Source organism: Pinus tabuliformis, chromosome 5_1 (assembly GCF_031772625.1).
Source record: "Pinus tabuliformis cultivar Carrire ecotype Pingquan chromosome 5_1, CPIR1, whole genome shotgun sequence".
In the NCBI taxonomy this organism is placed as follows: Eukaryota; Viridiplantae; Streptophyta; class Pinopsida; order Pinales; family Pinaceae; genus Pinus; species Pinus tabuliformis.
Window position 1 is genome coordinate 616227485 of NC_142305.1, and position 72089 is coordinate 616299573.

The window sequence follows — 72089 nt, forward strand, 5'->3', positions numbered from 1 at the left end:
AGAACATGTGCTACTTCAAATTAGAATTAACCAATCTTGAGTCTCACTAGGTCCGAAAAAACACAAGCATTCTAGCTAAGGTGGGCCATTAAAACTGGGAGTTTAGGGATAAAAAGTGCAAACTGATTTGCTAGGGTTGCAGAGAGGGTAGGACTTTTTTGTTGAAACTGGATTAGAAATCATGAATGTTAATAGTTTTTACTAGATAATTTTCTTGACAACAAAGTTCTTTTGAACAACGCTCCACTTGAACTGAACTAGCCATCGAACCAATTTATCAGACATGTCATTAATTTTAAAACCCAAAAATATAAAGATTGATACATAATCATACATACCTACATTCGGGGAAGATGTGGTGTCCTAACATTGAAATTGGGGGCTTTCCACTCCAGAACTAGTGCATTAATTATTTAGTGGTATATCCTCCAAATAATCCACCTCAGCCTTAGACTAGGCATCCATCATATTTGCATCTGAGGAAAGCCTATCAGGGCTGACACAACTTCTTTGTACATCACCTCTAATACACTCTTGATTTCCATATCTTCCTCTTTAGGATCAACGAAGATAATGAAGCTTAGAAGCTTATGAAAATACTTAAAATATAGGGGTTTAAGTAGTAGGGTTTTTTTTATTTAACAATTTCCATGGAGCATTTCTATCTAAAGCATATTCCAATTGAAAACCCTAGTAGATAGACTTGAAATAAACCCTAGTAGATAGACCCATGATATATATAAACCCTTTTTAGACGTCCTTGGCCAGAATAGACATTTCAATTCAACGCTTGGAGGCCAGATGAATGTTTCTGCACAAAATCACAGCATTGACCTCATCAACTTTCTCCATCTACTCTCGCAAAATCGAATTTTTGGCATCCTTATTAGCCTCACATTTTCATCTGCCCCAAGGCGATAGAAATCCTTGCCATACATGTACTCAACGTGAAAACCCTTTTCCTCACTGTAAAGCATCATATGGTTGTGATATTTCCATACATGGTAGCTAGATTGTGTCTTCTCTATAGTGGAAAAATAGGTGTGATGTCTCGCATCATTAACCACATTACAAGAATTGGGCTTCAATTCATCCCATTTGGTGCTTAAAATTGTGGAAACGATCTTTTGTTTGAGCTTTGTGGTCTCCATGGTGATCTTCAACAACTTGCACTCATTTTCGATGAATTTATCATAGTTATCAACCATGAGAGCATCAATGTTGAAATATGGAGGTTGAATCCCCAATCTCTCCATCATGTTGCTCAGCCTGGATACATTGAGGGAGGATCCCCAATCTTTCCATCACACTACTTAGCCTAGATACATTGAGAGGATATTTAGGGCTCAATTTCCACATATCTCCTCCTCTAGATGCAAAAGTCACATAAAAAGCCAAGTCACACAGTGCATAGAGGTTTAGTTACACGCGCAAGACCATTTTACTTTAAAATAATTAAAAATATCAAAATAAAATAATTAAATAGGAATAAATAGTTAAGATGAAATGATAATTTTAAGACAAAATGATTATTTTGTATTAAATAAATTTCTTAAATACTCTCTTCGTGTAGTAGTGAAATTTGTGTTCTTGTGGGGAAAGATGACACCTGCACTAAAGGATGTATACTAGATCATGGGTATCCCTATAGATGGTGCCACCATAGAGGATGATGTGTTTGACCGAGAAGAAGAGCTTTCATGCGAGTTGGAGGTAATCTATTTTCTCTCTCCACCCACAACAATTGATAGCTCTTCTCATTTTATAGCTTGCCTTGAAACCCTATGGTAATTAGGTCAAGACTTGAACAAGCCTCCAGCGGAACACCATCTCTATGGAATTTTTGAAGTCCGAGCTTATCTATGATAAATTCAAGCATGTTCTATGATGAATTCCAAGTGCATTCTAAGGGTGAAGTTCAAGCCTTGTTTGTGATAATATCTGGGCCCATTTAGAATAGAAATTAGATTCTATTATGTGGTGAAGACCAAGCTTTTTGGGACAGTAAATAAGGACTAAATTTGGCCCTAGTACACATCTAAGTCAATACTTTGATCAATTTCATTGTGAATGGTTGAAAGACAATTTTTGCACATCTTTTAAAGGGTTGAATTGGTAATTTTTGGACAATTGTCTATCTCACATTAGGAGAGAGAAGAAAGTTATGTGTGTCTTACATGTTATAGATTTGCATGCAACATCCTATTAAATGTTTCAACATGTTGTTTTGACACCCATAAAATGTAGATTTCTTATCATTCTCTTAAGGTCAATCTATAGAATCTCCTTTTAAAGCACTCTCTTCCCCACATGAAGCTCCATTCATTGATCAAGATGACACTTTGAGTGATGTGATTGATAGAATTGGGAGGCTAAATATTGATTCAACCCCATCTCAATCAACTGAGCAACTTGGGTCATCTCAGAAAGGTCCTCCAAAATGGCCAACAAAGACACTTGTAAGTGCTCATCCTCATGAGGTTGGAAAGACAAGAACAAGAAGCTCATCTAGACAGAATGGAGGTGATGTAGATGATCCCGATTCACCTATTGATTGGATGTTTCTTATGATTGTGAACTAAATTTGTCTATAGATTTTTTACCAACTTCCTTCAAAGAAGTCGCTTCTCGTGATGAATGGAAAGAAGCGATGCAGAAATAATATGATGCTTTGATAAAGAATGGCACCTAGAAGTTGCTTGATCATCCATTGGGAACTAAACCAATAGGCTACAAGTGGGTCTTCAAGGACAAGTATAAAGCATATGGCTCACTTGACAAGCATAAAGCCAAGCTTGTGGAAAAGGGTTTTTCATAAAAAGAAGGGGTCTATTATGAGGAGAATTTTCCCCCGCATCAAAATGGGCTACCATCCAGACACTCTTTTCCTTGGCAGCTCAAAACGGTTTGAAATTCCATCAAATGGATGTAAAAATTGCTTTCTTAAATGGAAACACTTCAACTCCTCTTTTGTTTAACAACACTTCTATAATAAATCTGGCCAAGAACCCAAAGTTTTATGATCGAACGAAGCATATCAACAAAAAATACCATCTGATTTGACATCATGTTCATGCCAAAAGAATCCACATATGGCATTGTTCCACAAATGAGCATATTGCATACATCTTCACCAAAGCGCTTGGAAGGGAAAAGTTTAAAAGATTCAAAGTACCACATGTTTTTGGCATCTGATTGGTGCAAGGCTTGGGTAAAAAAAAATTGGCATGAAACAAACAAATTTCTTAACATGCTTTTTTAACTCTCATGCCACCTTTTCACACCAAAATTTTACCTAGTCCTACACTTAAGCCCACTTTGCTTGTAATAAAACTCTTAACTGATTTTCAAAACATTTTGACCCCTTTTTTGAAAGTATAAAATTTGTGCTAACAACTACCTCCAATGGGGATATTGTCTCTCAAGGAGGCAGTAAAGAACACGTTGACCAGGTGCCTGATCCATTGGACGGCTCCCAACCAGTAACCCTGTAACCTATAAACTGTACCACACTGAATTCCATATTGAAACTACAAATTGAAAATGCACTGCTGAAAACCAAAAAGTAAAACTAGAAAGCTAAGATCCACAAAGTCTCGTAGCATAACTCTAGAATATTTACAATATTTGAGAGTTTAATTTACAAAACATAATTAAAAACTTATCCTTCTATCTATTCAGATCTTTATTTGTCATTTAAACATAATCAAATCATTTTAAAATTATTGTATGCGTCCTTTATTATTCTTCTCGGAAAAGGATGAGACATAGATGAAGCGTAGGACTGAAACTTTTCACACCCTTGTAGGCTTCATCTCTAGAATTGTAAATGAGATTCCTCCTTTGTAGAGAAACTAATACATGAACCTATGAAATCTGTTGAAATTGTGCAATTGTATTGTGTAACTGTTTGCACTCTTTAAGGCCCTTCTTTCTTGTGTTGACTTGTATTTTCTGCACTCCTTTAGCTATAAAATTTTTATTACATATTACCATAACATATAAAAAATAAAATAACTGTAAAAAAAGATGTTGCCATTGTTGTCATTGATGGAAAAAGTGCAACAAAGGCAAAGGAGTAGTAGCAAGGAACAATGAAGGAGAAGCAACGGGAAAAGGAGCATCAGCAGGTAAGGAGCAACAACAAGCATGCATGGTTGTGATCAAGGCAAATAAGTAGACGAAGACATATGTTCTTACAGCTGCAAATAAGAAAGAAAAGGAGAATCAAGAAAAGGAACAGCAAGCATAGGGAGTAGCAAGCAAAGGATCAATTTTCACGAGCAGCAAGCAAAGGAGAAACAAGCAAAGGAACAACAAGCACAAGGAGCAGCAAGCACAAGGATCAGCAAGCAAAGGATCAGTTTGCACAAGTAGTAGCAAGAAAAGGAGAAACAAGCAAAGGAGCAGCAAGCACAAGGAGCAACAAGAAAAGGATTAGCTTGCATAAGGAGCAGCAAGCAAAGGAACAACAAGAAAAGGAGCAACAAGCACAAGGAGTAGTAGGCAAAGGATCAACTTACACAAGGAGTAGCAAGCAAAGGGGTAACAAGAAAAGGAGCAGCAAAAGAGTAGCAAGCAAGGGAGAAACACAAAGGAGTTGTGATATGATTGGATAATGTTGCAGAGATTTCTATTTCAAATAATTTGTTGTGATATGAAATTGTTGATTGAGTTGAATTATTGTGATGCAAAGGCAAGACTCCAAGGAAAAGGCAAAGATGTTGCAAATATTGTTGTGATGCATTAATGATAAATATTGGTATTTGATTTTGGCAGTATTTTGATGCATTTAATGATTACACGTGGTTGAAATTAATATTGGATGGATTATTTATTTTTATGACCTAATATTCAACATATGAAGAGTTTGGAAATGAATGAGTGGAAGGCAAAGAGTCAAGCCTATTCACTTCATATTCCTATGTGGGATACAGACAGCTAGAAAACTATCTTTATAAAATATGTTATTTTGGAAGGAATTTAAGAGGTTAAAGAATGGGATAATGTGAGGGAGTTGATTGAGCTATTATGCATTCGTTACCTGGAACTTATGAAGTTGATGTGAAGCAAAATGTGAAGGAAGGAAGAGGTAGAAATGAAGATGGAGATATGCGGAAATTATGACCACATAAACCAGCACATTGTTATTTCTTGTTTGCATCAGGAGATGGTATTCTCCTTTCAAGTAGTGGTTTGATAAACATCAGGTTGGATTCTATTGAGGTAAGAGCCTCCTATGGGTTCTAGCCTACATAAAACATATGGGAGTTGGAGCTTCCTTGCTTCTGCAACTTGCAAAAAATTGAGGTGGCAGCCTCCTTTAGCTTGGAGCCTACAGAAAATCAAATGTAATAAGGAGCAGGAGCTTTCCTTTTCATCACAACAATAATAAAATCTTGGTTTTCTCCCTTTATCGGTTTCCACATATATCTACTGTCAATATGCGTTGTTATTATGAGTTCATGTGATGTTTTGGTTTTCTTATTACTTGTTTTTCACATATTCATCTTGTTGGTCACTATTTGTTAAGCTTCTCATGTAATGTTTCAAGTTAATGAGTTTAAAGAAAAGAATTTTAATGTCCATAAATATGCTAAACTGATTCACCCCCCGCCCCCTCTTAGTTTAGTCAATTTTTCATCAATTGGTATCGGGTCTGAAAACATGAAGATAGTTCTGGTTGAGTCATGGAATTTCAAATTGTACATGTGCTTAGTACATCAAACTCTCATTAATGGAGATATAAAGTAAAATCAGAGCGGGTAGCTTATGGACCTAGTGTGTGGAAACTAGTATGTGATGGCTACTATAAAGACTCTCCCTCTATGCAAGAACAACAACAGGATGCTAAGGCAAAATGTGTTATGTTTAATAATATTCATAATAAGGATATTGATACAGTAATAGACTTAAAATATGTTAAATAAATATGGGATAGATTGCATCTCATGCATAAAGGAGACACACTAGTGGCTGCACTATCAAGAAGGAGAAGATAAAGAGGAAAAAGAATAATTCTTGTCAAAAGGAAAGAATTCAGTCAAATGAGGTCTTTTCTATTGTGAATGGACCTTATTTCCATGAGGAAAAGACAACTAAAGAACAATCCAAGCTTGACATAACCTTGATTGAAATAGAAATATTGAAGAATGAAAATAAAGATATAAAGAAATTGGTGCAAATATGTGATGAGAGAGAGCATAAGTACAAGGAGGAATTTTTAGTTTGAAGAAGCAAGGAGAATAGAAGGGATGATGAATAACCATCTAAAGGAGAAATATGTACAATGTGAACGATTAGAGTCTGAGATTATTTCAGCTATAAGTGATCTAGATGAAAAGAAAACTTTGTGCAGAAATCTTGAAGAGGAGATTGTATCCATGAAGGACTTAGAATATAAGAGAAGTAGCTCAAAGAAAACCATAAACGATAATGAAGTTCTGAAAATACCTATAGGAGAAGAAGCCAACAACAACATGATTGGAAAATAAATAAACAAAGACAAGCAACAAAATCAAAATGAAAAGTATGAATTGAAGAAAATGAAATCTGCTCCTAAATATGAGGTTAAGAAGCTTGTAAGAATTCAAAGGAGAGAACATATCTCATACTTCCATTGCCATGAACTTGGACACATAGCATCAAATTGTAAGAACAAGAATATCAAGAAAGTTCATCAAAACATGCAAAAAACAAGAAGGTACTATCCAACAAGCAATCAAAGGAGAACATCAACAATGAGGTACATAAAATCTTTCTATGATTATTGTTATGTGTCATGAATTTGTACATAAAGCGTTTGAATGCAAATTGTACACAAAGAAAAGGATGAACTCAAGAAGGAGCACACCATTTCTTGCATTTCTTGGCAACACCAAATGTTATGTATGTAGAAATCTTGGCCACAAAGCAAAAGAATGCAAACTGCTATATACCATAAAGAACTCTAGACATAAGATAGAAACAACTCCAAGCAGATCAAACAATGAAAGAAATGAAAATAAGATAATACAACCTACTAAAGTGTGGAAAAGAAAGAATAAAGAAAAACTAGTGACCTAGCTTGGTCTCAGGGGGAGTTACTCAAGAGCAAAAGGAAGAAATTGTGAGTGTTAGATGAGTAGCACCTGAGGACGAGAGCAACCCCAATATTGAAAATGTGTGAAATACATTTATATTCTGGAAAATATATTGAATAAAATATTGGATAATAAAGGACAATTTAGTGGATGGCATTGCCACTATATTATATCCAACTTACAGACAAATAAAAGGAACATAAAAGAAGATGCTAGAAGTGTTGGATTGAAAGAAAGTCAAGGGACTTTGCAGAGCCTTGAAATAAATACAACATCTAACCACAACCTCAATCGTAATAATGGACCAAGCAACAAATAAATTGATTTTCAATACCTATAAAACTCCTTGTATGCTTGCACTAATTACCAATGGTTCAAAGGAGATGGAAATTGTAACAAACATTAATATTTTGAGGAGAGTTTCTCATGAGATCAATAAAGAACTAGGTTAATGACAGTGTTAGAGAAGAAACATCTCAAGGGGGGAGCAGTCCCAATAGTATCTTGGAAATATATTATATATGTTGAAGTCTCTGGAATAACACTTCAATATATCTTGTTGCGTATGAGTGATAAATCGTTTGATCTTGATAAGAAATTTAGCATGAAATGATAAAAGCTATTGGATACTTCTTTGACATGAGACATGGAAATGGCATTGGAATATTACTAGAGCAGTGATTTCAACTTGGAATGTTGGAACTTAATGCACTCAACATTTCAATTGGCACAAGAAGGTGAGTTGCACACAAAGGGGCTTACAAATGACAAGGAGGCTGCAAAAGAGGTGCACGAATTATAGTTAGGCACTTCTAAAGGCTTTACTATTGAATCATGTGCAATCAACATGTATTCTATACACATTCTATATGAGGCTTACTTAGGTCATCAAGAAGCTAGACATAACAAAGGAAATTCGTGTATAATATTAAAGAGATACATAGACTCAAGGGACATCGCCTAGTCTATTCTCATATCAATATATTCTCTATACACTCTAGAAAACTTTCTCCAGATCTTGCAATAGGGTAAATATTAATTTCATGGAGGCATTGTCATAGCAGTGAGAGACTATACAACAAAGGAAAATAACTTGTTCTGGAGTTGGAAATGCATGACATAGATTTAAACATGGCATGAAAATCACATATAATGATAACCCATAAAAATTCGTGGTTCACGCATAACGATTGAGCTGAATTTCTGAGAAAGAAAGAGTCGAGATTACAAAGCCTATGTCAACGTGTACTAAAAACAACAAAACTAATAGTTCTCTCTCTTGACAAGTACGTTGTGATAAATTGGAGTGATGGCTATGGACTCGCAAGAAGATCGAGCACTACTATCCCTCAGAGTGTTAGAATCAGACATATGTGAAGAACTTGAGAAAGGAGAGAATCAGGGATATATGAATGGAAGCATGGTAGAAGCGAGACCATTTTCATAGTATATTTTTTTTCAAATATCTCTACAGCTACAAGATGGTGGAGCCATTACATCGTCAAACACACTGTGTGGAAATATTGATTGGTCGTTATGTTTTTTTGTGAAATTCATATGTCAGGCAAATACATTACAATCTAAATATGAATGCTACCTAGTCGTTCTAGGCTAGGTGACAAGGAAACCAATAGTGACACAATTGCATTGGTAATTATTTAAATTTTATATGAGATGTTATGATATGTAGAGCGCGTTGACATTGATCAGCCTAGATGGCAGGATACAACAGCTACAATACACGTCCAATGCCCAATGTTCATAATATGCATGGAAACGCTTGTTGGGTGATTAATATGATGATGTGTTATGATAGTGCCAGATGGATAGAGGGGCAGGTCATGCCAGAGAGTGTGTCATAAAGATAATGTGTCAAGCGAACAAAATATTAACACGCAAAATTATCGCAGGGAACATTGGAGAGCGTTACGATTTAGAGAGCATACAAACCAAACGATGCTTTCACTACACATGTTATTACAATGATGGGGTATATTGATGCATGTAAATACCTTAATTTACAAATGATTATAGCTGAAACAACCAACAAAAAAAGAGACATCAAAACAAATTTACTTTTTGTTACATTCCATGCATGAAATATAATAATCGCACTGACCATGTAGTAGATGAAAAGGGTTGCATTTATGCCCCGAGATAATACATTGTGAAGAGTACTCTCTCCATCAAAACTATCGTAATAAAATGTATGGTTTTAGATTGCACGCATTTCCTGAGATGAAATTTGAGAGTGATAATACACAGACGTTGTAGCAAGGGCAACCGAGAGGACTATGTAAGGATGGATCACCAAAAGAGATTGGATTGGTGCACCAGCCGGGAAGGTCTTCAAAAATGTAAAATAGGGTTCCAACAGACACCCAACACTATGATTGTCTCACCCCTCGATACAATGAGCCTCTCGAAAAATAGAAGGCAAAGAGGGTGATGCAGTAGTGCGAATTTCAATATATGTAAAACCTGTGCTTGTGTGTGTCTGTGTATTTCTTCTGAACATGCTCTTGAAACTGTGCCAGTTTTTTCATCCCAGGACCCCTCCCTGTTGTGGCTAACTGTGATTCTCTTCACGATGGTTTTTCCGAAATTTCTAGTGATATATGCTTACTTCCTGTGAGGTGTTATCTTCCGAGGACACGGAGTCTCGTTCCTTCCAATATTTTGATATGTGGGATGGTGGCATTTCTACATTTATTTTCAGTGCATATATATTCATTTAATGATGTGAGTGCTTCTGTATGCATTCTCTTATTAAAGATAATGTCGACCACATTCATGCATTCCTTCAAGAGTAGTCTCTCCAACATAACCTTATTGGTTTATCACATGCCTACATCGTATTTCCACGTTTCGATAAAAATAGTTATGCAAATAACTCAGTGATTGGAAAAGAAAAGGACCAAGCCAATGCAGTGATAGGTGCATCAAAATTCCAAATGAATGTTGTTGCATTTTACCTAAGTTTGATGTTGATGTTGATTAGCGCCAAAGACAACGTGGCTTTGAAAAAAAAAAGGGTAATGTCAATATATATTCACTCACGCATGGTGCCTGAATGTATTAGTAACCCTTTTTTTGTAATCCAAGTAGAGGCAGATGAGTTCCTTATTGAGGCCGTTCTAAATGATTGCCCAGTCATACAAGGCGTTGTGGCGTTGGAGGTAATGCTTTGTTTGTGCAAAAAAAATTGTACTAAGAAAGAACCAATCGCTAATATCAATGCAAACTCTGCAAGCTTGTTGGGCGCTAACGAAATAAAAGAGAGAGATATTATATATTATGATACTGTGTGGTATTTTGGGTCATTCATGGCTATTGTAGTTGGAATGGGTGTGATTAGATTGAATTTACCATTTGCAGATAATCAGGGTGAAGTGAAGATTTTTGTTATGATGTATTATTAGAAGGTTGTCAAGTAGTATTATTTTAGGGTTTTCTTGTATTATGATAAGCTTTGACTTTGATTTCACCATGTGTATTACGACTCGCAATCACAGGTTTTGCAAATGTGATGAGCCTTGAATGGTCGAAGATGATCTACCATAGACTTGAGTACTATGAGGATTGGTCCATCATAACAAGTTCATGTTATTCGTGAAATCTAACTATTAGGAGTACAAAACCTGCAATGTTTGAATGAGTCTCCTTAGCTCATGCCCTTTAGATTTTTAAAATATTTGGAAATCTACAATATAGCTGTTGTCGTGTCAATATTTCTCTCCAGGTGAAATAATATTCAACTCAAATGGAAAAGTCGTCACCAAATATCTTCAAGATGAAATTGAAGGAGGCATGTCATCTTGTGGATATCGAAGTGGCCCCTCTTCTCAAGATGCCAAAGTTTGTCCAACAACTATGACCAGAGAATAACATCACTTAACATCCACTTTGGCTTCATATTTTTTATTACTCCATAGGCCTTTAAAATCATCATCTGAGGCCATCAATCATCCATTAGATATTATTTTCATTGATACATACATTGCATCTACACTGGATATTATATGTTCAACTGAGATATATATTACCTTTGCCTTTGATATGCATTGGAATTTGGAGATGACCATTTCTACTAAGAAAGCAGTAAAGGGGAGCATTTATAATACAACGATATGTCACAAAATACAACATACAATGAGCTCGTGGAGACTATCAGATATCATAATGAGGATTCCAAGCTAGTGATCTCTGGTCATTTCCTTATCCTGAAATTTGAATATGACAAACATTGAAGAATGTTGAGCTTAGATAGGGTTTAGTAGTGCTCATTATGGACCAACTTTCAGTGTTCATCCATGGAAAAATTTAAAACCTTGCTATATATGTGTATTGATACATTGAATTTAGGGTTTTATGCCCTAATTCATCAAATATGTAGCTACTATGGTGTAATGTTTGTGTGATGGTTGGGATGATAAATATGATGTAACAATGGTTGATTTGCGCACAATTCTGGTTTTAACCACCCTACTCTCCAAACCTTTTTTAAGGGTTTAAAACTACCTCAAATCATCACAGCAAGTCATATAATAGGTTAAATTTCATCAAAAAACTTTTAAAGTGTTTAAAAGCGTTTAAAATGACCCAAGTGATAGTTATAAAAAATAATTCAAAATTTTGCAGGCACTGCACTACGAAAATATTTCGTAACATACTACACAAATATTTTGTATCACCACATGTTTTTAGCATCCGATTAGTGCAAGACTGGGGTTAAAAAAATTGGTATGACATAAACAACTTTTTTGACATAATTTTTTAACTTTTATGTCACCTTTTCACACCAAAATTTTACTTAGTCTTACACTTAAGCCCACTTTGCTTGTAATAAAACTCTTAGTCGATTTTCAAAACATTTTGACCTTTTTTGAAAATATAAACTTAGTGCTGACAAAATCTCTATGAAAACTTCTTGAATGAAATGACAAACAAGTTGTCTCTAATCGTATTAACAAAGATTGAAGGGACAAAAGAGGAGTTGTTTGTAATCGTATCAACAAAGATTGAAGGGAAAAAAGAGGAATTGACGTCCTGGAAATATTTCCAGGAAAAGTTGTAGCATTCTTCAAGTTGGCTACTCCCACAAAACAAAGATCCCAACAAATCAGTTTATCTATATAAGATAACGTGAATGGTAAGTGAAATAACAATCTCGATATAGGCCCTAAACAGTAGTAGCCTACAAGCTGGTGGACTTAGAGCCCACTGTACGAATCAATTTTGCAGGTGTTAGATAATATTGTCTTAAATTGATATTGTTTTGTCTTAATTGTTAATTGTTTTAAATGAGTTTCATCTTAATTGTCATTGTCTTAAGTGGTCATTGTCTTAAATATAAAGTTTTGTCTTAAAATATTTTTGTCTCAAATTATTTTTGTCTTAAATCTTAAATATAAAATTGTCTTAAATATAAAATTTTGTCTTAAAATATTTTTTCTCAAAGTGTTTTTGTCTCAAATATAAACTTGTGTCTTAAAAAAAATTTGTCTCAAAATGTTTTTGTCTCAAAGATAAAGTTGTCTCAAACTGTTTTTGTTTCAAATATAAAATTTTGTCTTAAAATATTTTTGTCTCAAACTGTTTTTGTTTTAAATAATTTTTTTTATCTTAAAATAACTATTTCTTAAATTTAAATAAAATTTAAAACAATTTAATTAAATATTAAATATTAATGTAAAATAACTAAAATAAAAATTGATTTTTAAAACAAAATATTTTTGGTGTCTTAAAAAAAATGTCCATTAAAATTGCTCAATTCCATGTAAAATAAATATATAAATATATTTGCAACTCTTTTTTTAAAAATAGAATACTTATTTTTTAAATTTATGATAAAATAAAGCAAAAACTCCATCCCAAAAAAAAAAATTCTAAACCTATTAATTATCAAAAAGTCAAAACCATGTTGCTTTATTTTTTATATTTTTCATAATATGTCAGATATTTTCTCAATATATTACCACTAAACTCGTGAACATCAACGGACCCCAGTAAACACCCTCATCAACGGTTCAAATATTTTGGGTACATTTTGTGCCCATTTTGTATAAAATAGCGTCCGTGTGTATTGGCTACAATACTTGCCCAATTATTGCTGGTTAACACTGAAAACCTTAAGTTTTTTTTTCCCTATAATCAGTGTGAGAGGACAAGTGCCACAGTTTTCATGCTCAAAATTGATAACATCATAATGAAAATAGCGTTAATGGGCATGGCCTGTACTGACGACGCAAAATGTTCAGTACCATTTTCGTCAATTGCATCCCAGCGCTTTATTGGAACCTGGTTGGCTGTTACTTCAACATTTTCTACCATGATGACTCGACCTTTCACTCCCTTCAGAGATTCACATTAACATTCGTCAGCCCTAAACATAGTACCATCGCCATGAAAAATATGTGGTCTACAGACAGACAGAAAATAACTGCATAAATATTTCATGTGATTTTAACTTCATATTTGGATCCTACAAGAGATCCATGGTTCAAAATGAGACTGCAAGATGCATGATAAGTACTCGTAGTGTTGAGACACTAAAATAAGCATAGATATTAAGACTTCAAAATGACACGGCAAGATAAGTATTTATAGGGTTGAGATACCATATAGATTCATCTATAAAAGTTTTTGGACTGGTTAGGAAATGTTTTTTTTGCTCCACTCACATAATGTAATCTGCATAGTTAAATTTAAAAGCCTGAACACAAAATCTTGAAATTTAATTGTTTGAGATTCATGCAACATGTTTATACTAATGGGTTTGACCAAATTAGTTGAGAAATTTTCAATAATATTTCACAAGATTCTATAAAATCATCTTTGAAATTATATAAATAGTATTAAAATTTATAAATTAACAAAATTACATATATTTTAAAAATAACATAAAACAGGTTTATATTATTAAACTGTGCTGTGTAATTAAGTTAGAATTAAAGATATGAAATACAACACAATATTTATATTAAAATAAATATATATTTAAATAAAAAATAGAAAAAAATGCATATGATATATTATTATTATTATTATCATCATTATCCAATTTTAAGGTCATGATCAAGACACCACATTGATATATGAGACCTTTTTGTTTGTGGAACAAGGTACCCATCTTCTCACAATAATTTGACTACTAAGTCTACTCAGACATACATACTGTAAGCCCTCCAATTTTAAACATATGACCTCTTAGGAAAAACACATACTCTTAACCCTTAAACTCGCTCAAAATATAATACAATAAATAAAAGTAAATATCAAATATAATTTAAAAAAAAAAACTTATCATTAAAAATTTATTGAATTAAAATTGCTAGTGAAATTTATGCCTTAGAAAGTGATGACGAAAACAGTGAGGCAAAGGGAAGCAGACAAAAGTTGTGGAAGGTGGAGAAAAAGCAGTTGCAGAGGATATTTCATGAAATACGATGCACAAGGGTTTGCACTTCCTGAATGAAGTCCTCACTAAGCCTCTCGAACTTCACAACTTTACAGCTGAACCATCACAAATTTACAGTCACCCCATGGATCTTATTTTGGAGATCTCCGTGAATGGACAACGAGTTGAATTTTCCGTTGAGATTTATAACAGTTGATGTAGGATTGTTGGCTTCAAACTGCTCCCTTCATTTTACAGGACATGCTTGTTCAATTCTTGATTTTGCATATACAACCATACAACCTCCTCCAAACAAACAAACTTGATCCATCCCAAACCCACAAGTACCACAATCAGATTAGTAAAGCTTGCTACAGTGCTATTAAAGTTCTGTGTGCTCCGCACACTACCCAGTAGCCTCTTGCTACCCAGTCACCTGAGCACACAAATTATGTGACCACTTAACTGGAGGCTAACCAAAACAAGCACAAGACAACAATAGAAAGCCTTGATATTAGAACTTACTTCTTGATCAAATTCGAAGATTATTGAACAGCAGATCTGAAGCGGGTTTCTTCTCCTCAACCAAACATGCGCACGCAACTATGACCTCTCTCCACAGGTCTTCAAACACCTTCGCCTTACAATTCCAAGTTCTTTTGGATGACAGAAACTGTCCTCAGACAGGCGGCCCAGTAGGCTTCAATATTAATTCAAAGATCCAAATTACAAAGCTTGAAAGATTACAATACAAGATCAAGATCAAGAAGCACTTCATCCAACCTTGTGGGCTTCCTTCCATTGATCTCTCTTTTATAACTTCCTAAAGGAATCTAAACCTATCTAAGATATGACACAAAGGGGAAATAATTGAGGGTCCTGTGGGAATTTCCTTTAACCGATGGTGTCTACTCAATCTTTCCAGTACAATAATTCTACCAGTATCCTTTCGGACTTCGGTCAGAATCATAATCATCGTCATCAAAAGACAGTTGTCTTTCAAAGGCCTTTTGCTCAAGCATCTTGAGGTAGTCGTATTCCATCATCTTTGAGTACTCTTTGTCCCAATTGATATCATGTGGATCCTGTGCATTTGCATATATGTCCTGAAAAGTAGATTCCTCAATTTTACCTTTTCCTTTGGCATATGCTAACACTGTTTTGTTGTTGTTTAGAGATGCTTTTGATATTTGTCCTTGGTCCAAATTTACTTTTATTTTTTGGAGGTTCTGTTGTTGTGGTGTAAACATCACTTCTTTCTTTTCCCACTTGTTTAGAAAAGGTACCAGGCTGATATGAATATCTAGAAAGGAACCTTTAAAAACATTCCTGAACGCAAGAGAATGCTGAACTGCCAACTCAATACCATCTAGAAGCTCCCACTTAAAGATATGAAACATGTTAGTGGAAGTTTCAATTGCATGTTGGACCCATAATCTATAGTTTTCATTAATGTATGCTTTTGATTGCCATCCCATTTCAAAAGTCATTGAAGTACAATTTTTGTTTAACAACAGTAAACTAATAATATGAGCTACATTATTATTCCAGTTTCCTGAAATAATGCTTATTGTGATTAGCACTGTTTGATTAACCATGAATCTTAAAACTTTTGGTTCGCTTTGTAGTTCATCCAATTGTTGTAAAACCTGTCGCTTCTCTGTTAATTTCAACATCCCAAATTCTTTGAACCAAAGAGCCAGTTGTTTAATCCTTTCGATATTATTACTGGTCTTGATTTCTCCTGTTATCTCATGATAGAAAACCTATGAAAAAGGATTTGGAGAAATACTTTCTCTTAATTGTAAACTCTAGTAATCCCAAGGAGATGAGAAAGTCCTTATATATTGTAGGGCTCTCTAGACACACTAAGATGTCCTAGTAGATGGCTTTTCCTTGCAAAATCCTTCTTTAATCTCCCAATCAACAAAATTTAATTTCATATTGGGGAAAGGTGTCATTGGGAGCATAGTTTTCATCAAATATTTAGAGAAAAGATGCTTCAAGTTCCTCAAAAATATTAGGAATTCTTAATGATAATAGATATTTTTATAAGTGTGCTTTAATTGGAATAGCTGTTAAATCCAACATTTGAGCTCCTGTATATATGTTAGAGCAAAGTCTATTCCTCCAATTAGCTGATAATAATTGAATGCTTTGAGGATCCAAATCATAGTGTCAGTGAATTGAGAAGACCATAGATCTGACAAACTTTTGAAATAAATCTTTACCTTCATGTTGGGCAAAGGGTATACCTTTACCAAATCATCATCTAGGCCTAAAGACATACCAACATATTTAGACTGCCATGCTTGGCATCTTCTATTCCACTCATTCCTCCTCAAATGCATACTCACAATTTTCTTGATTTCTTCTAACAAATGATTCGCATGGATTTTAAGAACCTTGAATCTGTCTTCAAGTGTGCTAAAATTATCATCTTGGGGGCATTTTCCTAGTATTATGAAGAAATTTCCTAGTGTTGTGACAAAAGTTTTATTCATATCTCTAGTTAAAGAGTCTGCATAAAAATTAGAATTGCCTGGTATCCATTCAACATCAAAATCAAATTGTTGAAACCAAATCTGCCATGAGAGCAATCTTCCTCTAGAAAGTTGTCTTGAAATTTTGGAGGACAAGAAATACTTGAAGTTCATAGAATCAGTCCTTATAAGAAACTTTACTGGTGCCAAATATAGTTCAAATTTTTGTATCCCATTAAAAATTGCTAAAGTTTCTTTTTCAGCAATAAAATAATTCTTTTGACTAGGAGAGAATTCACCTGAGGCATATGCACAATGTATTTCTTCTTCCTTTCCTTCTTCATTCTCCCTTTTCTCAAAAAGAACTACTTCCCAAAAACAATCAAAAACATCAGTTTGTAAAATCAGAAGTCTGTCTCTTGGTGGTTGTAATTTTTGAAGTTGCTGACATTCTGATTTAAGCTTTATAACTATTGTAGTAGCTTCTGCTGACCATCCTTCTCTGAGATGTTTTTTGATTGAGGCTATTTTTTCGGACAACCTGGGAATATTTCTGTGAACATAATTTAAGACACCTAAAAATCTCTGAATTGTTTGAGTGTCTTTTAATTCATCTGGAAACTGAGACAAATTAGTAACAACATGGGGTTGCATTTGTATTTGTCCATTAACGACATTGATCCCCAAAAACTCTATACTGTCTTGAAACAAAACCATTTTCTTTTATGAAAGGACTATACCATGATTTTGAACTTCACTCAGAAAAATCTCTAAATGCTTGAGATGTGTTTCAAGATTTGGACTATGTACAAGAATATCATCTATGTATGTTACAATAAAATCATACTTTCCAAAAATAAAATCCATTCTTCTTTATAAGAATGCAGGGGCATTTTTTAGGCCGAAGGGTACCACCTTCCACTGGTAAAAACATGTAGGGTATGTGAAGGCAGTTTTATGCATGTCTTCTTCTTGGATCTGTATCTGATAATATCCAAACTTCATGTCAAACTTGCTGAATACTTTACTGTTTTGAATCTTTTGCATAATAGTTTCTGGTCTCGACAAAGGGTAATGAAAACCCTGAGTGATAACATTCAGAGGTTTGTAGTTAATTACCATTCTATGCTTAACTCTGACTATTTCTGAATGATTTCTAACCAGAAACGCTGAACAAGAGTAATGAGACATACTAGGTTCAATAAGATTCATACTTAGCAGCTCACTTATCTGTCTCTTGATTTCTTGTTCATTTGTGGGGGTGCATGGAATTATTTCTCCTTTGACTCCATTATCATGTAGAGTCATTGTTTCTTGCTTCGGGCTTTCTACTATCCATAACTGCTGAGGATTGTTTGAGCAACTTTCTAACAATTTATCATGCATAGGAATCTGCTCAGCGGACCAATTTTGATCAATGCATGCCCTTTTTTTGTTCTTTAACTCCATTCTTTTTCATATAATTGTAAAACTTCTTGCCAATTATTGGAGTCTTTAAGAGGTTTTCTTGCTCCGACTTTCTTTTGACTGTTTTCTCTTCATGCCTCAGAATTTGCCATAGATAATTTAGGCACAGAAATATCTTTCTTTTTTAAATTGATTATAAGCTTATCTTTGCTGATAGTGACTGGGAGCGCAGAGTTAATAAAAGGCATTCTAAGCATTAAACTGGCAGATGGATCAAAATACTGAATAGCAGAAATTTTTACAATATTCCCCCCAACTTTCAAAGAGATGTTATCAACATAATGGGTCAATTGAACAGATCCCCCAATTGTTTCAAACACAAGAATGTTTTGGAGTGGCTTCCAAAGAGATTTAAACAAAGATGGCCGAGCCAGATTATTTGATCCTCCAGTGTCTATGAATTCATCAACATTTATCCATTCAATTCTAACTTGGACTTGTACTGGGATATAAATGAGACTATTTGTTTTAATGATCGTTTTTAATAGAGCTTGCTCTTCAATTCTATTATCTTCGATAATTTTAGAACTTGTAGAAGCAACAGTGTTCTTTTGATAAGGACAGAAAGAATTTAATTCGGGCAAGACTCTGATCGGCTACGTACCTATTTCTTGCAAGCTTTTAGAATCTAACTCATCATCTGAAACATCGGTCGTGTCTTCAATTTCTTCTGTCTCACTTTCAACTGACTGATCACTATAATGCAATTCTTCAGAAACATCATCATCAGAACAATAATTACAAATATTCATCTTTTGTATAGTAGCTTGGCCATTATCTTCATCTTCTGAAGCTTCTGTTAAGATATATACATCAGAAACTTTGTCTTCTAAATCAACTAAAGACCAATCGTCCTTGAATTCCTCGATCTCAACACAAGCTTTTAACTTAGAAGAGGAATTATTAGGACATTTGCGTGCAAAATGGCCTTCTTGTTTGCAAATGAAACAACAATAATTATTTCCTGGTTTCTTTCTCTTTTTCAAAAATTTGAATTTTCGGAAAAGCTTCCTTGGGTTGGAGACTCTTTTGGGTCTAAATTTTCCATACATTTTTGTTTTCTTCTTCTTTTTAAAGGGTGTCGAGGGTAGAATTGTTCTGCAGACATCTGAACTAGGTGTAATATCATGTGCTTTCTTTTTCCAGCACAAATAATTAACCTTTTCTGTACACTTGAAAAGAAGATCAACCCAATATATTTTAGATCTTTACAATTCATCCAATCCAAGAAAATCAATCAGGATATGGACTGGTGCTCTGTATCAGATGCAAGTCACCACAAAATTAGATAATTTTTCTATAATGGTCCTAGCCGAAAAAAGAATGGCCAGCATTGTATATGATTGGTGGATGGGACCATTTGATGAAGAAAGAAGAGCAGTCATGGAAGTAGGACTAGCCACTTTAGAAATTTTGTTGAAAACACAATTTGTTCCAAAGCCAGTAGATGAGAAAAAAAAGATGATAATAGACTTAATCCATATGGAACTAAAAGATTTAAAAGATCTTGATCAGTTTGGTAAAGATTTCATGGAAAAAGTCTTTAAGGAAAATCTTTCTAATGACACTGCTCAAAAAATATCATTTTTGTCTAAACTTCCAGGTAATCTAGGAGATCTTATTCTGAAAGATATAGATGTACAAAATAAGAAAAGACTTTAAAGAGTTTAAGAGTATGGTGCAAAAAAAACTGGAAATTGCATCAAAATTTTGAGATCTGATTAGGGGGGAGAATATAAATCAAGAGAATTTAAACAATATTGTAAAAGCAATGGGATTATACAACAACTTACAGTGCCACATACACCTCAACAAAATGGAGTTGCTGAGAGGAAAAACAAAACACTAGTTGAATGTGCACGTAGTATGCTTCAAGGTAAAAATATTTCTAATGGTTTTTGGGATGAAGCCATTAATATTGTTGTTTATTTGAAAAATAGGATTCCAACCAAAAATTTAGAGCTTAAAACACCTTTCGAAGCATTTTATGGGTACAAACCAATAGTGAGTCATTTAAGAGCTTTTGGTTGCAAGGAATTTGCTCATATTCCAAAATATGAAAGAAGAAAACTTGATGCCAAGTCAATTAAGTGCATATTTATTGGTTATTGTGATGATCAAAAAGCATACAAGTTCTTTGATCGCAGTACTAATAGATTTCTTGCAAGTAGGGATGTGGTGTTTCATGAGAATGCAAATGAAGGTGATAAAATGAATAATATTGGTGTATGGCATGATACTGATGATTATGTCAAATTAGATACAAGTGTTGAACAAACACAGGAACATGTACAAGTTCAAGAGCAATAAGCCTCAAGTAGTCATGACACTCCAAGAACAGGAGATGAGACTCCACAAAGAAGAAAGAAAGATGAAAACAGTAAAACTCCAAGAAGGTCATCAAGTCAAAGTCAAGTACCTATAAGGTATAAAGATTATGCATTAATGTATCTTGTAATGAATGTTGTATAACCTTCAAACTATGAGGAAGCTAAAGAATATGAAGAATGGGGAGATGTAATGAATGAACAATATAACTCTATAATGAAGAATGGCACACAGGAATTAACAGAATTGCCTAAAAACTAAGTTCCCATATGATGCAAATGGCTCTATAAGTCCAAGTTTAATGTTGATGGAAGTATTGATAAGCATAAAGCTAGATTGGTTGCAAAAGGATATTCACAAAAGGAGGGAATTGATTATGAAGATACTTTTGTATTTGTAGCTAAGTTGAACACAATTAGAATCATCATTGCAATAGCTACGAAGTATAATTGGAAAATGCATTAGTTAGATGTCAAATCTACATTTTTGAATGGTGAGTTAAAAGAAGAAGTTTATTTGGTTCAGCCTAAAGGGTTTGTAAAATAGGGACAAGAGCATCTGGTTTGCAGGTTAAAGAAAGCTTTATATGGTTTGAAATAAGCACCAAGATCTTGGTATGTGAAAATTGATTCTTTCTTTTATGAGAAGAAAAAATTATCCTAACTTGTACATCAAGGAAGGTGAAGGTGGGAATGTTTCTTTAATATCTGTATATGTTGATGATCTTATCATAACATGAAATATATGCAAGTTAATTGAATAAATTAAAATTCAGTTGTCACATGTATTTGAGATGAAGGATCTTGGTGAATTGAATTATTGTTTAGGTCTTAAAGTTTGGAGGGAATCTGGTAAGACAGTAATCACACAAAGAAAATAGACAAAGGAAATCCTTAAAAGGTTCAATATGATTGAATGCAAGGCAACATCTACTCCTTTTGAACAAAATTTCAAATTGTGCGTGATGATGGAACCAAAGCGGTGAATAGAACCTTGTATCATCAACTGGTGGGAAGTCTAAACTATCTCACAACTACCAGGCCAGATATATCATATTATGTCAGCATACTTAGTCAGTTCATGGCTAAGCCTTGTGAAAGCCACTGGAAAGAAGCAAGGAAAGTCCTTCGATATATGAAAGGAACACTTAATTTCGGTATTATGTATACTGATGAATTTGATGTTGAGTTGGTAGGTTATTCTGATTCTGAATAGGCTAGAAATCTAGATGATAGGAAATCTACTACTCGATACGTGTTCAATATCGGTTCGGGGTCAATATCATGGAGCAGTAAGAAACATCCAACTATTTCCTTGTCATCCACTGAAGCTAACTATAAGGCATTGTGTAGTGCTACCTGTGAAGCAATATGGCTTAGAGGGATACTTGAAGATGTTGGAGAAACACAACAAGCACCTACAGTAATCAGATGTGACAATCAAAGCACTATCAAATTGGCAAACAATCCTATATATCATGCAAGGACAAAACACATTGACACACAAAATCGTTTTGTAAGAGAAAAAGTGCAATCAAAAGAAATTGACTTATCATATTGTAATACAAATGAAAATGTGGCCGACATATTCACCAAGCCTCTTGGAAAGGCTAAATTTGAAATGTGTAGAAGTAAGTTGTGCGTTGTAGAAAATCCAAATTATGTTGTAAGCCTAGCTGAGCCTTAGACCAGTAGGAAAGTTAATATGTAGATCGTGATTAAGGTGAGGTGTCAGGTATTAATCGCAAACGGTGATGCTCACTGTTGAGACGATGCCAATCACTGTTCAGCAGTCAGCGTAGTCGGCTAGTGTCAGTGGATAATAAATATCATTTGGCGTAGTTATTGCTCGTATGTATCTGAAGATGTCTATAAATTGCAATGCTTAGTAATGAAAGGTACAATTTTTGAGTGTTGACTATGTTCTCTGATATAAACACCTAGATTGACACCTAGGGATTGGAATTAGTCTCTCCAACAAATTTGACAACCCCATTATTCTTGAAAAACACAATGGATTTCACTCGCATGGTTAAGCACTCAACCACCTAGTTCATTCAAGAGTTTATTCAACAACACTGAAAAAAAAACCACTAGAAGGAACTGGCATGGTTGAGCACCAGAATTAATGCTCCAATGAAGCTGACGATCTCTCTGATCAAAGGCCACCCGGTCCTACTTGTTTAATATTTATCGTTTTGTCCTCTACATCATATTTGGATCCTACAGGAGATCCATAGTTCAAAATGAGACTACAAGATGTGTGATAAGTACCTGTAGTGTTGAGATACTAAAATAAGCATAGATATTAAGACTTCAAAATGACACAGTAAGATAAGTATTTATAGGGTTGAGATACCATATAGATTCATCTATAAAAGTTTTTGGACTTGTTAGAAAATGTCTTTTTTTCGCTCCACTCACATAATGTAATCTGCATAGTTAAATTTAAAAAGATTGAACACAAAATCTTGAAATTTAATTGTTTGAGATTCATGCATCATGTTTATACTAATGGGTTTGACCAAATTAGTTGAGAAATTTTCAATAATATTTCACAAAAATCTATAAAATCATCTTTGAAATTATATAAATAGTATTAAAATTTATAAATTAACAAAATTACATATATTTTAAAAATAATATAAAACATGTTTATATTATTGAACTGTGTTGTATAAATAAGTTAGAATTAAAGATATGAAATACAACACAAAACTTATATTAAAATAAATATATATTTAAATAAAAAATAGAAAAAAACACATATGATATATTTTATTATTATTATTATATTATTATTATCCAATTTTAAGGTCATGGTCAAGACACGACATTGATATATGAGACCCTTTTGTTTGTGGAACAAGGTACCCATCTTCTCACAATAATTTGACTACTAAGTATACTCAGACATACATACTCTAATCCCTCCAATTTTAAACATATGACCTCTTAGGAAAAACACATACTCTTAACCATTAAACTCGCCCAAAATATAATATAATAGATAAAAGTAAATATCAAATATAATTTAAAAGAAAAAACTTATCATTAAAAATTTATTGAAGTAAAATTTCTAGTGAAATTTATGCCATAGAAAGTGATGATGGAAACAACGAGCCAAAGGGAAGCAGACAGAAGTTGTGGAAGGTGGAGAAAAAGCAGTTGCAGAGGATATTTCATGAAGTATGATGTGCAAGGCTTTGCACTTCCTGAATGAAGTCCTCACTAAGCCTCTCGAACTTAACAAATTTACAGCCGAACCATCACAAATTTACAGCCACACCGTGGATCTTATTTTGGAGATCTTCGTGAATGGACAACGAATTGAATTTGCCATTGAGATTTATAACAGTTGATGTAGGATTGTTGGCTTCAAATTGCTCCCTTCATTTTACCGGACAAGCTTGTTCAATTCTTGATTTTGCATATACAACCATATGACCTCCTCCAAACAAACAAACTTGATCCAACCCAAACCCATGAGTACCACAATCAGATTAGTAAAGCTTGCTACAGTGCTGCTATAGTTCTGCGCGCTCCGCACACTACCCAGTCACCTCTTGCTACCCAGTCACCTGAAAACACAAATTATGTAACCACTTAATTGAAGGCTAAGCAAAACAAGCACAATGCAACAATATAAAGCCTTGATATTAGAACCTATTTCTTGATCAAATTCAAAGATTATTGAATAGCATATCTGAAGTGGGTTTCTTCTCCTCAACCAAACATGCGCGAGCAACTATGACCTCTCTCCACGGGTCTTCAAATGCATTCGCCTTACAATTCCAAGTTCTTTTGGATGACAGAAACTGTCCTCAGACAGGCAGCCCAGTAGGCTTCGATATTAATTTAAAGATCCAAATTACAAAGCTTGAAATATTACAATACAAGATCAAGATCAAGAAGCACTTTTTCCAACCTTCTGGGTTTCCTTCCATTGATCTCTCTTTTATAACTTCCTAAAGGAATCTAAACCTATCTGAGATATGACACAAAGAGGATATAATTGAGGGTCCTGTGGGTATTTCCTTTAACCGACTGTGTCTACTCAATATTTCCAGTACAATAATTCTACTAGTATCCTTTCGGACTTCGGTCAGAATCATAATCATCGTCATTAGAAATCAGTTGTCTTTCAAAGACCTTTTGCTCAAGCATCTTGAGGTAGTCGTATTCCATCATCTTTGAGTACTCTTTGTCCCAATTGATATCATGCAGATCCTATGCATCTGCATATATGTCCTGAAAAGTAGATTCCTCAATTTTACCTTTTCCTTTGGCATCTGCTGATACTATTTTGTTGTCGTTTAGAGATGCTTTTGATGTTTGTCCTTGGTGCGGATTTACTTTTATTTTGTGGAGGTTTTGTTGTTGTGGGGTAAACATCACTTCTTTCTTTTCCCACTTGTTTAGAAAAGGTACTGGGCTGATATCAATATCTAGAAAGGAATCTTTAAAAACTTTCCTGAACGCGAGAGAAGGTTGAACTACCAACTCAATACCATCTAGAAGCTCCCACTTAAATATCTGAAACATGTTAGTGGAAGCTTCAATTGCATGTTGGACCCATAATCTACAGTTTTCATTAATGTATGCTTTCGATTGCCATCCCATTTCAAAAATCATTGAAGTACAGATTTTGTTTAACAACGATAAACTAATAATATGAACTACATTATTATTACAGTTTCCTGAAATAATGATTATTGTGATTAGCGCTGTTTGATTAACCATGAATCTTAAAACTTTTGGTTCGCCTTGTAGTTCATCCTATTGCTGTAAAACATGTCGTTGCTCTGTTAATTTCAACATCGCAAATTCTTTGAACCAAAAAGCAAATTGTTTAATCCTTTCGATATTATTACTGGTCTTGATTTCTCCTATTATCTAAATACAGAAAACCTGTGAAAAAGGATTTGGAGAAATACTTTCTCTTAATTGTAAACTCTAGTAATCCCAAGGAGATGAGAAAGTCCTTAGACATTGCAGGGTTCTCCAGACACACTAAGATGTCCTAGTAGATGGCTTTTTCTTGTAGAATCCTTCTTTAATCTCCCAATCAAAGAAATTTAATTTCATATTGGGGAAAGGTGTCATTGGGAGCATAGTTTTCATCAAATCTTTGGAGAAAAGATGATTCAAGTTCCTAAAAAATATTCGGAATTCTTAGTGACAATAGATATTTTTCTAAGTCTGCTTTAATTGGAATAGCTTCTAAATCCAGCGTTTAAACTCCTGTATATATGCTTAGAGCAAATTCTATTCCTCCAATTAGATAATAATAATTTAATGCTTTGAGGATCCAAACCATATTGTCAGTGAATTGAGAAGACCATAGACAAACTTTTGAAATAAATCTTTACCTTCATGTTGGGCAAAGGGTATACCTGTACCAAATCAGCGTCTAGGCCTAAAGACATACCAACATTTTTAGACTACCATGCTTGGCATCTTCGAATCCACTGATTCCTCCTCAGATGCAAACCCACAATTTTCTTGATTTCTTCTGTCAAATGATTCACATGGCTTTCAAGAAGCCTAAATCTATCTACAAATGTGTTGAAATTATCATCTTGGGGGCCTTTTCCTGGTATTATGAAGAAATTTCTTGGTTCTGTGACAAAAGCTTTATTCATATCTCCAGTTAAAGAGTCTGCTTAAAAATTAGAATTGCCTGGTATCCATTCAACATCAAAATCAAATTGTTGAAACCAAATCTGCCATGAGAGCAATCTTCCTCTAGAAGGTTGTCTTGAAATTTCGGCAAACAAGAAATACTTGAAGTTCATAGAATCAGTCCTTAGAAGAAACTTTAGTGGTGCCAAATATAGTTCAAATTTCTGTCAGCAATAAAATAATTCCTTTGACTAGGAGAGAATTCACTTGAGGCATATGCACAAAGTTTTTCTTCTTCCTTTCCTTCTTCATTCTCCCTTTTCTCAAAAATAACTACTTGATCCAAAGCATTAGTTTGTAAAATCAGAAGTCCGTTTCCTGGTGGTTGTAAGTTTGGAAGTTGCTGACATTCTGCTTTAAGCTCTTTCATTGTTGCAGTAGCTTCTACTGACCATCCTTCTCTGAGATGTTTTTTGATTGGGGCTATTTTTTCGGACAGCATAGGAATATATCTGTGAACATAATAGTCATCGGAAGATGAACTGAACAATCACTCCTAATGTATAAAACAATAACATACCTATGGAATAAACACACCAATCAGTTTTTCTGCCCTTGGAGAGTTACTACCTGGCCTGACATGGTATCAGAGCCAGTTCTAAAAATAGTTGTAACTCCTCAAACGCCTCTGTCATTATGTCCACTGTTCTGCTCTGCCTCTGTCGTTCTATCCACTGACATGCTGCGACTGTTCGACCTGCCGGATTCTGATGAGCTGATTCCATTGAAAACTCACCTCTGACCATAATGCGTTGCCTTTTCCAGCGCTGCCTCTGCCGCAAGCTCATCTGCTATCCATTTCCTGTTGAATGCTCATTGGAATATTCGTGGTGAAAGAGTCTGTTGGCTTTGCAGCTAACGCAGACATCGCAGAGGGCGCTCTGGAGAGAAGTCAAGGGCGTAGAATGTTTTCCATAGAATTTTATCAAGGAAAAATTGGTCGTCTTCTCGGCCTCCTCGGTGTTCTTTTCGTCATCTAATTGTTGGTTTACAGTAGATACAAAAAGCCTTCTATGCTTTGAACGTAGAGGAGGGTGCCCGATCCTATTACAATTCCAGATAGGCAAGCCACCTCTCAATGTCGCTGCGGCACCAAAGCTCTCAACAACCATTGTCTTGATACAATCTCTGTCTATTATCCCTCCGCCTTCCCAATACAAGGATCTGGTGTGCCGATGGTGATACTCCCGAGCAGGAACATACTCAACAAACTTACCTCTCTTCAACGCAGTGGCAACATGAGTGTGGAACCAAGCCTTATACCACCATCCAATCTCATTAATCACATTCCCTTTGCACGTTGCCTCTTCTCTTGAAGCATACCTGCCTGTTGTGATCACAGCATTTGTGTCGTTGAAGATCATAGTTTCAACAAAATCAGGCACCTTTTCTTCGTAATCATTTTGAGGGAGCTAAATACCCAAAGGCGCCTATTGTCTAAGCACCAGAGTATGCCCTTGCATTTTCCAACGTTCATCATTGTAAACTCCTCGGCCGTCAGAATTCCCTCCTGAATTTGTTCAACTGTGTCGTCGACTCGAAGATCATTGTAAGGGCTTCTAAACTTGATCGCAATTGAGTCCTGTGTAAACCTAAGGTCCTCTGGCTTTACCGTGAGCTGCGCCATTCTTGTGTGGTATTTAAAGCCCAGCTCTTTCATTTTTTTTAAAAGAGGATCTCAATAGAGGAAGTATGCGGTGAGTGAAATTGAATATGATATCGATTGATTTGCTTGCACCGTGGGTACCAGTGCATTCATGGCTCAGGGTGGATATTTTGATTTGCTGTCACACTAGTTATTCTATGTGTTATTGGAAACGACAGTCTTTCCATCGCTAGTTCTCATAAGTCTTTACCGTTTCTACCTTAGAGTCCGGCAGTGGATTGTTATCTACAGTTTGTTTGGTTGCAGAATTGTGGCTCTCAGCCTTACCCAGTGGGAAGGCGCTTCTTCGACGTGGGTCTTCATCCACATCCGGAATGCATTCAATCATCTCTATGGTAGGAATAGTTCTCACTGGCAAGGAGAACTATCCTGAATCGTCCCGGATGATAAAACACACCCTCATCTTCAATGAGTTGTGGAAGGGAGTGTGTGTTGGAGAAGGAGACAATGACCCAGTACAGCCTACATCAGACAAAGAGCTCGTCATTTGGGATAACAAGAACAGCAAACCATATGCATTAATCGCAGCATCTGTAAATGAAGAAGTAAGTCACCATATTTCATCATATTCAACTGCCTTTGAAGCTTTACAAAAGCTCAAAGAACTCTATGACTCACATTCTGCACTTGAAGTTGTTCAGCTTATGATTAAAATCTTCACTCTTGAACTGAAAAATAATGATCCTCTTGCTCTTGCATCTGAAGTAAAATCCATAATGCATGATATTAAATCCACTAAGGTTGAGCTGGATATCCCTCTTATTGCTTTTCTCAAGGCACTCTATCCTACTTACTCCAATTATCTTGAGTCTTTACAAGCAAATGGAAATCTTAAAGATATAACCTTTGACTCTCTTGTGAAAAAGTTTGCTGAAAGAGAGAAAGCCTTTGGAAAGAAGACAATCCCTGAATCTTCTGAAGAGACTGTTTGCCTTGCTCATAAAGAAAAGCATCCTGCTCAAGATTCTACAAGAGGAAGAGGTGGACGAAGAGGAAGAGGAAGATACTTCAGAGGCAGGGGGGGCAGACATTCTCAAGGAGAAAAAGCAGATCTGCATTACATTCATTGCAAACGAAATGGATCACATGATGCTTCTACATGCAAGCTACCATGGGACAAAATTGAGTAGAAAAAAAACCAGCAGAAAGGTAAAACTGATGATACAAACAAAGGTAAAGCACCTGAATCCGCTCACTATATTGAGGCACAATGTAACATTGGAGTAAATGAAGATTTGTTTAATGCTTCACTTGCTTCTTCAAAAAATGATTGATTGCTTGATTCAGGAGCAACCTGTCATATGACTCATAGGAAAGATTTTTTTGAAGATTTCACTGACAATGTTGATGGAGCAGTATACTTTGCAGATCAGTCAAAAATCAAGCCATCGGGGCTTGGAACAATCAGGCTTAAACTGCCCGGTCTTCCAGACTTTCTTCTGGATCATGTTCTATATCTCCCACAGCTCAAGAGAAACTTGTTGTCCTTGGTCCACATTCGCCAGCAAGGTCACTCCATTCATATGTTTGATGGCAAGCTTGAGGTAAAAAAAGCATCTGACCACTCACTTGTCATGAGGGGAATAGAAGAAGAAAGGCTTCTCAAACTACAAGGAACCTCTGCTCATGCACAACATTTCTCATATATTTCTCATCATGAAGAAGGTACACTTCCATCAAGTTTATTATGGCATGCTAGATTTGGACATTTAAACTATGACAGTCTCCGCTTATTGAAGAAAAATGGTGTTGCTGGTTTGCCTACAATTCCTAGGAAACATAAGCAATGTGATGCTTGCATTCTAGGAAAGCATAGCAAACAGCCTTTTCATGATTCACATTCAAGAACACATAGGAAGCTTGAACTCATTCATTCAGATTTATGTGGTCCAACGCATGCTCCTTCTGCAAATGGAAATAAATATATCATGACATTTATTGATGATTACACCAGAATGTGTTGGGTTTATTTATTGAAGAACAAATCTGATGCTTTTCAAACGTTCAAGAATTTTCGTAAATGGATTGAAAATGATGCACAATCTCATATTGGGTCTATTCGTACTGATAATGGAAAAGAATATACATCAAATGAATTTGAAAACTATCTTCGCCAACATGGGATCAAACATCAAACAACTGTACCTTATAATCCCCAACCAAATGGTGTATCAGAAAGAATGAATAGAACAATTTTGAATATGGTACGATCCATGCTTTTCTTCAAAAATGTAAAGATAATGTTTTGGGCTGATGCTGTTCTATGTGCTGCATATATAAAGAATAGATGTCCATCTAATGCTATAAGAAACAAGACTCCTTATGAATTGTGGTATGGACATATCCCTTCGGTAAAACATCTCAGGATCTTTGGTTCCACCTGTTATGCTTTGATACCAAAGGTACATAGAAACAAACTTGGTGCTAGAAGTCGTAAGTGTATCTTCATGGGGTATTCAAACACCTCTAAAGCATATCGCCTCTATGATGAAGTAAATAAAAATTTTGTTGTATCTAGAGATGTCATTTTTCTGGAATCATCCAAATCTGACAATGTTGTTAAGCGGCAACTTGATCGCTTGGATAGATTCGCAAAAATGAAATCATTTCAAGAATTTGATAATCAAATTCCACATCTTGAAGGGGGGATTCCTATACTAGATCAACATGTGGAATCTTCTTCTGAAGAACAATCTCCCCTGCATGAAACTCCAACAACGGATGATCCTTTAAGTGATGTAATTGATAGAATTGGAAGACTCAATCTTGATTCAGTCCCAACTCAATCAACAGATCATCCTGGACCATCTCAGAAAGGTCCCCCGAAGTGGCTGACAAAGACACTTGAATGTGTTCATCCTGATGAAATTGGAAAAACAGGAACCAGAAATTCAAACAGACAAAATGGAGGTGATGTAGATGACTCTAATTCACCTGTTGATATGGATGTTACTTATGATTGTGAATTGAACTTGTCTACAGATTTTGAACCAACTTCCTTCAAAGAAGCTGCTTCTCATGATGAATGGAAAGAAGCGATGCAAAAGGAGTATGATGCTCTCATAAAGAATGGCACTTGGAAGCTGGTTGATCCTCCATTTGGAACCAAACCAATTGGTTGCAAGTGGGTCTACAAGAACAAGTACAAAGCTGATGGCTCACTTGACAAGCACAAAGCTAGGCTTGTGGAAAAAGGTTTTTCACAGAAGGAAGGGGTCAATTATGAGGAAACTTTTGCCCCCACAGCAAAATGGGCCACCATCCGGACACTCTTTGCACTAGCAGCTCAGAACGGTTGGAAAGTCCATCAAATGGATGTAAAAACTGCATTCTTGAATGGAGATCTAAAAGATAATGTTTTTATGTCCCAGCCTGAAGGATTTGTTGTGAAAGGACATGAACATAAAGTATGCAAACTTGTGAAGTCCTTGTATGGCCTCAAACAAGCACCGTGAGCCTAGTATGAAAAACTAACTGAGCATCTTCTGAAACTCAACTTCAATCATTTTGATCTTGATGATGCAACTTTATTTGTCAAGAAAGTTGGCAAAACAGTTGTGTATCTTGTGGTATATGTAGATGATTTTTTAATGACAGGGAACAATGAAAGCTACATTGCATCCATAAAGAAGGAATTAGGGAAAAGTTTTGAAATGACTGATTTGGGCTATGTTCATTACTATCTTGGCATTGAAGTAACCCAACATCCAAAATCCATATTTCTTTCTCAAAAGAAATACATTGGAGATTTGTTAAACAGATTTGACATGACAGAGTGCAATCCTCTTTCTACTCCAATGGAACAAAACTTAAAGCTCACATCTATTGAAGGAAAGGAATTTGAGGATGCAACAAAGTATAGACAGCTTTTAGGAAGTCTCATCTACCTCACTACTACCAGACCAGACATTTCATTTACTATTGGAATCCTTTCCAGGTTCATGCAAAAGCCTTGTGAGGGACATTGGTCTGCTGCAAAAAAAGTTCTAAGCTACTTGAAGGGAACTCAAGACCTTGGAATCAAGTATACACAGGTGGACGACTTCAACTTGATTGGATACTCTGATTCAGACTTCGATGGAGACAAAGAAACTGGGATATCTACTTCAGGATATGCTATGAGTCTTGGATCAGGAGCTGTCTCCTGGAGATCACACAAACAATCAGTTCTAGTAGATTCCACAACTGAAGCAATGAAAGAAATTGTGTGGCTCAGGAAAATTCTTGAAGATTTGCAGGTAAAACAAGTACAATCAACTCCACTCATGATTGATAACACCTCTACAATAAAGTTGGCCAAGAATCCAAAGTTCCATGATCGAACAAAGCATATCAATACTAAATATAATCTGATTTGACATCATGTTTAGGCCAAAACAATCCATCTCCATCATTGTTCCACAAATGAGAAAATTGCATACATCTTCACCAAAGCACTTGGAAAGGAAAAGCTTGAACGATTCAGAATGATGCTTGGACTCACCAACATCCCGTCAGATTAAGGGGGGGAATGTTGACTCCTAATCTTCATGATTGGGGAATTTGTAAAATAAATAAATTAGGAATGTGAACAGTCATCAGAAGATGAACTGAACAATCACTCCTAAGGTATAAAACAATAACATACCTATGGAATAAACACACCAATCAGTTTTTTTGCCCTTGGAGAGTTACTGCCTGGCCTGACAAAATCTATGAATTTTTTTAGTGTCTTTTAATTCATCTGGAAACTGAGACAGTTTAGTAACAACATGGGGCTGCATTTTTATTTGTCCATTAACAACATTGATCCCCAAAAAGTCTATACTGTCTTGAAACAAAACCATTTTCTTTTATGAAAGGACTATACCATGATTTTGAACTTCACTCAGAAAAATATCTAAATGCTTGAGATGTGTTTCAAGATTTGGACTATGTACAAGAATATCATCTATGTATGTTACAATAAAATCATACTTTCCAAAAATAAAATCCATTCCTCTTTGGAAGAATGCAGGGGCATTTTTTAGGACGAAGGGTACCACCTTCCACTAGTTAAAACCTGCAGGGTATGTGAAGGCAATTTTATGCCTGTCTTCTTCTTGGATCTCTATCTGATAGTATCCAGACTTCATGTCAAACTTGCTGAATACTTTACTGTTTTGAATCTTTTCCATAATAGTTTATAGTCTCAACAAAGGGTAATGAAAACCCTGAGTGATAGCGTTCAGAGGTTTGTAGTTAATTACCATTCTAGGCTTACCTCTGACTATTTCTGAATGGTTTCTAACCAGAAATGCTGAACAAGAGTAATGAGACATACTGGGTTCAATAAGATTCATACTTAGCAGCTCACTTATCTATCTCTTGATTTCTTGTTCATTTGTGGGGGTGAATGGAATTAGTTTTCCTTTGACTCCATTATCATGTAGAGTCATTGTTTCTTGCTTTGGGCTTTCTACTGTCCAGAACTGCTGAGGATTGTTTGAGCAACTTTCTAACAATTTATCATGCATAGAAATCTGCTCAGTGGACCAATTTTGATCAATGCGTGACTTTTTTTGTTCTTTAACTCCATTCTTTTTTTTTATAATTGTAAAACTTCTTGCCAATTATTGGAGTCTTTAAGAGGTTTTCTTGCTCCGACTTTCTTTTGACTATTTTCTTTTCATGCCTCAGAATTTGCTATAGATAATCTAGGCACAGCAATAACTTTCTTTTTTAAATTGATTATAAGCGTATCTTTATTGATAATGACTGGGAGCATAGAGTTAATAAAAGGCATTCCAAGCATTAAACTGGAAGATGGATCAAAATCTCAATAGCAGAAATTTTTATAATATTCCCCCCAAATTTCAAAGAGATGTTATCAACATAATGGGTAAATTGAACAGATCCCCCAATTGTTTCAGACACCAGAATATTTTGGATTGGCTTTCAAAGAGATTTAAACAAATATGGCCAAGCTAGATTATTTGATCCTTCAGTGTCTATGAATGCATCAATATTTATCCATTCATTTCTAACTTGGACTTGTACTGGGATATAAATGAGACTATTTGTTTTAAATGATCTTTTCTAATAGAGCTTTCTCTTCAATTCTATTATCTTCGAGAATTTTAGAACTTGTAGAAGCAGCAATATTCTTTTGATAAGGACAGAAAGAATTTAGTTTTGGCAAGACTGTGATCGGCTGCTTACCTGTTTGTTGCAAGCTTTCAGAATCTCACTCATCATCTGAAACATCGGTGGTGTCTTCAGTTTCTTCTATCTCACTTGCATCTGACTGATCACTATAATGCAATTTTTCAGAAACGTCATCATCAGAACAATAATTACAAATATTCATATTTTGTATAGTAGCTTGGCCATTATCTTCATCTTCTGAAGCTTCTGTTAAGATATATACATCAAAAACTTTGTCTTCTAAATCAACTAAAGACCAATTGTCCTCGAATTCCTCGATCTCAACACAAGCTTTTAATTTAGAAGAGGAATTATTAGGACATTTGCGTGCAAAATGGCCTTCTTGTTTGCAAATGAAACAACAATTGTTATTTCTTGGTTTCTTTCTCTTTTTCAAATATTGAATTTTTGAAAAGGCTTCCTTGGGTTGGAAACTCTTTTGGGTCTAAATTTTCCATACCTTTTTGTCTTCTTCTTCTTTTTAAAGGGTTTCAAGGGTAGAATTGTTCTACAAACATTTGAACTATGTGTAATATCGTGTGCTTTCTTTTGCGAGCACAAATACTTAACCTTTTCTGTACACCTGAAAAGAATATCAACCTAATATATTTTAGGTCTTTACAATTCTTCCAATCCAAGAAAACCAATCAGGATATGCACTGGTACTCTGTATCAGATGCAGGTCACCACAAAATTAGATAATTTTTCTATAATGGTCCTAGCTGAAAAAAGAATGGTCGGAATTGTATATGATTGGTGGATGGGACCATCCGATGAAGAAAGAAGAGCGGTCATGGAAGCAGCACTGGCCACTTTAGAAATTTTGTTGAAAATACAATTTGTTCCAGAGCCTGTAGATGAGAAAAAAAAAGTTGATAATAGACTTAATCCGTATGGAACTAAAAGATTTAAAATATCTTGATCAGTTTGGTAAAGATTTCATAGCAAAAGTCTTTAAGGAAAATCTTTCTAATGACACTGCTAAAAAAATATCATTTTTGTCTAAACTTCGAGGTAATCTAGGAGATCTTATTTTGAAAGATCTAGATGTACAGAATAAGAAAAGACTTTAGAGAGTTTAAGGGTATGGTGGAAAAAAAAACTGGAAATTGTATAAAAATTTTGAGATCTGATTAGGGGGGAGAATATAAATCAAGAGAATTTAAACAATATTGTAAAAGCAATGGGATTATACAACAATTTACAGTGCCACATACACCTCAGCAAAATGGAGTTGCTGAGAGGAAAAACAAAACACTAGTTGAATGTGCACGTAATATGCTTCAAGGTAAAAATATTTCTAATGGTTTTTGGGATGATGCCATTAATACTGTCGTTTATTTGAAAAATAATTCCAACCAAAAGTTTAGATCTTAAAACACCTTTTGAAGCATTTTATGGGTACAAACCAAAAGTGAGTCATTTAAGAGCTTTTGGTTGCAAGGCATTTGCTCATATTCCAAAATATGAAAGAAGAAAACTTGATGCAAAGTCAATTAATTATTGGTTATTGTGATGATCAAAAAGCATACAAGTTCTTTGATCGCAGTACTAATAGATTTCTTGCAAGTAGGGATGTGGTGTTTCATGAGAATGCAAATGAAGGCATTAAAATGAATAATACTGGTGTATCGCATGATACTGATGATTATGTCAAATTAGATACAAGTGTTGAACAAACACAGGAACATGTACAAGTTCAAGAGCAATAAACCTCAAGCAGTCATTACACTCCAAGAACAAGAGAGGAGACTTCGCAAAGAAGAAAGAAAGATGAAAACAGTAAAACTCCAAGAAGGTCATCAAGTCAAAGTCAAGTACCTATAAGGTATAAACATTATGCATTAATGTATCTTGTTATGAATGTTGTAGAACCTTCAAACTATGAGGAAGCTAAAGAATATGAAGAATGGAGAGATGTAATGAATGAAGAATATAACTCTATAATGAAGAATGGCACACGGGAATTAACAGCATTGCCTAAAAACTAAGTTCCCATACGATGCAAATGGCTCTATAAATGCAAGTTTAATGTTGATGGAAGTATTGATAAGCATAAAGCTAGATTGGTTGCAAAAGGATATTCACAAAAGGAGGGAATTGATTATGAAGATACTTTTGCACCTATAGCTAAGTTGAACACAATTAGAATCATCATTGCATTAGCTACAAAGTATAATTGGAAAATGCATCAGTTAGATGTCAAATCTGCATTTTTGAATGGTGAGTTAAAAGAAGAAGTTTATTTGGTTCAGCCTGAAGGGTTTGTAAAACAAGGACAAGAGCATCTGGTTTGCAGGTTAAAGAAAGCTTTATATGGTTTGAAACAAGCACCAAGATCTTGGTATGTGAAAATTGATTCTTTCTTTTATGAGAAAGGTTTTATGAGAAAAAAAAATGATCCTAACTTGTACATCAAGGAAGATGAAGGTGGGAATGCTTCTTTAATATCTGTATATGTTGATGATCTTATCATAACATGAAATACATGAAAGTTAATTGAATAAATTAAAACTCAGTTGTCACATGTATTTGAGATGAAGGATCTTGGTAAATTGCATTATTGTTTAGGTCTTGAAGTTTGGAGGGAATCTGGTAAGACACTAATCACACAAAGAAAATATACAAGGGAAATCCTTAAAAGGTTCAATATGATTGAATGCAAGGCAACATCTACTCCTTTAGAACAGAATGTCAAATTGTGCAGTGATGATGGAACCAAAGAGGTGAATGGAACCTTGTATCATCAACTGGTGGGAAGTCTGAACTATCTCACCACTACCAGGCCAAATATATCATATTATGTCAGCATACTTAGTCAGTTCATGGCTAAGCCTTGTGAAAGCCACTGGAAAGAAGCAAAGAAAGTCCTTCGATATATGAAAGGAACACTTAATTTTGGTATTATGTATACTGATGAATTTGATGTTGAGTTGGTAGGTTATTCTGATTCTGAATAGGCTATAAATCTAGATGATAGGAAATCTACTACTGGATACGTGTTTAGTATCGGTTCGGGGTCAATATCATGGAGCAATAAGAAACATCCAACTATTTCCTTGTCATCCACTGAAGCTGACTATAAGGCATTGTGTAGTGCTACCTGTGAAGCAATATGGCTTAGAGGGATACTTGAAGATGTTGGAGAAACAGAACAAGCACCTACAGTAATCAGATGTGACAATCAAAGCACTATCAAATTGGCAAACAATTCTATATATCATGCAAGGACAAAACACATTGACACACAAAATCATTTTGTAAAAGAAAAAGTGCAATCAAAAGAAATTGACTTATCATATTGTAATACAAATGAAAATGTGACTGACATATTCACCAAGCCTCTTGGAAAGGCTAAATTTGAAATGTGTAGAAATAAGTTTTGCGTTGTAGAAAATCCAAATTATGTTGTAAACCTAGCTGAGCCTTAAACCAGTAGGAAAGTTGACATTTAGACCGTGATTAAGGGGAGGTGTCAGGTACTAATCACGAACAACGCCACTCATTGTTTAGACGGCGCCGATCACTGTTCAGCAGTCAGCATAGTCAACTAGTGTCAGTGGATAATAAATATCATTTGGCGTAGTTATTGCTCGTCTGTATTTGAAGATGTCTATAAATTGCAATGCTTGGTAATGAAAGGTACAAATTTTGAGTGTTGACTATGTTGACAACCCACTATTCTTGAAAAACACAATGGATTACACTCGCACGGTTAAGCACTCAACCACCCAGTTCATTCAAGAATTTATTCAACAACACTGAAAAAAAAAAAAAACACAACACTAGAAGGAACTGGCATGGTTGAGCACCGGAATTAATGCTCGAATGAAGCTCATGGTCTCTCTGATCAAAGGCCACCCGGTCCTACTTGTTTAATATTTACCGTTTTGTCCTTCTCTACATCATACTTGTAGAGCTCAAGCAGTTTTTACTGCAGCGTCAAGTAATCGGAACGCCAAAGCCAACGAATACTCTGCCCACCCATTCCATGTGCCTACTTTCTCCTACAAATTTCAATTTGATAAACTCAACTCAAAGACCGTCTCTAAAGATTGAATTTTTACCAATATTCAAATTTTTTTCCGTGCTTCACTCGTCAAACTCCAGAACACATAATATCATGGTTGTCGTTGTGCTTCAATATTCAAACAATACAGATACAGCAATAGAGACTCTTATTTGTATCGGTGATCCTCGAGGAGTTTAAGAGTCAATGCAAAGATTGGGGCTATTAAAAAAATATCCAACCACGCAATACTAATGGTCACCTCCCAATATATAGATAGCTGGCAGTGAATATATCAAAAAGAAATCCATGCACATAGATGTCAAGAAACAAAATCCAACATGGTATTTTTAAATTCTTGGAAACCCATATTAGCCTGAGTGTAACCAGGCTTCAAATTTATTTGGAAAATCATATAATATTTTGATAAATTTGACAATTTGTTTTGTGGATTTCGGTTAAGCTATTTAAATTCAGAGATTTTAAAAGATTCAAAAGTGATTTTTTTTTAATGGTATTGAATCTATTTCCATAAGCAAAAACAAAATTCAAACATTTCTATTTCCAATTCCAAATATATTGAAATTTCTTTGTACCATTCAGACCATTTTTTTCTTTGTACCATTCAGACCATTTTTGGAAAAATTTCTTTGTACCATTCAGACCATTTTTGGAAAAATTTACCGACCATTCTTTTGCCAACTCAGTAGACGAAGCCAATTAGTTGTTCAGACACGAAATTTGCTCGATAAATGAAAAGGATCTTCTCGATGTCATTCAGACCGTCCATTAACACAACAGATTTATCGCGTCCAACGACTTTCGAGTCGTGACCTGATGCAAGACGCGTTGCTCCTGTCGTCAGATGAAGCATGGCAAACCTGACTACCTTGCGACAGAATTGATTTCACATTATTTACGCAAATAAAAAGTAATTTAATCCATTACCGTTACTTTCTCGCACAATTTTCTCATGTCAATCAACCATTTCTGCCTTTTTCATTGCATGTTTTTCTTTTATCAGCCGATCAAGATTGGAATTTGGATTTTTTTTACCGTCATACAATTTTTTTTTTTACATTTTTGGTTTATATACTTCTCGTCAAGAAACATTTTGTTTAAATTATCTTTTTTTCAAAATGATGTTTTGATAATAAATTAACCCATCACAAATAAAAAAAATTGATTAAAAATTAAGTTTCTCAAATAATCACTTTCAACAAACACAAGTTACAAACTTACAAATTCAAAATCCAACAACAATGGAAATTATCTTATAGGCACCCAGATAGTTTCCAAACAACTCAAGGGTAATTTTAATGAGATATTAAGTATGTTTATTTTTCTTTCCTTTGTTGTTACACTTCATTTTCTCACTGAAAATCGTCTACACTGCCTTTTCAGGGTTTCCCCTGTCCATAATGCAGATGAAGAAATTAGTACATATTAACATCACCTTTCAAGGTTTCCCATGTCCATAATGCAGATGAAGCATTTAGTACATATTGACACAATCAATGTGCTATTCAAAAGTTTTCCTCGAGAACTATGTCATGTAGACTTCTTAAAAACACTTGTTGAAATATTGAGTATTAAGAAATAGTTTACAAATGATTTTGCTTCTTGATTCACTTGGAAATTTAATAAACCTCAAAGAAATATATTTGACAAATGCTTCCAAGTTCTTTTGGGAATCTAGTTTCACTTGAATATTTATCATTGAAATGATATTTATCATTGAAACGTTGTCTCAATTTGACCATCTCCAACAAATCATTTGGAAATATTAATACCCTAAACCACTCAGATCTTAAAAGTAAATGAACATGAAAAAAATTAGTCCATCCTTGGAATTAATAATTGGCTCATCAAAATTAAACAACTTCGTTCCAAAGAAAAACAAAATCCTCACAAACTTGAAATAATGATATGTTATTTGTTATAATATATAAAAAATTATTTTTCTTCCTAAAATGAAAACAATATAAATTTTATTATTTGCAATCCATTGTGTTTTCCTTCCTTGGTTTATTGTATTTAAATATCTTTGTGGAGCTCAAAAAAGATGAATGGAAACCAACACAAAAAAGTTTAAGAATGCAAAGAATGACTAATCTTTTGACTCTATCCTAAAAGTTTGATTACAACCTTAGAATAGAAGAAGAAAAGAACCAAACAGAGACATAATTTGGCTCCAACAACATTTAATTAATTCCAATTGAATTTCATAACAAAAAGCCTCAAGAAAATAGGAAGAGATAACTAAAGTAAAACTTAAGGCTATAGAAAATAGACTAAAGCATGAACTCATTTCTATGGCTTTCACTTGACTTTCGAATTTTCTCGACTATCCCCTCCCCAGCTCCGGAAATCTCCCTCTTGTGATAGAAGCAGTAGTGGTATGAGACGATAGAATTGTAGTGGTATGAAACGATAGAAGCAATAACAGCAAGTGAGATTGATGGTCTACAATGGTAAAGACCTTTTTCCTAAAGTTGGAAAAACCTTCTTACACTTACTTTCTTATTGTCTTCATCCTAGGATGCCTAACTCATTGACTAGGCCATGTATGGACTCAAAGGTGGAATGAGAATTAGTTGGCCAATCAATATACCATACGATTGATTGATTAACTCACCTAACGTAAGTATCACCAAACTGGAAACCATACCTTAATGGGAAACATTATTTCTCTTTATTGGAAACTATGGAAAGAGTGGTGCCAATAGTCTGATACCAACAATGAACCAACAATGGTTGTGAACTTCAATTATAAAAATGGCAATGGCATTTCATTATTATATAATTTTTTATTGGTGTTTTTATCTTAATTAGCTAATCAATTTTTACAATATATATTTACACTCTTTACCTATATATAATTAATTAATTGTGTTTAGTTCAGATAATAAAAACATATACTATTATTTAAGTTTATTCAAATTTAATATTGGCCTATAACAAAATTTACAATAAATATTTCTTATAATGATAGAATTTTTTATCTAAACATGTTCTCAACCAATAATATCTAATTAAAAAAGAAATTGAAAACTAGAAAATTGCACAAGTGACTTAAAGATTAGCTACACCTATTACATCAATGGAGACCTAAACTAAATTTCTTGTTAAAGTGAGGAAATCTAAACTGAATTTATGGTCTCGTTAAAGTGTGGAAACCTAAACTGAATTTTTGGTTAGTACGAGCTAGCCTGGAACATCTCTTTTATCTGTGTACATGCACAAAATATTTGAAAAATATTTAATGCTATGATGCCATCAACATAATTCTTTTATCTGTGCACATGCACAAAATATTTGAAAAATATCTAATGCTATGATGCCATCAACATAATTCATTAGAACAATCGAATTAGTGTCCAAGATTTTATCCTAGAGTAGTTTGATAAATCTAGGGTTGATAATGGATGATGCAAACACTTATTCAAATGTGATATTTTTTCAGAACAACTCCAATATAAATATTTCATCTGAACAAAAAGATAGAATAACTTAACCACTTACGACTTACGAAAATTCCAGTATATGGTTCCTTTTGCCTCTTATTTTGTCTACACCGTCTCACATTATTTGTTGTATATTTATTTATTTTGGATTTTGGCATTTCTTGCCTAAATGTACGAACACATAACCCATCACATTAATATAACAAACAATAAATAATAAACTTCCAATAAATCAAACTTATAATTTAATCAAAATCATACACCATGGTCCATCTCTCTTCAGATTGATTAACATGCTCATGTATTGAACCTCTTCTAATTGACTACTTGGTTGTAGCCCATCTTAGTTTCATTTGTTCTGTACATATTTTCTTTTATTCTAGCAAATCAAAGGGAAAAAGGGGAAAGGAAAACACAATGCAAACCAAAAGGAAAAGTAAAAATAGGGAAGGAAATCAAGATCATAACGAATACAAAGAAAATAACCGAGGGGCCATGCTTATTCAAATCTGCAAAACCAAAACAAACATCAACAACAAAACATTATCTATTATTTTTTTCTTTATCAACCAAGTTTGATATGCTTTGTTATTTTCTCCAAAATATTAGCTCTATTCAACGTTCATCTTTCTTTATTCTCCTATTATCCAACACTTAACTACAACCACAGTATTAGTTGGGTTCAACCCCAATCTTGCTTTTCTCTCCTTTTATTCAAAACTCAACTCCAACCACAAAATATTGTGCTCTTACCTCTTCACTTCTCTCGTCCAAACCCATCAATGATGGCCCTCAAAACATATATCTTATCGAACATTCAACCCCAACCAGATTGACACTACCCTCCTCACTTTCGACCCAAAATGTTATGCATTTTCGTTTCATCCATTCTACTATCCAACATTAAACCATAAACCCTAGTCTACTATGCAATCTGTTGTTATCTATCTCCCTTCCAAAACCAGGAGTAATGCTCCTGCGTCTCTTCCATCATTCCCAAATCAGTAAAAACATTGGATCACCTACTGAACTCATATCAAAACTCATATAACCACTTTTGGAGCTCCTGCCTTCACCTTTGAATAGTTGTGGCAACGCCTTTGAATCTGGAGGACGTTAATCCTGATGATCTACGTGTCTGGAACTCTCCTCGCCGATATCAAACATTGGAATCCAAGAATGCATTAGGTGGAGGAGAGGATTGGGGTTCTCTTTCAATGATTTAGTTGATTTAGTTGGAAAACTAGTAGCCGAATCAACAATAAGCATTCTGAATGGTGTCATTTTTCAATTTCCAACCCTGCAAGCTCTCCATGGTTTTCATTTCATTTCAAAAACCACGGCACGACTGCTGAATTTGAGCTCCTCCGGTGGAAGGTGATGGAATTAAATGCATTCTGGTCAATGTCATCAAATACATTATAGAGTTAGATGGGAAAGTCAAAGCATTGGGCTGTGCTAGATCCTGAACCTGAGCTTGAACTTGAAGGGGTTGCTATTCGATAATTTATGAGAATCAATAGCTATATATTAATATGAGTATATATAGTCAATGATAGGCCCAACCCATATCTGAGGCTTCATATACAAAATTAATAACGTTTTAAAGAAAAAAATAAAGCGTCAAAAAAACGTTCTGTAAGTTTCAAGACAAGTCAGGGAAAACGATGATGTATAATTTTCAAATGTATTTAATAGCCAAAATGCCTTATGATGAGTAGATCTCAAGTAAAAACGTAAATTCAATTTTAAACACATAAACATTTAACATGTAATGTTTAATATTTTTTATCTAATGTCAATCCTATTTAAAAATCAATCTAATTATTATTATGTACCAACCTAGATCCATCTTAACTCTGAATCTATCAAGCGATGAGAGGGATCAAATCTGTCGAGGTGAAAACTTCTTTTTTGAGTTCAAACATTGAGGAAATGTTTGTACCTCGAGAGATTTGATCCATCTTGGTACTTGATAGATCCGAAGTTGAGATGGATCTAGGCCTGTTTCACTCGTGTGCGACCAAGGAAAATATATCGACCATATCATTAATTTGATCAGTAATATGTAAATACATCTAATATTAATATAATCATTTTAAATATGCTAAATATGTCTCATATTTATCTGGTCATTTTAATTTTAAGTATTGTTGATAACATTAATGATGAAAATTTATGAAATAAAAATTTTGAATGAAAAGTCACAATGTAATAGTGTGGAATGATAGAAAATGTGAATAATAAGAATGTAGTCAATTACAAATAGTCTTCATTGTGAATCTCAAACTATTTTCTTGTACTATTTTTATTGTCACCCTTGTTAGCTTTTGTCATCTTTTCATATCGATTATATGAAATGGGCAGTTGAAATCGTAAACCATTTAAATCTTTAGCTAGAGTTGTTATAGTAAACGTTATACCTTGTTTCTCTTTCTCTCCAATATTAGATTGCATTACTATAATAAAAAAAACCAATGTATATTGTTAATAATTTTTTGTGCTTACACTGAAATCAATGCATCTAATGCAAGAAATCAAATAAGATTAGAAAACAACATCTATACTGAAATAAATACATCTAATGCATGTAATAAAATATGATTAGAAATCAACATCTACACTCAAATCAATGCATCTAGTGCAAGTAAGAAAATAGGATTAGAAACCAACATCTACAATAAAATCAATGAATCTAGTTCAAGAAATCAAATAGGATTAGAAATCACCATCTACACTGAAATCAATGCATTTAGTACAAACAATCAAATAGGGTTAAAAATCATCTACATTGAAATCAATGCATCTAGTGCAAGCAATCAAATATAATTAGAATCAACATCTACATTGAAATTAATAGATTGTGAAGAGTAGTCTCTCCATCAGAACTATTGTAATAAAATGTATGGTTTTAGATTGGATGTATTTCGTGAGAAAAAATTTGAGAGTGATAATACACAGATGTTGCAGCAAGAGCAACTGAGAGGACTACGTAAGGATGGATCAACAAAACAGATTAGATTGGTGCACCAACTTGGAAGTTCTTCAAAAATGCAAAATAGGGTGCCAACAGGCCCCCAACACTATAATTGTCTCACCCCTCGATACAATGAGCCTTTCCGTGCAAAATAGAAGTCGTAGAGGGTGATGCAGCAATGCAAATTTCAATATATGTAAAACTTGTGCCTGTGTGTGTCCGTGTATTTCTTCTCAACATGCTCTTGAAACTATGCTAGTTTCTTCATGTCATAACCCCTCACTGTCGTGGCTAACTGTGATTCTCTTCACAATGGTTTTTCCGAGCTTTCTAGTGATATACGCATACTTCCAGTGAGGTGTTATCTTTTGAGGACATAGAGTCTCAGTCCTTCCAATATCTTGATATGTGGGATGGTGCCATTTCTACATTTATTTTCAGTGCATACATATTCATTTAATGATGTTAGTGCTTCTGGATGCATGCTCTTGTTAAAGATAATGCCGATTACATTCATGCATTCCTTGAAGAGTAGTCTCTCCATCATAACCTTATTGGTTTATCACATGCCTACATCGTATCTCCAAGTTTCCATAACAATAGTTATGTGGACAACTCAGTGATTGGAAACAAAAAAGACCAAGACAACGCAGTGTTAGGTGCATGAAATTCCAAATGAATGTTGTTGCTTTTACTTGAGTTTGATGGTGATGTTGATTGGCTCAAAAGGCGACGTGGCTTTGAAAAAAAAAAATTAACTGTAATTTTGATATGGTGAAGAATATTCACTCACGCATGCGATCCGAATTTAAATAGGAACGCAAAAAATTACAGATATAACCATAAATATAGAGATGCAACAGAAATAACACTTCCTTTGATTAATGTAAAATACTAAAATATGCTTACAACCAATATGGAAATGAGACTAGCTCGATGATGGTAGCTTATCTCTGAGAAAAGATGTGGTGGCTACATGCCTTTGAACTACGTTACAATGAGGCTCAAGGGCCTTTTTATGATTGAACAATAATATAAAACCCTAAGCAACCAAAACCCTAACACGAGGAGATGTAACATCAAGATTTTATGGGCCATGTTGGGGTTAGTTGGACAACCAGCTTCATGGGGTCGTGACTTTGTCATATTATCTCCGCTTGACACGTATGATACCTCATTGGAAAGATCTCTCTGAGGGTTATGACGAAAAAGATGATTTTATCAAAAAATTGTTGATGGTAGATTGCCAAGAAAACATTGTTTAGGGCCTCAAAACGGCTCCGAAGTTTAGGACCTGAAAAACTGTTGAAAATAGTAAACTGTGCTACAATTAAGGAAACTGAAAACTGAAAGAGATAGTTGTGGGGGTCCAAGTGGGATAGGTAGGTGGCCACCAACATCCACCTAGATCAGCATGGTTCCTGAATGTGTTAGTAACCCTTTTTTTGTAATCCGAGCAGAGGTAGATGAGCTCCTTATTGAGGCAATCGTAAATGATTGCCCAGTCATACAAGGTGTTGTGGCATTGGAGGCAACACTCTGTTTGTGCACAATAATTCGTGCTAAGAAAGCGCCAATTTTTGAAATCAATGCAACTTCTGCAAGCTTGCTAGGCACAACGAAATAAAAGAGAGAGAGATATTATATATTATGATACTGTGTGGTATTTTGGGTCATTCATGGTTATCGTAATTGGAATGGGTGTGACTAGATTTAATTTACCATTTGCAAGGTGAAGTGAAGATTTTTGTTATGATGTATTATTAAAAGGTTGTCATGTAGTATTTTTTAAGGGTTTTCTTGTATTATGATATGCTTTGACTTTGATTTCATCATGTGTATGATGACTCACAATCACATATTTTCGAAATGCGATGAACCTTGAAGGCTAAAAAATGATCTCCCATGGACTTGACTACTATGAGGATTGGGCCATCATAACAAGTTCATGTTATTCGTTAAATCCAACTATCATGATTACAAAATCTACAATGTTTAGATGAGTACTCTTAACTCATTCCCTTTAGATTTTCAAAATATTTGGAAATCTACAATATAGTTGTTGTCGTGTCAACATTTCTCTCTAGGTGAAACAATATTCAACTCAAATGGAAAGATCATCACCAAATATATTCAAGATGAAATTGAAGGAGGCATGCCATCTTGTGGATATCAAAGTGGCCCCTCTTCTCAAGATGCAAAGTTTGTCCGACAACTATGACCAGAGAATAATAACACTTAACATCCACTTTGGCCTCATATTTTTTATTACTTTATAGGCCTTTCAAATCATCATTTGGATCCATCAATAATCCATTATATATTATTCGCATTGATACATACATCGCATCTACATTGTATATTATATATTCAGCGGAGATTAATATTACCTTTGTCATTGATATGCATTGGCATTTGGAGACCACCATTTCTACTAAGAAAGCAGTTAAGGGGGAGCATTTATAATACAATGATATGTCACAACGTACAATGCTATGTTCATTATAAGAATTGGTGTGCGCTCTTGAAGATTATCAGGCATCATAATGTGGATTCCAAGCTAGTCATCCTTGGTCATTTCCTTAGACTAGAATTCTGGAGAATATGACAAACATTAAAGTATGTTGAGCTTAGATAGTGTTTAGCAGTGTTCATTATTTAACAACTTTTAATGTTCATCCGTGGAAAATTTTGAAACCTTGAGATATATATATATATATATATATATATATATATATATATATATATATATATATACATTGAATTTAGGGTTTTATGCCCTAATTCATCAAAGATGTAGCTACTAGTGATGTTGTTGTGGTTGTTGGGATGATAAATATGATGTAACACTGCTGTGGCTACTATGGTGTGACGTTGGTGTGGGATGATATATTGAAAGCATTTTATTGATATATTTATTCCATGATATATTGAAAAGATGCTTTATGCATTCATTAGCCATATTGGAAAGCTGCTTTATATTATTAACATATGTTCGAATATTATATGGACACATATGGGATTTCTTCAATCTTGATCTATATTAGACCAAACCCCTTGTCATTGATGTCAAAGGGGGAGGTCAGAAGAGGAAAGAGGAGAGAAGAGCAGAAGTGTTTAGCTATCAATGCCAAAGGGGAGATTGTTAGCATTGTTTTCATTGATGGAAAAAGTGCAACAGAGACAAAGGAGTAGTAGCAAGGAACAATGAAGGAGAAGGAACAAGCAAAGGAGAAACAACAGGAAAGGAGAAACAATAAGCATGCATGGTTATGATCAAGGAAAAGAAGCTGAGGAAGATATATGTTGTTATAGTTGCAAAGCAACAAGAAAAGGGTCAACAAGAAATGGAGTGGCAAGAAAAAGAGTAGCAATCACAATGAGCAACAAGCAAAGGATCAACTTGTACAAGGATCAAAAATCAAAGGAGTAGCAAGCAAAGGAGAAGCAAGCACAAGGAGAAGCAAGCAAAGGATCAACTTGCAAAAGGAGCAACAAGCAAATGAGCAACAAGGAAAGTATCATCTTGCACAAGGAGAAACAAGCAAAGGAGCATGAGCACAAGGAGCAGAAAGTAAATGATCATCTTGCATAAGGAACAACAAGCAAAAGAGTAGCACAAGAGTATCAAGGAAGGGAGGAACACAAAGGAGTTGTGATATGCTTGGATAATGTTGCAGATATTGCTATATTGAAGAATTTATTGTGATGTGAAATTGTTGATTGAGTTGAATTGTTGTGATGCAAAGGTAAGACTCCAAGGCAAAGGAAAGGATGTTGCAAAGATTGTTGTGATGTATTAATGATGAATATTGGTATTTGATGTTGGCATTAGGTTGATGCATTTAATGATTACATGTGGTTGAAATTAATATTCGATGGATTATTTATTTTTGTGTTCTAATATTCAATAAATGAAGATATTGGAAACAAATGAGTCAAAGGAAAAGAGTCAAGCCTATTCACTTCATATTTCGATGTGGGATACAAACAACTAGAGAACTATCTTTATAAAATATGTGAATTTGGAAGGCATTTAAGAGTTTAGAGAATGGGAGAATGTGAGGGAGTTGATTGAGCTATTATGCATTAACTACCTGGAACTTATGAAGCTGATGTGAAGCATATTCGAAGGGAAGAAGATGCAGAAATGAAGATGGAAATATGGAGAAATTATGACCAGGTAAATCAAAACATTCTTATTTCTTGTTTGCATATGGAGATGGTAGTTTCCTTTCTAATAGTTGCTTGATAAACATCAGGTTGGAGCTTGTTAAGGTAGGAACCTCCGGTGGGTTGTAGCCTACTAAAAAAATATGGGAGTTGGAGCTTCCTTGCAATTGCAGCTTGCAGAAAATTGAGGTAGTAGCCTCCTATAAGTTGGAGCCTATAGAAAATTAGATGTAATAAGGAGTAGGAGCTTGCCTTTGCATCAAAAAAATAATAAAATTGTGGTTTTATCCCTTTATGGTTTTCCGCATATATCTCGTGTCAATATGTGTTGTTATGATGTGTTCATGTGATGTTTTCGTTTTCTTATTAGTTATTCTTCACAAATTCAACATGTTGGTCATTATTTGTTAAGGTGCCCATGTAATGTTTTAGTTAATGAGTTTAAAGAAATGAATTTTAATGTCCATAAATATGCTAAATTGATTCACCCCCCCCTTAGTTCAATGAAGTTTTCATCAAAAGATAAAATGGAGCATGGCCAAACATTGAGGTAAAATTAGGGTTTTTTCAACAAAATGAGGGTTTTACATATTGCCTTGTCAATGAGGTAACTAGATCATTCTTCCATAATTGCTACAACCTCAACAAGGAGGTTTAACTTGTCTTGGCTTCTTGTCATCCTTCTATTATCCTTTTGTATAGTTCTGCTAGCTTTAGAGCTCCTTTCCCTTTCTTGCCCGCCTACAATGTTTTCCCATATTTTCTATCCTTTTTCTTTCCAATTGAATACATCCCATTCGGTTCTTAATCAATTATCAATGGTTCCTTTAGCTTAGGATTAATATTTTCCTTAAATTTCAGTATTACTTTAGTTGTAGGACGAGTATGGGGTTTCATATGGAAAAACCTAGGATCTGTTTTTGTTTCTCCATTCCCTATTTCCATACTTTGCATTCCTTTCTCACTTTTTTCTCCTTGATGCTTTACTTCCTCCTTTTTTAACATTTGTGTATTTTGTCTTCTTGTTCTCTTTTCATAGACCTTAATGTTTGGTTCCTTTACAAGGTTTTTCTCAACAGGCACATGACTAGATTTGACCTCTGTTTCGAGGGCTGGTGTTTCATAAGGAGTTTTAGCCTTACCCTTTCTTGGTCTTCTGGGTGTAGGGTTTCTCCATGTACTCTTCCCCAGCGTTTGTATTTTCTTATCTAACTCGTGTATATACAGTATCTTAATCAGGCCATCATGACATATATCATGAGGTAATAGTTCTTGTTTGGTTCTGGCCTTGTGGACATTTTAAACAAACCTTGATGTAAGAAATAAGGTAAGCTCATATTTCCAAAACTAGCTAAATGAAATAAAAAGATCATGTGGTAAAGGTAGATTTGGAATACCTGCCTTCACATGTAAAAAAGAGTTGCACAATCTTTAGAACGTTAGACCATTCAGGGTTCAACATCTTCTGAGGGATGCCCATGCTCCAACTAGGGTTTCGATGTTCTCCTTTGAGGAATAAGTTTAGATTCACATTTTGCATCATTAATTTATTGAACGACTTCTCACCCTCAGTAAGAAACCTATGCCTTTTTCTATTGAATTTTTAGTGACTGCAAACTCCATTCCTCTTATCTGAGCTCTGTTGCCATCAAAAGAGTGAATAAAATAACAACACCAGCTTAGATTGTAACCATAAAAAAGCTAAAAATTGGGCTCCCATCTTGCATTTCTGAATAAAGGTACAACTTCATCACAGACTTCAAACCATAATCCATCTAGTTCAAATAGTCTCACGTGACTTGAATTTCCCATTGCTTAACTGAGAAAAATTGAGCGCTCTGCCACACGTTGTCAAAAATTGCTAACAATTTCATTGTCTGTTGCAAGCCAGTCACATAGATTTGATGGAAATGGTTGATTTACATATGATCCTGGTTTTAGCCATCCTTCTCTCTAAACTCTTTTTAATGTTTTAAGACCACCTCAAATCATCACATCAAGTCATATCATAGGTTAAATTTCATCAAAAGATTTTAAAGCGTTTAAAATGACCTAAGTGATAGTTATAAAACTTTTTTTTTTAGCCTCTGATTAATCCAAGACTCATAAACAACTTTCTTAACATGCTTTTTTAACTCTTATTCCACCTTTTCACACCGAAATTTTACCTAGTCTTACACTTAAGCCCACTTTTCTTGTAATAAAACTCTTAGCTAATTTTCAAAACATTTTGAACCTTTTTTGAAGGTATAAACTTAGTGCTAACAAAATATTTGTGCAAACTTCTCGAACGCAATGACAGACAGGGTGTATCTAATCATATGATGTCCGAGAAATCTTGCCAGGAAAAGTTGTTGTGTTCTTCAGAATTGGCTACTCCCACAAAACAAAGAGCCTAACAAATCATTTTCTCTATATAAGATAACGTGAATAGTAAGTGAAACAAAAACCTTGATATAGGCCCAAGATAGTAGTAGCGTACAAGCTAGTGGACTTAGGGCCCACTATTAGAGTCAATTTTGCAGGTGTTAGATAATATTGTCTTAAATTGTATATTGTTTTTTCTTAATTGTTAATTGTCTTAAATCACTTTCATCTTAATTGGCATTCTCTTAAGTTGTCATTGTCTTAAATATAAAGTTTTGTCTTAAAATATTTTTGTCCCAAATTGTTTTTATTTTAAATATAAAGTTTTGTCTTAAAATATTTTTTCTCAAACTGTTTTTGTCTCAAATATAAAGCTTTGTTGTAAAATATTTTTGTCACAAACTGTTTTTGTCTTAGATATAAAAGCATCTTAAAATACTTTTGTCTCAAATATAAAGTTTGGTTTTAAAATATTTTTGTCTCAAAGTGTTTTTGTATATTAAATTTTAATGTAAAATAACAAATAAAAAAAATAATATTTTAATACAACATTTCTTTTTTCTTAAAAAATCTTTTAGTGTCATAGTGGCTCTAGTGGCTCTATAAGTAATTGAAAAACATATTAATGTAGAAATTTAAACACATTTATATTTTTAACATGAAAATTGAAATGAGAAATTGCTAAATTCAAATAATAATGACGTAAAATAGATATATAAATATATTAAAAACTCTTAGTGTCGTAGTGGTTCTATAAGTAATTGAAAAACATATTAATGAAGAAATTTAAACACATTTATATTTTTAACATGAAAATTGAAATGAGAAATTGCTAAATTCAAATAATAATGATGTAAAATAGATATATAAATATATTAACAGCTCTCTTTTTAAAAAGAAATAATTATTTTTTAAATTTGTGATAAAATAAAGCAAAAACTCAAATAAATAAATAATATAAATCTATTAATTATAAAAAAGTCAGAGCCACGCTGCTTTATTAGTCCCTGCGTTCGGCATAGTAGGGACTATAAGCGTTCGATACGGTGTTCACTGACAATTAAACACTTTTTTGACCAAACATTTCGCTTGCGTACAAATATTTAACCAAAGTTTTTGCTGGCAATTTGGCTGCACCAAAATTTTAAGCAAAGTTTTCAAATCGACCTCTTATTGGAAACTTCATGTTTCCCGAGGCAACTTTAGATATACAAAGCATTTTTATCCAAAGTTCGGATTCCTAAATGCAGAGCATTTCTTCTTTGTCTATTTTGTGATATCCAAAGTAACTTTTGCTTCCTGTATGCTGCCACTACCATTTTCTTGGATGCCACCTGTTCTTGTTGCCCTGAATTCTGTCACAACTCTTTGATGCCACATGTTCTCATTGTGTCTTTGAGTTATCAACAAATGTTTTCGTTGTCATCTGTGAATTATAAACAATAACTTACCACGGATCTAGATCAGTAAGCTGCAGTATGATGCGGTCAGTTCTATTCGCTTCAAAGCCGAGAAAGACAAGATAAGAACAAGAAAAGAGCTGAGTCGAGCGAGTTGCATTGCTTCCTGCAGAGCCAAGCTGGGCTAGCTGCATAGCTTCCCGCAATCTGAAGCAGTTTATGAGGATCGGACCAGCTTCTAATGCACTGCAAATTTCTCTGGTTAATCTCTACATGGAGGTAGAATTCTAAAATTTATTTAAACAACTATTTAGTAAAAAATAGTAAAAGCATGAAAGGGTTGAAGCCTTCAAAGAAATTTGACAACAAAATAAGGCCTAAACTACCAGAAGAGGTTGCCAGTACTTACTTTTCCCATTATGGGGGCAGTTGCTTCTGCTTCTGAATTAGTTAATCCTAATCAAAGAAAGGGAGATTCATATCTAGGCAAATGGAGCAATGCGTAGATGAGCTCTTGGCATATCAAGATAATCAATTCGGCTTCATCACCCTAGCACTTGTTTCAAATGCTTAGAATGCATGTTTAGATTTTGGGTATAGATTCCTGTCTCGACACTTTATTATCTTGTTCCACCTGAATGAGTTTTCACTGCTATAATTGATAGAAAGACCGGTTCGTCCTGATACCGCTCTGAGTGTACATCGAATTGGTTCGGTTCGCCATCTACCCATAACGACTATGCTGGAAAATGTTTAGAATGAATGTAGAGATTCGAGTATAGATCCTCTCTCCGCACACTTTATTATCCTGTTCCACCTAAATGCGTTTTCACTGCTATAATCGATAGAAAGACAGCTTCGATATAAAGACAGGTTTGTCTTGATACCGAACTGAGTACATCAAATTGGTTTGGTTCGCCATCTACCCATAACGGCTATGCCGACAAACAAAGATGTTATGCCTTTTCTTAGAATACCCTTACCCGAACAACTACTAGACCAAGAAAAAATCTCTGGGATTTACTACAACAGCCTTGCACAAATCTCGTTTTCTTTAAAGATGGTTCATTTCGCTTTTCAAGCACGTCTCCTGTTGCTTTGGGGCACGAGAATCATTTTACCTAAAATCTGAGATTTTAGGTTGCCTCCTCTGTGTGGTGTTACTTTTCTTATATTCCTGGGAATGTTCATACAATAGTAGCAACTTAGGCCACCAGAAAATCCTTTGTACGTTCGAAGGGGAGGACTGGGACCCTCGCTGCTACTGGCTTTGAGTTGGTTACTGGCGGCATAGTTACAAATTCTCTTACTGGTAGGTCGAAGAAAGAAACGAGCATGGTTTGCATGCTTTGACCCTTGAGCAAAGAAACCCCTGCTAGTAGGAACCCACGACTGCAGGTCAAATCTACCTAGGCCGGTCCAAAAAAAATAGTCATAAACTCAACTATTATCTTGCAACAATCTGAGCCTTGGAGTTTTCACTGCTATGATGCACTCCATGGGAATGAACGACTGGCCTGGGTTAGATTCTTGGCTAAGTGGGGGTGGGGCACATGGGCTACATGCAAGCCTTGAATGCCTATCGTACACGTTATTTTCCTTTTTATTTTTTTCTAATTTTATGTTTATTGTTTCTTTCCAAAATATTATGTTATTGTTAGAATTGAGAAACTTTTTTTACTTTTTTTATTTTATGTTCATTGTTTCTTTCCAGAATCGTATGTTATTATTGCCCTGCCCAATTCATATTGATCGGTGAATATGTGGAGGTAGCGATCGCCAGAAATCCTAATCTGTTCTAATATGGAACTTTCAAAAAATTGCCATTTTATTTTTAATAGCATTATGTTATTCGATTGGAAATGGAGCAAAAAAATTTCCGTTCTGTTTTTAATAGCATTATGTTATTCGATTGGAAATGGAGCAATAATGATAGGCTCACACATTAGTTGGTAAATTATCTACCACCGTTGATTCTATTTCTTCCCATTAACTTCAAAATCAACATTAGCACCCTTGTTCACTACCAAAACAAACTACTACAATGCCATGATTTATCTTGTTCCACACTTTCTTGACAACAATAGCCTTGGGAAAGTTGGAACTTCCTACCAGAGGCATCATCTCCATACTAACGGGGGGATTAACTAGTGCTTGTAAAAAGGCATTTTCATTGTTCTTATACACATTCTTGAATTGAGCGATTGTTACAACTCCAACATTCAAGTTTTCCTTTGACATTGTATGCTTACACCTTACACAGTTTTCCTTTGACACAGTATGATTACACCAGTGTAAGGGTAACTGATTGTGAACTAATTCCCCTATTAAAAAATGTGAAAGCATATCCATGGTCCATAATGCTCCAGGATTGTAATATGTTTTCCATTTTTACATTTCACAACATTTTCAATATGTTTTCCCTTTCCACATTTTACAACATTTTGTAATTTGTATATTGATCACAGACAGCACCTACTGTGGAGGCTATTCGTGATATTAGTTTTGCATCACAGGTGATTGGAGATATGAGTGGGGCAGCTTCTTTGGATGACCTATTAGCTGATACGTATTCTAAACTAGACTGCTCTATCATCCCAATGGAGAGAGGCCATGATGATTCTATTATGATCCTGAAATACTTGCAGAAGACTTACAAGCCAATCAAAATAAAAAATGAGGTGATTTAATCTGTTATGCCCTGTACCAAATTCTGCTTCTACCTGTATTTTTTGTTTGCTCACTAGATTGAGCTTTTGCTCTCGATTAGATGATGAGCCTGTAGATTAAATTTACTTGCACAACCTTTTCGCATTAATGTGCATAATATCTACGCTTTTCAAGGTTTTGAACCTACCTACAAGGAAGTTGCGAAGTTACCCAACAAGGTCCTGTTGTGGTGTAGCATGCTCATTCTTTTCTCTTATTTTTATATACATTGAATACGCAGTGTCACAGTTCTAGGTTCATAAAGGATCTCATCAGATCTCATCCCACCAAAGTAAGGAACCATATCTGGATTTCCTTGCGAGTGAAAATATGATAACACTAGACTATGATCATAATATTAGCATGATATTTTGCAGGAACCAAGACATGCAACCTTGTAAGACATTTGAAGAACGACTTGCTCCCTGCAATAGTTTCTGCCCCTACACCTGGATACATGGTTTGTAATTTTCTTATTAATTATGCATGACAAAGCATTTTAAGTAACATATATATGGATGAGCTTCTACATATTTATTTGGGGTGCAGTTTGGTAGAGGCATATACTTCTCAGATGTTGCTACAAAAGCAACACAATATGGATTCCATGGCTTGGACAAACCACAAGGGTTTCTTATACTTGCAATGGCGTCACTGAGAGAGAAAGTTATCGAAATGTCCAAGTGCCCAAAGGTACTGAAATTATGGAAACTCCCCATAAATTGATTTAGATGATGAAGGATTTTCTATTACTATCTTTTCTAGTTAATTTGATCTGCAATTGATGCACAATACAAAGGAATTAGAGGAGAAGGGTATGTGTGTCAAAGGATTAGGTAGAAAGACAACAAATGAGAATGAACATTTCACTTGGAAAGATGAAATTAGGGTGCCCTTTGGATCTTTCATTCCTTCTGAACACAAAGACAACCCTCTCGCTTACAATGAATATGTTGTTTACAATCCAAAACAAAACAGGGGCCCCTGTAGTCATACTCATTAAATTCTCTTTACAGAAAAAAGATGGATTAGAACAAACAAGTGCATGAAGACGCTCAACCCCACGGACTACAGCTACCACAGTGGCTCCCTTGTTTTTTATATTTTTCCTAATATATGAGATATTTTCTCAATATATTACCACTAAACCCGTGAACATCAACGAACCCCAGTGCACACCCACATCAACGGTTCAAATATTTTGGGTACATTTTGTACTCATTTACTATAAAATAGCGTCCGTGTGTATTGGCTACAATACTTGTCCAATTATTGCTGGTTAACACTGAAACCTTAAGTTTTTTTTTCCCTATAATCAGTGTGAGAGGACTAGTGTCACAGTTTTCATGCTCAAAATGGATAACATGGACTAGTGTCACAGTTTTCAAGCTCAAAAATGATAACATCATAATGAAAATAGGGTTAATGGGCATGGCCTGTACTCACGACGTAAAATGTTCAGTACCGTTTTCGTCAATTGCATCCCAGCGCTTTATTGGAAGCTGGTTGGCTGTTACTTCAACATTTTCTGCCATGATGACTCGGCCCTTCACTCACTTCAGAGAATCACTACCAATATTGACAGAAAAAGCCGCCAATTTGCGTCAGCCCTAAACATAGTGTCATTGCCATGAAAAATATATGGCCTACAAACAGACAGAAAAGAGCTGCATAAATATTTAATGTGATTTTAAGTTCATATTTGGATCCTACAGATCAGATCATACCAAACAGGAGATCCAGAGTTCAAAATGAGACTGCAAGATGCAAGATAAGTACTTATAGTGTTGAGATATTAAGACTTCAGAATGAGATTGCAAGATAAGTTTTTATAGTGTCGAGATATCAAGATAAGTATAGATTTATCTATAAAGGTTTTTGGACGGGTTGGAAAATGTCTCTCTCTGCACTCACATAATGCAATCCTGTATAATGTCTCTCTCTGCACTCACATAATGCAATCCTGTATAGTGCATAGTTAAACCTAAAAGTCTGAACGCAAAATTTTGAAATTTAGTTATTTGAGATTATACAACATGCTTATACCAATGGGTTTGACCAGATTATTTGAGAAATTTTCAATAATGTTTCATAAAATTCTGTGAATTTAGTAGTATTAAAATTTCTAAATTAATAAAATTACATATATTTAAAAAATAATATAGAATATGTCCATATTTTTGAAAGGTATTGTATGATCAAGTTAAAATTAAAAATGTACACAAAATTTATATTAAAATTAATATCTATTTAAATAAAAAATTAGAAAAATATATATGATATGTTATTTTTATTATTATTCAATTTTAAGGTCACTGTCAAGCTAGACACCACATTGGTGCCTGAAACTCCTTTGTTTGTGGGACAAATTTGTTTGTGAGATAATGGATCTACCTCAGTACAGTGATTTGACTGCTAAATCTATAAACACATAAATACTCTAACCCCTCTAGTTTTAAACCTGCAACCTCTTAAAAAAACACATACTCTTAACTATAAAGCCTATTCAAAATGTCATATAATAAATAAAATAGATATCCAATATAATTTAAAAAAAAAAAACTTATCATTAAAAAATTTCTTAGGTAAACGTGACTGTGAAATCTCTGCCCCAGAAAGTGATGACGGAAACAGCGAAAACAGCGAGCCGAAGGGAAGCAAACAGAAATTGTGGAAGGTGAGGAAAAAGCTGCTGCAGAGGATATTCCATGAGCTATGATCCGCAGGGCTTTGCACTACTTCATTGAAGTCCTCACTAAGCCTCTAGAACTTCACAAATTTACAGCCGAACCATCACAAATTTACAGCCGCCCCGTGGATCTTATTTTGGAGATCTCCGTGAATGGAGATCAAACTGCTCCCTTCATTTTACAGGACATGCTTGTTCAATTCTTGATTTTGCAATATACAACCAACGACCTCCTCCAAACAAACAAATTATAGCACTTAAATTGACACCTAATAAGCGATTAGAATTAATTTCTCTAACAAACTGGATTGCACGGTTAAGCACTCAACCACCCCAGTTCATTCAGGAGTTTATTCAACAACACTTGAAAAAAAAACCCTAGAATGAACTGGCGTGGTTGAGCACTGGAATTAATGCTCCAATGAAGCTGACGGTCTCTCCTATCAAAGGCCACCCGTTTTTAATGTTTTCTCCTTCTCTACTTCATACTTGTAGAGCTCAAGCAGATTTTACTGCAACGTAAGTGATGGAACCCCAGAGCCCATGAATAGTTGGCCCACCCCTTCCATGTGCCTACATTCTCCTACAAATTTCATTTTGATAAACTCACCTCAAACACCGTCTCTAAAGATTGAATTTTCACCAGCATTGCAATTTTTTTGCCGTGCTTCACTCGTGAAACTCCAGAACGCATAATATCATGGCTGTCGTTGTGCTTCAATATTCAATTGAGACTCTTATTTGTATCAGCGATCCCTCGAGGGGTTTGAGAGTCAGTGCTAATATTCAGCCACGCAGTACTAATGGTCACCCCTAATACTAATGACCGCCCCCAATATATAGCTGGCAGTGAATATATCACAAAGAAATCCATGCCGATAGATGTCAAAAAACGGAATCCAACATGGTGTTTTTAAATCCTTGGAAACCCAGATTAGCCGTGCTGTAACAGGGCTTCAACTGGGTAGGATTTTGATAAAATTTGGCAATTTCCTTTTTGGTAAATTTAGGTTACACTAATTAAATTGGGAGAATGCGAAGTTTTTTTTCTAACCTATTTACACTATCAAAAATACAATTGAAACGCATATAATTCCAAATTATTAAAATGGTTCGATTCCCACCGTTTTAACAAAATTTACCTATATTTTGACAGGTCAATAGACGACTCCGATTAGCTATCCAGACACGCAAGTTGCTCGATGAAATGAAAAGGATCTCCTCGATATCATTCAAACCCACGAGTACCACAATCAGATTTATCGCGTCAGACTACTTCCGAATCCCGTCCCGATGCAGGACCGTTGAAAATAAGTAGCCTGACGCGCTGCTTTCGCCGTCAGATGAAGCATGGGAAACCTAACTACTTGCAAAATTTTGTGTTTTTGCGAGTAATTGAAGCTGGAAAGAGCTAACTAGCTATATATTGGGTATTTAATGTCTTCAGAGTAGCACGCGACTTAACGCGATAACACCGGAGCGGACAAATTCGACATTAAATAATATTTACCTGCTCCCGTGTTATCAGGCTAAATGGCACCCAATATATAACTAGTGAAGCTATTACCGTTACTTTCTTGCACGATTTTCTCATGTCAAACGACCATATCCGCCATTATCGTTGTGATTCGTCGCATGTTTTTCTTTTATCAGCCGACTATTAAATTTCTTATATCAACTGACTATTTCGGCTATTGTCCTTGCGATTCGTGGCATGTTTTTCTTTTATGTACCCACTATTTATCCGAGGTTTACTGACATTTCTCTATCTGCTTATGGTTCACAATAAAAACTGTTTAGGTTCCGATGGACATTAATGTTTAGTTAAAATTATGAAAAATTAGTACTAATTATTAATAATTAATATAGTTGCTCATTAACTATTAATCATTCATTTTTAATATAGTTAATTAATTAATTAATATAGATATTAAAGAATTAAAATAGTTTATTAAAGCTAATAATAATATTAAACTCAAGTAATTACTATTAACTTTAAGATAAATATTATAAATCTAAAAATAAACACACTTCATCATGATTGAACATGGTTCATTTTCATATTGAGACAATATTTGTCACAATGTGATATTGGACCATGGTTTACCATGATTATAAACCGAAGAGATTTATATTAAACCCTAAGATTCATAGTATAAACCCTATAATTAATATTATACCCTAGGAATATGAACTCTTAGATTAATAAATGCAAGAGATTAATATTATAAACACGAGGGATAAATATTATAAACCCTAAAATAAACATGGTTGACCATGGTTGATTTTCATATTGAGGCAATCTTTGTCACAATGTCACATTGCACGATGGTTGGCCATGGTTAACGATGTTTGAACATGGTTGCTTTTCATATTGAGACAATCTTTGTCATAGTGTGAAGTTGGACCACGGTTGACCATGATTATAAACCTAATGGATTTATATTAACCCCAAGATTAATATTATAAATTCTAGGATTAATATTATACCCTAGGAATATGAACCACTAGATTAATAAACTCAAGTGATTGATATTATAAACCCAAGGGATTAAACTAAAGACCCAAATTTTTGATGTGCTTCACTCATGAAACTCCAGAACACATAATATCATGGCTGTCATTGTGCTTCAATATTCAATTGAGACTCTTATTTGTATCAGCGATCCCTAGAGGGGTTTCAGAGTCAGTGCAAAATATCCAGCCATGAAGTAGGTCACCCCCAATATATGGATAGCTGGCAGTGAATATATCACAAAGAAATCCATGCCGATAGATGTCAAAAAACAGAATCCAAAGAAATCATTCAAACCTCTCCTCGATGTCATTCAAACCCACGAGTACCACAATCAGATTTCTCGAATTGTGTATGTTGAATAATATTTTTAGCTTCTTATGTTATGAATTTCCACACATAATTGTTATAAATAAATGAATGAATTTGAATGAAAGCATAGTCGAGAAAAAATTATGGGAAAAGATAAGTGTAGTCGTTTAGCCGGTGCCGCATGTTACTCCAATCAGGAAAAATGAATTGGGGTTGTGAAAGCTTGTATCACAGCCAGTCCAACATAGTTTTGCAGAGACCAGAGATGTATGTGGGCCAAAGTTTTTGAGCAGAAAAAGAATTGGGTGCATAGTTTGGGGTTTCTTGACTTGGATATTCATAGAAGAACCGTCTAAGCCTTAGTGAACACACGTGCCACACATAACTTTATGACGACCAAGTTAGGAAAAGAAGTTGGGATGCAGATTGTTCCAACCAGTGTGGAGGTCAAGGTAGTGAACTCAAAGGCTAAAGTGTTGGGAATGGCAAACAAAGTGCCAATTCAAATTGTAGATTGGCAAGGTTGTTTGGACTTCACGGCGATGGAGATGAACGACTTTGACATGATATTGGGGTAGGATTTTCTGAAGGGAAACAAGACAATTGTTGTCTCCTTTTGAGATGAGATCATGTTCATTGGAGGCTCACAGACTTGGACTTTACCTACTCACCGACAGAGGATGGAAGCGAAGGTGCAACATGTTTTTGAACTAAGAATGAGTAGGGCGATGCGGGCTTCAAATGTTGAGACATATGCGACATTCATCAAGGAGGTTGAGGATGATGATGGAGTGGGGACACCTATTCCAGTCAAGATTTCCAATGTATTGAACAAATATGCAGATTTGATGCCTGATGAGTTGCCGAAAGTACTTCCACCAAGACGTGCAATGGACCATAACATTAAGCTAGAGCCAAGGAAGCAACCTCCGACAAAAGCTCCTTATCATTTTTCAGGACTGGAGTTGGAGGAGTTGAAATGACATTTGAAGGATTTGGCTACTGTAGGTTTCATACGACCTTCAAGGTCCCCATATGGTGATCCAATATTTTTCCAGAGGAAGAAAGACACGAATGAGTTACGTATGTGTTGTGATTATCGTGCTCTTAACAAGAAAACGATAAAGAACATATATCCTTTGCCACTTGTTGTGGATTTATTTGACAAGCTTGCGAAAGCCCGAGTATTTTCAAAGCTAGCCTTGAGACATGGGTATTATCAGGTGCGAATAGAAAAAGGAGATGAGAAGAAGACTGCGATTGTGATGAGGTATGGGAGTTTAGAGTTCCTTGTCATGCCTTTCGAGTTACGCAATGCTCTTACTACGTTTTTTCACTTTGATGAATGATGTTTTGCATCCATATTTGGATTCATTCGTAGTAGTATACTTGGACAACATCGTAATATTCAATGATAACATGGAGGATCATAAGAAGCACTTGGCTTTGGTGTTTGAGGCACTAAAGAAGAATCAGGTGTACTTAAAGAAGTCGAAGTGTATGTTTTCCCAGATTGAGATTTCGTTTCTTGGACACATTGTGGGTGAAAATCACATATGGATGGAGCCAAGCGGGGTGAAGGTGATCAAGGATTTGGCCAGACCGAAGAATGTCCATGATATGAGAGTGTTCTTAGGGATGACCAAATAACAGCGGAAGCTTGTAGAGGGGTACTCCAAGGTGACTGCACCACTAACGGACCTTCTGAAGAAGGATAAGTGTTGGAATTGCATGAAGAAGTGTTGAGCAACATTTGAAGATTTGAAGAAGAGGATGGTTACAACACTGATACTGAAGCTACCTGACTTTAAGAGATTGTTTGAGGCGCACACTAATGCTTCAGATTTTGCGATACGAGGAGTACTCTTGCAGGATGGGCATCTAGTGGCATATGAGAGTCAGAAGTTGCAAGATAGAGAGTGCTGGTATCCGGTTCGTGAGAAGGAGATGATTGTGATTATCCATTGTTTGTAGGTATGGAGACATTACTTGATTGGGAAACCTTTTGTTCTCAGGACTGACAATGTTACAATGAGTTATTTTGCATCCTAACCGAAGTTGTTAGCGAATCAAGCTCGTTGGTAGGACTTCTTGGGAGAGTTTGACATAACTATTGAGTATAGAACAAGGAGATTCAATGCAATTGCAAATGCCCTCAGCAGGAAGGGACAATTAGCTGCACTTGAGGATGGAGAGTACTAGGCTTAGCACAGTAGGAGTCAAGTACATATGACCACTGACATAAAAATTAGACTTCGAGCTAGTGTGGAGACTGATATTCAAGTGAAGAGCATTCTGAAGTAGGTGAAGGAGGGGAAGACTCAAAAGCTTTTCCTACGAGATTGACTCTTCTTCTATGGGAATTGACTTTACATTCCAAAGTCATATGGACTTAGGGGGTACCTCTTGAAGGAGTGTCACGATTCTCCATGGGCTAGCCACCGAGGGAAACGTCGTTATTTGGCATTGTGGGAGAGGGGGTACTTTTTGGAGAAGATGAGGGAGGATGTAGAGGAGTATGTGCTTACGTGCATCATTTGTGAGTAGGACAAATAAGATAACCATAGACAGGGAGGATTTTTATAGCCTTTACCAATTCCAGAGAGACCATGGATGAGTGTTCGATGGACTTCATCACTTAGTTACCACAGGTATAGGGGTATAACAGGGTTATGGTCATTGTTGATCATTTTTCCAAGTATGTTGTCTTCTTTCCGATGAAGATATCATGTGGGGCCAAGAAGAATGCTAAGCTATTCTTCAAACGCATTGTGAATTATTGGGGGATGCCATTAAGTATTGTGTCTGATTGGGATTTGCAATTTATAGGAATATTTTGGACCACTTTGTTCAAGTTGGTCGGGACAGAGGTGCTGCAGATTTCGAGTTGCCATCCACCAATAGATGGGAAGACTAAACGGATTATTGCACTACTCGAGGACTACTTGAGACATTATGTGACGGATGATCAGAAGAATTGTCCTAAACTATTGGATTTGGCTCAGTTTAACTACAATATGCATAAGAGTTCTGCAACTGAGTATAGTCCATTTGATTTGGTCAAGGACATGCTCCAGTTGCTCCACACACTGTGCTACCGAGAGCATTTATGAGGACTCCACATGCGAAGAGATTCTTGACAGTATGGGAGGAGACCTTGGAGTTAACATGGGTGCACTTTCATGATGCGGCAGGGAGGATGAAGAAATGGGCGGACAAGGATAGACAAGACACACACTTCGATGTTGGGGATATGGTTTTTCTAAGGATCACTAGGGATCTGTTTTAGCCACCAAAAGGGACTGCGAGATCTTTGACAAGGAAATATGAAGGGCCATTTCGGGTAAAGAAGCAAGTTGGGGAAGTTTCTTATGAGTTGGAGCTTCTGAACCACGTGTGTTTGAAACATCCTTTGTTCCATATGGGTCAACTCAAGAGATGTCGACTTGATGCACATCATCCTGAGAGGATAGAAGCATCAAGATGCCCAACCATGATTGTAGACTGACCAAACCTGATTTTGGACAAAATTTTGGATCTTCGAACTATGGGTGTTGGGAATACAACACGACGAGATTTCTTTGCTTGATGGAAGAATGCACCAGAGGAGTGTAGCTAGGAAACAAAGGATTCATTGTGGATATGGAAGAAGGATATTGTTGAGTATGATGCTAAACTGATGCGATCGATAAGATTGTCGAGGATGACAATGACTCATGGTGGGGGTGGATGTCAGGACCCCGAGTTGACATCGACGCCCTCAAGTGAGTAGGGCACATTTCACTGAAATGCGATTTTTAAAACCATGTTACTAATAAGGAACACCAATTTGTGGTAAAGAAGTTGGGTAGAGGACTTTGTATTAGGTTGCACCATGGATATGATAGCTGCATGGAAAAATTTGAAGGTTGCTTTGCATGTACAATTTGTGCTTGGAAACCAAGCAAGGATGGATCAAAAGTAGTTTATGTCCTTGAAGTGTACAAGGAAGATCCAAACATATATCAAATAATTTTCATGGCTTATGCTACATATCAAGGATATGTAATAGAAGGACAACTTGTTCCATTTTATGAATGGATCACATACATGGGAACATGGTGAGTTGTGATGGCATAATGTTTAAAGTCTTGCAAGAATTATCACCATTGTGGATAAATTACTAGACTATAGAGGCGAGGAGAAGTATAGTCCAAACAATAGTGAGATGGAGCATGGTGAAAAGGGAAGGAAGACAAATGAAAATGGGAAGTTGAAGGTATCCAAGGATGGACAAACCAAGAATTTGGATGTCTCAAGAGAGAAGAGAAGGATCCAATATCATGTTGGATGTGCACTAAAGAACATTATGTGAAGGATTTTCCTTTGAAGTAGAAGTTCTCAAGTATATAGAGAACCTAATAGTTTGGGTGAGAAAAGTGTTAGGTTAATTCATAGAGGCTCAGTCCACATATTCATAATACCTATGAGGCAACCATTTGATCTATGTTCATGTAGAGGTCAACATAGGAGGGTAGTAGTGAAAACTAGCAGTGGGGTGATTCATAACTTCATTAGGGAGGCTATTGTGAGGAAACTTGGGTTTCCACTTATGAATTCACATACATCCTTCAAGGTATCAACTTAGGAGATCAAAAGGTGGCTGGGATAATCAATGTGTGCCAATCAATATGGGAGATTAGTAGGCAGAGAAAAGTCTCACCATTGTTCCTTTGGATGACTATGACATGGTTTTGGGTTATTAGTTTTTGAGAGTAGAGATGGTCATCCCATTTCCACATTTGGATCATTTGGTTGTATTTATCAGTACCTCACTAGTGGTTGTGATTACTAAGAGGAGTAGTGTAGGATTGGGAGCTTGGGTGACTTTGATGCGCATGGGTGATAGGGTTACTTTGGGGATGTGAAATTATCATATGGTCCTACATATCTTTCTAGTGCATGACGGGAAGATTTAAGACTTAGAGGATAAGTTTCGATAGGTGGAGAATGTATTGGTACAACATTCATACATATTAGTGACTTCAACAAAGAGGAATCAACAAATTGTTCCAAATCAAAGAGATATAGGAGATGAGTATATGAGATTACCATATCATTTCACAAATCAATCGGATGAGTTATCCATGATCTAGGAGTGTGATTAAGGGTTTCCCAACCTTTGTACACACATTATAGGGAGGATATTGGTTCTATCGCAAAGACAATTAGAGAGGGGGAGTAGCCCTATGATCCAAACATGGAGTAACTCATGGAGGAGGTTGAAGGTAGGATTGGTTCATATGTTCCATTACTAATGTATATGACATATAAGTATGGGGGGCTTTAACAAGAGAAGTAAATTCAAGTCTCAATGGGGATGGGGGTGGTATTCAAGGAAATTACCCCACCTCTTCTTCTCAATAATCCATGGTGGTGTGGATCGTTGTGATGAGGAGAGATGGTGAGTCAATTTTCTTGGGTTCCATAGGGGTACCTCAAATGATTGATGGAGATTGGAGGTTGCATGGATGAGATAGTAAGGTTGAATAACATGCACTTATGTCAGGAAGCGAGTTCTTGTGTACTTTGGAGTGACAATCAGATTAGCTACCATATTAACTAGCGATACAAGGGACTCCAACACACAAATGCATGCAAGGGTTATTCAAAGTAGAGGCATGTTGATGGATCATGAGGAAACACTTTGGTCATAGTTGTGAATTTAATCAGTGAGTTGGAGGTTGAGTTACTACTCGAAGGATTGTTGAGGAAGGAAATGATTTTGATTGGGGTCGGATGTAAATTCATCATACTCATGGGTGCATTAGGTGCATGGTTGTGTCTAGGAATGTTGGAGATGATTTCCTCGATTCAATTACTTGCACACACTTTGGGGTTTACTTACCTTAATGCCACATGAATTCCATTCCATTTTGTGGCACATGATCATACATTGGGCAATTGGACAACTTGGATGAACCCATGGTTTGATGGGCGAGTAGTCACACATAATTGTGATGACTTAGTGAGAAGAGTCACATGAGATGAGGGGTTTCATGATTAACTTACGATGGGAAGGTTGCACATAATGGGTGTTCCAAAGACATCAATCTTGACCTCATATGAGAAAAAATGGGGTGAGATACCTAATTTTGGGTTTCCACCATTTGCAAGTGTAGGAAGAAACATGCGACAAGGGGCACAACCAACATGATGGCATGGATGGCTTGGTGACATGTGACAGGGTGTTTAGTTGGACCAATTTGGGATGACGCAATGGGAATCAACCCAATTGAAATAAGGACTAAGCATGGGGAAGAACACATAGTCAAAACATCGTTTGGCACACAAAATTGTGTGGAAAGATGAAGGGATGCACAACCCAAACATCACATTGATTGAGAAGGTCACATGTGTCTCATATACATACACCATAGGAGATTTCAATGGAGATGTAAGGAAATAGAAGATGGGATAGAGCACAATTTGTGGTCAAGAGGAACCAAGTGAATGGTGAACTAATCACAAGATGATGATGGAGAAGAGTGTGATAGGATTATGGTGTTTTTCTCACGTGCCCAACGAGGTAAGGAAGTGTGGCCTTGGATTCTTGGGGATAGAAAATTGTAGGCCACTGAGGTGATTCACAATGGTACCACAGGCCGAATGTTGGTGATAGAAATTTAGGGTTATAATTTGGGTTTGTAACACCGAAAATTTTGAGGATCTCACCAAAAATTTGGGGTTTGGCCTAAAGAGGTTGTGTGATGGTTTTGGTGGGTTTTTCCTAGTTGTAATAGAACTAAGAGGGTTGTTCATTGTAAAACTCTGCCATTAAATATATGGTAATTTAGTCATTAGGATATTAATCCACCCACTTATATTTGTATTTTGTACATGTGTTTGGATTTGCAATTGTACATATTTACAGAGATTATCGTAGTTGTATATTTGAAAATAGTTAAGTAAAATTACTATTCCACAAGCACTTAACCAAGGATCATTATGAGGCATATTCTAAATATAGTACTAATATATTGGGTAAACATAGGATGGAATGACATTAATGCCACACATTGTGGGAGTCCACGATGTGCCTTAATCTTTGTGGGTCTTCCTAAGCCCATGACATTAGTGTTCCAAGTAGCGCTCTTTTTTTATGGAGTCAAAATTGCAACTTGTTTGAATAACATGGTCTTAAAACCTTGTTTACAACCGAAAATATTAAAATCAAATACCAAGTCAAAAAGCAATGATACCAATAAAAACACCTTGTTTCCATGAGCTTAAAATTGCAATTTCTTAAATAATACTTGAAACACCCAATATTATTGGTAGCAAAAAACATTAAAATTAGGAAAAATACTAAAAAACTATGAGGAAAAAAAACTTAAATTGGAAAAACATCTATAAAAAATAAAATAAAATTATACATTTTAAATGCTCATGGGGCTTTGGCTTGATAATAAATGGGTGCACTGTTAAAGTACTCCTTGTGATAGTTCAGTAGTTCAAAATCCTTCCTTGTGGGTGTTAACCTTATCTCGGGGTGGTTGGGAAAAATGGTTGTTATCACCCTCATTTGGATTCAATTCCCTACAAGTAACATGGCGATGAGAAATATTGATCTAATAACTACATGCCTATAAATATTTTTGTATTGATTTTCCCTTGAAATATATATGGAAAAAAAGACGTCCTACCTTCTTGAATTAAATAAAAAGAAAAAACCTAAAAAAAAAAATATTAAAAACTTTAAAAAGGCAAAACTATATATATATATATATATATATATATATATATATATATATATATATATATATATATATATATATATATATATATACAATAAACTAAAAAATTAACAATAATATTAAGAAAAAAAGGTCCTACCTCCTTATTTAAGAAAAAAAATGTTAAAGAATATATTAAAAATACTATAGGGATGAAATTAAAGTGTAATTAAAAAATTAATATAAAATGAACTAAAAATATTTAAAAATAATTTTTAAAATTAACAAAAATAAAATAAATTAATAATATTAAGGAAAAATGTCTTATAATTTCTCTCATAAGCTCATATCCCAACTTTCTAACCTAGATAACTCTTACCATATCTCCTCCATACCCTTCACTCCCTTTGCATGTGTCTCTCATCTTTCTCTTACCTACTCCTCACTCCCTTTGCACTCTCAAACTCATATCCCAACTTTTTAACCCCAATCCCTCTTACCATGTCTCCTCTCTCCTCTATACCCTTCATTCCCTTTGCATGTATCTCTCCTCTTTCTCTTACCTACTGCTGAGTCCTTTTGCATGCATCTATTAAAGGAGATTTGGATGTGGAAGGAGCAAGACTTGGGAGGGGCCAAAGTTAGGGGTTGGAGATTACATTCTAGCTACTAGGTTAAGTTGGAAAGTAGAGTGAGGTTATTTGGATTAGATGGATGGACAGATGAGTTGGCAAGGATCTTTACAATTAGGGTTCTTTGAATGCACATCTATGAATAATTTACAATAGATATAAGTGTTAAGGAATAGTTTTCTTCCTCCATTGTCTTAATAGAACCCTCTTAAACACATATATAACAAGTATAATTTTTACTGAGACTCCTATAGGACGAACATTGTATAAATCAATGAATGAATAAATGAACCAATAACCCTAAATTTTTTGGTCCCTCTCAAACTTGTATTTTAATGCTTGTTATGCCAAAAAGCATCTATTTATTGAAATTGGATAGGAGGTTCTAGATTGAACAATAACGATGCATCCAATCATAATCCTCCCTTTTAATCCCCATCATCTAGCATTAAACTTGCATGAAGATTAAGAACTTCATTAAAAATGTGTTTTCACCGCTTTGTTATTAAAAAGCTAATATATATATAAAGTGATATATAATTAAATATATTTAAAAAAAATTTATTATACTGTAAATAAATAATGATAAGTTTTTAAATATTTATTAACCATTTAACTTATTTGCTATTTATATCCAATAAAATGTTACAGAATAATTCAATAGGTAAAGATTTCAAAAATAACTTGTTTGGATGACTAGGCATGTCATAGGAAGGACACCTATGTTGTGGGAAGGTTGGATGGACAATGGACAATGTGTTTAAACGTGCATTCAAATTTCAATTTTATAAGCATTGTCATGATTACCACCATCGTTATCAAGGTATGCGCAGGATCTCGATTATAATAGTTCGGAGAACAATGAATTCAATTCCAGGCCCATCCATAGACTTTTTGGGCGAGTATTCTCCAATCAAATAAGCGAGGGGAGTAAATCGGACTCAATCCCTTGCAAAATAGAATTTTGGAATTAATTTTCAATAGAATTTAAAAGGGAAATAGTTATGGTTGGTCTGTAGTTTTATATTTCATCAAAAAAAAATTATAAGATTAATTTCCAGTTAACGAAAGTTAAAATAAAATTATTTTTCTAGTTAAAATAAAATATGACTACTTCTTCTTCTTTTTCTTTTTTTTCTTCTTCTTTTTTTTTTTTTTTCTTTTCTTTTCAGTGTGGGAGCGAATCCCCGCTGAACAATCACAATACATCATATATCGCCGAAGCGAGCAGATTTCATCATACAATATCGCCGAAGCGAGCAGCGAATCCCTACTGAACAATCACAATACATCATGTATCGCCAAAGCGAGCAGAATACGTGCAGAATACATCAACATCAGACCACATCGGAACACATACGTCATCATTGACTCAAATGCTGCAGCAGCAGCGCGCGGCACCGGCAGGAATCGATCCTGGCTGGGGGGTGCGAATATAATAATTATGAAAAATTTTAAACAATGTTAATAATTATAATTTTTCATATATCATTATAGTTTAAAAAGAAAAAGGTTATCATTTTTATACAATATAATATTATTATTATGGAATTTATTTATACATGTATCATTTATTTATTAAAATTATATTTTAGTAGTGTGTATTGAAGGTCAAATATTTTGGTTATGGTGAATTTTTTTTTACTCACACAAGATAAACAATCTCAATTAAAATAGACACTCCATCCTCTTGTTGTTTTGGTTTATGAATGATAACTATAATCTTTTGTGGCTCCACTTGTGAGTATTTTTCCTACCTACTCCACTGTTTGAATTTTGTGCATGCTTCACTTGTATCTACCACCTATTTTACTTGCTTGTATTCATAAAAAGTACATATATGTTTTCTTTATGTCTAGCTAGTATGAGGACATAGTTATGGGTACTAGAGATCATAATTGATTAAATGCATGTTTGAATCCTCATTATAAAAAAATCAACATTCATCTTTTTTGTTGACATAGAAAAGATTATTTCTACATCATAATGCACATGTGCATCAATCATTAGGCCTACAATTGTTATAGAAAGAAATTCTCATAACCTATATTTCTTCTAAGGAAAATTATGGTGTTAGAGGTTTTTCAAATTGTTCTTATTTTTTAATTTGGATTGGACATTGCAATGATATATGCAAAACAATATTATATTTTGATTGTCTTTAAAAAAACTTATTGCACTTGTTTGAATGATTAGACCCATTAAGGTATGAAAGAATAAATAATCATATTTCATGTATATGATTCCTATTTGAATTCTGATATTAGTGAACCAATGTCACCTATATATACTATTATAATATACTTAAATTTTTACTCAGAAAACTAGATTCTTCATTTAAAATCTATTTTGTTTTATTTTCTTCAGAAAGAAAAAAACATTAAAACTTCTATTAAAAATAAGAAATTCAGTACATAATCATAATCAGTATCCAATACCAAAAAAATGAGTCCTTCAGAGCCCAATGACTTTGAATCCTAAAACAATAATACTACCAAATATGTAAGCCAATTATGAGGTATCCATAATTTATTGAAACCACATGTATAAGACAATGATGCCCATTGACCGAATGGTCTTAGACAAGAACCCCATAATACAGGACAAAAAACAAAATATTAGACAAAATGTAGAAATAATGTTCATCCAGAGATAGGAAGAAAACCCATAATGCATTATGGTCATGAGTAAATAGATGGAAAATACCAAAAAACCTATAGAGGTAAACCAAAATCCAAATCAAACCCCTTTATGGAAAATCAAAATACCCATCCGTCGTCAGCTTGCCAACCACATATAGTTTGTATTAAATCGAACTTGGGTCGGCTAGCAGACCCTATTTTGAGAGAT

The 72089-nt window shown here is 34.9% G+C and overlaps 1 pseudogene; it reads right to left on the reverse strand.

Moving 5' to 3' along the window:
- Positions 1–783: 783 nt before the first annotated feature.
- LOC149166431 (uncharacterized) lies at positions 784–1359 on the reverse strand (annotated as a pseudogene).
- Between the last annotated feature and the right edge of the window lie 70730 nt (positions 1360–72089).